General features: G+C 41.1%; 5 protein-coding genes across 5 annotated transcripts in view; 4 read left to right on the top strand and 1 right to left on the bottom strand.

Moving 5' to 3' along the window:
* Positions 1-15,189: 15,189 nt before the first annotated feature.
* olfcb1 (olfactory receptor C family, b1) lies at positions 15,190-32,177 on the bottom strand (the record flags this gene model as incomplete). Its single annotated transcript, XM_083790047.1, has 12 exons — positions 31,983-32,177; positions 31,311-31,602; positions 29,649-30,479; positions 27,650-27,835; positions 27,167-27,284; positions 25,468-26,539; positions 20,628-20,804; positions 19,905-20,196; positions 18,322-19,146; positions 17,868-18,089; positions 17,423-17,540; positions 15,190-16,496 (listed from the first exon to the last, which is right to left on the bottom strand). The coding sequence occupies exons 1-12, from the start codon at positions 32,147-32,149 to the stop codon at positions 15,190-15,192; spliced, it is 5,607 nt and encodes a 1,868-aa protein (XP_083646173.1). The 5' UTR covers positions 32,150-32,177.
* A 10,988-nt stretch (positions 32,178-43,165) lies between these two features.
* LOC310877284 (microfibril-associated glycoprotein 4-like) lies at positions 43,166-47,716 on the top strand. The gene is made up of 5 exons (XM_083791096.1): positions 43,166-43,316; positions 44,129-44,186; positions 45,863-45,980; positions 46,496-46,650; positions 47,484-47,716. Exons 1-5 carry the CDS (start codon positions 43,216-43,218, stop codon positions 47,712-47,714), a joined length of 663 nt encoding a protein of 220 aa, XP_083647222.1. The 5' UTR covers positions 43,166-43,215; the 3' UTR covers positions 47,715-47,716.
* A 6,961-nt stretch (positions 47,717-54,677) lies between these two features.
* On the top strand, positions 54,678-56,814 carry LOC310876562 (4-galactosyl-N-acetylglucosaminide 3-alpha-L-fucosyltransferase 9-like). The gene is made up of 2 exons (XM_083790128.1): positions 54,678-54,834; positions 55,627-56,814. Exon 2 carries the CDS (start codon positions 55,634-55,636, stop codon positions 56,702-56,704), a length of 1,071 nt encoding a protein of 356 aa, XP_083646254.1. The 5' UTR covers positions 54,678-54,834; positions 55,627-55,633; the 3' UTR covers positions 56,705-56,814.
* An 8,844-nt stretch (positions 56,815-65,658) lies between these two features.
* Positions 65,659-66,642, top strand: LOC310876498 (4-galactosyl-N-acetylglucosaminide 3-alpha-L-fucosyltransferase 9-like; the record flags this gene model as incomplete). Its single annotated transcript, XM_083790046.1, has 1 exon — positions 65,659-66,642. One exon carries the CDS (start codon positions 65,659-65,661, stop codon positions 66,640-66,642), a length of 984 nt encoding a protein of 327 aa, XP_083646172.1.
* Positions 66,643-71,882: 5,240 nt separating this feature from the next.
* Positions 71,883-72,089, top strand: part of LOC310876278 (4-galactosyl-N-acetylglucosaminide 3-alpha-L-fucosyltransferase 9-like) — a 3,541-nt gene continuing 3,334 nt past the window's right edge. Inside the window, exon 1 of the mRNA XM_083789769.1 lies at positions 71,883-71,910. The gene's annotated coding sequence lies outside the window, so the exon portion shown is untranslated. The remainder of the gene's footprint in view (positions 71,911-72,089) is intronic.

Below are 72,089 nucleotides of genomic sequence, written 5' to 3'. Positions count from 1 at the left end.
ATAAAGCTTGGAAGCAGGAATACAGTGTGAATCGTTCTTTTTTGGAACGACTGTTATCGATTTCAATTTCAATAACTGCAACTGCGGCAGCAGAAATCAATGTGTTGCATAAAGTAGCCTACAGATAGCTAAATTGGTTTCAGTACTACAGACTGCAAAATTGCAAAAACAACTGTCAACCTCTGCAGGCAATTCATATCAAAATATGTATTTGATTCCGTGATTGGAAAAGTTCTGTTCAATGATTGAGCAGACTTGTCTCTGGCCAAATGGTTAGGGTGCATACCATATAGGCTCTAATGCATGACAGCGAATCGCTGGTCTGATTCCCCAGCTGGCTGGACTGTTTTGCTGCATGTTAATTCAATTCAAAGGAGCTTTATTGGCATGACAAAACATACGCTTACATTACGTGTCAAAATATAATACAAATAGTAAATAGAAAATGGGGAGAATGTATGAATATACAGTTGCATGGGGTACAGCATTTTGTAAACAGCTATGTCACATTGCATAAAGCTTTTTGAAACAAATAGCAACAATATTTTGCAGTCACTTTGGGACAAATGGCACCTTTTTTTCTCAAAACGATCTCACTCACACACACACACACACACACACACACACACACACACACACACACACACACACACACACACACACACACACACACACACACACACACACACACACACACACACACACACACACACACACACACACACACACACACACACACTACTTGAAAACTAGTACAATTACGTATGTGGGTTTTATGGGCCTCAAGAGTCCTACAACCATGTCAAGTCAATCAAAATTGCAATTACATACTAGCACACAGCCACAAAATCTATGACCAAAATGATCTACTCTTTCTGGGTAAATCCTCCTGTATATTTGTTTGCCTGCTTTTCTCATTACTGCTTGTCAGTACTGTATGACCTTGAGCTGCTGGTGCTGTCCAGTGAAATTATTTACTATGCAGTAACTCTGCTGTTCTTCCAAATATTAAAGCTTATACAAGCTTATCAGAGCAGAGAAGATAGTCATTTTTGTATCATACATTACGTACAAAAATATGTTTCTGAAGCCGTCTGGAATTACTATTATGGTGAGCTGTGAAATTTGGTTCCTGAAACAGGAAAATACTATTTGCTGTTCTAATTCACAGCACAGTCATATAAGATACATTTCTAGAATGCATTAACGTACTCTTATTTCATTTATATTTATCTTATTTTTTCTTCCATCTATTGTCTTTATTCTGTTTTTTTTCATTACATTGTGCCATTTTCTCTAAATACTTCAGTAAAGGAGAGCAGTATTCAGTCGCAAGATGTTCTGTGATGTCAGCCTACTGGGGTTTAACTTAGGTGAACATTTCTCGTGCAGATTAAATAAATTAACAGCTGTGTGAAGTACAGCATGACTGTGTGCTTCTCTTCTCTTATTAATCTCACAGCCTTGCCAGGCATTAGGATTTACAGCACTACACACACAACAAAGGAGCTCGTTAATCGTTGTCCTCTACTGAAACAGATGGGAGAATCTAGAGACCAATAGGATGTCCTCTACTAAAACAGATGGGAGAATCTAGAGACCAATGGGATGTCCTCTACTAAAACAGATGGGAGAATGTAGAGACCAATGGGATGTCCTCTACTAAAACAGATGGGAGAATGTAGAGACCAATGGGATGCATGGGAGAATCTAGAGACCACTGGGATGCATGGGAGAATCTAGAGACCAATGGGATGCATTTGAAGGAGCTGCTGTTGAGGTTGCCTCCTGATGAAATTTTCCAAAAACGTCTGCAATGTCCCATTTATAATCTTGTTGCTTACTTCTTTGAAGGATAGTAGAATACTGCCCTACAAGACAAAGTGCTGTAACTAAGCAAAGACTTAAACTGAAAGAAAGAAAAAATACTTAAAAATAATTCTGTAGGGCAGTATTGGCAAATTCCACCAATTAACCCTGCATAGCCCAATTAAATGTCAAGCTCCTCAAATGTAAGATGATCCATCAACAATGGGGGATACACATTTGGAATTACACTTTCATAGTGACCTCAGCCAACATCAAGCATAAGCACATATGATGGCCACGGGGATAGACTCTATAACGTCATGGAAGAATTCCTCTAATAATTTGGCCTATTGGCCGCCTATCAGGCGGACCTCTGAAGTTACACTCATGTCACCATGACTCAGCCATCAGTGTTATCCATCATTTAGTCTTAGTCCTATTTAGTCTTCTGAAAAACCTTGAGTGTTCCCCGGGGGGTCCCCGGAACATCCAGACCCCCAGGCACGCGCCCAGGGGGCTGGGCCGGTTTCGCCGAGCTGCCCCGCGTCCGAAACGGTTGAGAAATGACAGTTACCGTGTGGGGGTCCCCAGGAGGTCCCTCTACTGTACTGTACTGTACTGATACACCTGAAATCATCATTACAGTTAATATGTATGTGTGTTAGGCTGCACAACAGTGACACTTGGTTTTGAAAACCAACCAAATGCTATTTCCGTGCTCAGACCCAGCCAGGCAGTCAGCCACACACAAAGCTACTTAATGAAGTGGTTGCACCACTTAAAAAGTACTGCCAAAGCAGACAACCCGCAACACTCCAGGTTAGAGAAAGAAATCCCTCTAGGTGAGGAAGAAGAAAATGCCAGCACTCAATATATGTCCTTTTCACAGGATTTATTTACCTCTGACGAGCAGACAACGCTGTCTGCTCATCAGAGGTAAATATAGCCGCAATTTGCAACTCTAGATTTTTTTACAATGGGTTGAATCTAGAGTTTCAACAAGCTCCATCCACTTCCTATTCGTCATTTTTGGTTTGCGATCTGCTTGTCTTAAACGACGTTAAACTCACCAACATTGCAGCTGTAGTCCAAGCTTGAATTATGCTCTTTCAATCTGCCGAGCTTGTTTTTCATAAAAATCCACCGTAGAGATGTTATGAGCTACTTTCTGTCAAGACATCCTCTGCAAGTGATTATTTTTCTAAGTGCTGGAGTTTGGAAGCACTCGTCGTACGTCACTGAACGGCTTGTGGATGGAGCTTGTTGCAACTCTAGATTCATCCCATTATACAAAAATCTGGAGTTGCAAATTGCGGCTAAGGTAAATACATCATGTGAAAGGGACATATATTGAGTGCTGGCATAGCCTACATGCTCCAGTCTTTTTCCGTTCTTCACATAATAGCCTACTGTTCAATAAGGTACATTGAAGTAGCCTGGCTCCAACCCTGAATCTCTACCATTCAAAAAAATATGTCCTGGCAATTCAGACAAAACAAATCTCACTTTCATTATATTTGGTCATTGTACACCAATCTGTGAGTGAGAATGCAAAGAGGGGAATTGTGCTGGACTGTGTAAAAGTAATCAAACCAAACGATGTTAGATCTGCTATTTAAAAAAAAAAAAAAGTAATCCACAAAGTCATTAAATAAAAAGGCAATGTACTGCTCAAAAAAGGAATAAAGTATATTCCTCACCTTCAAGTCAGGAGGCCACAGCAAGTTCCCCTTTGTCCAAAAGCAGTGAATGGATTCAGAGCTACAGTAAACACTTGTTCCTTGACCAAACTTTTCTTCTTCCAGATCTCAAAGTTTTCTGGACCCACAACTCTGTGGTTTATTGATTTCTGATTATGGTTTAGTAATATTGGCCTTAAAACAGTCTCTTTGACAAACCACAACCAAATACTGTTTTTGATATCTAAAATGGAACCTCACTTCCTGTACTTTTATAGTTGTCCCTGGTACCTCATTTCCTGGAACTATTGCTAGCATGCCTTTTCCCCACAGCTCCCCCAGTGTGTGCCCAAACCACCCAGTATGTTATGTTTCTGCTTTATTTTTCTTTTAATACTCATACCAGGACAGAAACTGTGTGAGAGACAGTGGAACCTAACGGTAGTAGGCTACACACATCTACAGAGAAGTCTTTGTAAGTGAAAATCACACCCGTGTGAACTGAGTGGTGCATGATACATAATAATAGAAAGAAGAAAATGCCCCCCCCCCTCTCTCTCTCATTAGCAGGCAACAGTGCACATAGGTGTATGAACCAAAACATAGGAAGGTGAACACGGACATTGCTGTTCCTTGGAGATAGTGTCCAAGGAAGATAGTGTGCAAAGTGATCTGTTATAGCCACCAGAGGTCAGTTAGATTATGTGTCCTACTGGGAGTGTGCATGTCCATGTGTAGCCCCCAGCCAAGACCCAGCCCGCAACAGCCCTGCCAATCGGGCTCAGCCCTATTGGCACGACAGGTTGCGCGTTGGTCTGGCGAGTGGGAGGCCCGGGTTCAATCCCTGCTTTCCACGCAATGCTATACACATGCAAAGTTTGACGCCAATCGGTCCGAGAGCAGCTAGTACACAGACACATGGACGGGGGAGAATACATAATCTCCGCCTCCCAGTCAGTTGGCCTGCTGGAGATAATAACTACATATTTTAATTCTTAGGTCACTCCTTCCAATAAATCTGCAAAGGATGCACTTGATGATGTATGTGTCTTCGCTTCAATTCACCTGTCTGTGTCTGTGTGTCGTATACACTCTCTCTCTCTCTCTCTCGTCTCCTTGGGAAGTAAGTTATGACTTGGAACATGGTAGAACGCAATCGATTTCTGGGTCACTCACGGACGGATTTTCACATCTTCTGAATTTTACTAATGTCTTTTCATATAATGCATGAGCTTGTTCACGACCTTGAAATGTAACTTTTTACACAAACACACACTGAGACAAGACAAAACACACAGTAAGAACAAATAAACAAACTCTTAGGATCAATCTCTTAGGAACAGTGATAACTGTATGTGGAGTTAAACACATGGTTAACACACAGACAGGACATAATGACAATTAGTCCAGGATTTGCTGGAGACAAGACACTGGTGAACAAGATTGGCTGGAGGGGAAAGGAACAGGAGAGAACGAACAGTATTACAGTTATAGCCTAAGGAAAACTGGAAACAAACTATAAAATGATTATGAAGTAATTAGTTGACATCTGTTTAGTAAAAAATTAATAAAATACTAATACATAAACAACACAAATAGGCCCTAGTGCATAACTGTAGTCCTGGGATTCAGAAGGTGTCGCGACGTATAGTGCTAGGCTACCTGTTTCACTTCATTTTTCATTGCTATTGTGTTTGCTGGGGCCCTGGGGGGGGGTCTCCCTCTCCATCTCTCCAAGCTCTTTATAGAAAATTAATCTTCAGGTCGGTTGCCAGTTCCATTCAATCAGGGGAGTGCCTACCCTACTGCACCTTTAATATAATTAATATAGAAACCCGGACAGAAATAAACGCATTATAATTTAATTTAAATTGTATACAACTAGACTAAGACTAGATGACAGCAACTTGCCTGGTCTACAAGATTCACAACAACAGGGAGGGAGTTCAACAAACCACAGATTAGGCTCAAACAAGGGGTTAATTCATTTCGCTCCTATGCCACTAAAATGTGGAACACACTATACCAACGGCAATTAAGAAATGTGAATCCCGAGACTCCTTCAAAGCCACTCTCAAAGAGCACTTAGGTCTACGGGCGGCTGCAATTCGAAACTGCAATTCGAAACATTTTTTAAATTAAAGTCCCCCCCTTTTTTCCATAGGCCTACTGTACACGCCCCCCCCCCCCCCCCCCTTTTTTGTATGTCTCTAAATGTTCTGATGAATTGAAAATGGAGGACCCTGATGTAAACAAGTCTTAGTGCTTTTTATGGGTTTACCCTCATAGCAGTTTTTGTATTGACTTGTGCTTTCGTTTGAAATGTATCCATTCTATACCGCGAATAAAAGTTTCAATCAATCAATCAATCAATCAATCAATCAGAGACTACACCTCCTATCCAACCAGTTGACCTTCCACCTGTGCTCATTTCCTGGCTGGAAATGCGGTGGCAAATCCATTTCACCTCCAGATGGCAGCATCGCTCTGTAAAACACGTCTATCACGTAGGCCTATAGACCTATGACCATAGAGTTGCCTATGCAGTCAGGCAGACTATGATGTGCATAATGAGCAAATATATATATGCAGCAACCTCTGGATTACTAATAATTTATAATTTATTTAACGTTTTAACGTTTCTATGAATAAATGTATTTTTAGTACGCTGATTGGCCCAATTTCATTTGCATGTCATAATATGACATGCAAATGAAATTGGGCCAATATATACATATTATATGAAGCTGCACAGGGAATGGAACACTTAACACTGTCAATCTTGATGAATTGTGTGCATGTGGTAGCAATCATCTGGTTAAATCAGGGGTTACATTTATTTCGCTCCTATGCCACTAAAATGTGGAACATTTAACAGCCCTTAAGAATGTGAATCACTAACACACCTTAATCAAAACCGCTCTCAAAGAGCACTTACGGGCGGCTGCAATTCGAAAATGGCCCTTGTAAAAGTCCAGCCCCCCTCTATTTTTCTGTGTGCCTTTTTTCTAATTGTGTATTTGATGATTTATTTGCATAGATGTGTATATTTGTATGTATTTAAATATTTTGATGAATTGAAAAGGGAGATGTAAAGAAGTCTTAGTGCTTTTTCGTGGTTTTATCCTCTTAGCAGTTTTTGTATTGACCTGCATGCCTTCCTTGGACTGTACCCATTCTGCATTCTGTTAATACCATTATCAATCAATCAATCAATCTCCACTTCTAGAATAGGGTCGAAATGGCAGACAACGTTTTTAAGAGGGCTGCCTGTCACCATCAATATTCCCCAGCTTTTCAACAATGCTATCATTTCATTCTGCATTTATACCCTCTCTGTCCCAACATTTTTGTACCCAAGGAACACCAAAGGCAAAGTCAATATATCAAGACATATATCATATATATTCATATCAATGCAAAAATAGCATCATCCATAATTCCTTATTACTTTGTTTATTTTGTATAAAACAGGTTTAAAGTATATTTTATATCTAAACAAACAAACATGTTTTAATTGTTTTAGCCTTTTGCAATACTAAATTCATATTAAATAAATAGGCTAATAATGGGGTTGTCAAGAAATCTGAAGCACACGTGTACTGGGCTGTCTTTTTGAGAACCACTTTATTCTCACAGACACAAAAGAAAAACATTTCTTGGACGCATGTTTGTCCATCTTCATTCATTCTATAGGCCCATTACATGATCTAAAGCAGTTGTTTAAATAGGCTAATGTTTGTTCGTTTGTTTGAAGAAAAAGAAAACACCATTTTGGCATGGTAGGCCTACTGTAGTTTCGGCCGATGTCATAGATGTGCAATGGGTAATGTATATTTTTCTTTGTGTGAAGAAATGACCACTAATGTACAGTATTAACTTTCCCTGCAATATTTGTTTGATATTTTTCTCTAAAGTTCACAAGAAAACTGGTTTTGTTTATTTTTATTGGGACACAGTTGAGGTAAAAAAAAAATACATTTAACAAACACAGTGAGCTAATACAAACTGTTACAAAACATTGTAGATACAAAAACACATTAAAAAGGCTACTTATTGTAACAAATTCAGTACATGCAATATATTCAGTATTACAGAGCCTTAATATAACAAATAACAATTAAGATACATTTGACATTTTATTCACTTATTTTTTGTATTGTTTGTATACTGTGCCAAAGGCAAATTTCCATTTAATGTTACATTTAATGGACAATAGTTTTCTATCTTTATTAAAGCACACAAAAATAGGTCACAGAATAATGTCGGTATTGTAACTCAGAGAGTATACAAAATATGTATACTCTCTGAATGTAGGCTATATTTATACACACTGCATATTGAGTATTTTACTGTGTAGTAGTAGTGTAATAGTATTTAGAACATGGTTCTCTTCTGTGAAAAGGGAAAAGCCTGCGAGTCTTCGTTAATCCATAATCCCCTTTCCATGCTTAATTCTTTAACCACCATTTAATTCACTTAACAAACCCTGGGCTCTTGCATGCACAGTATCACTATGAAAGATGGTGGATGAAATGCTGTTGAAATAGCCACATCACTTGGATGTAACTGGTGATCTTCTACCACCGTCAGGGACTTGGCCTATACGACAGCAGGAGGAGAAATGGGAGGAGGAGCGGAGTATAGATTTAGCACATGAAGAGATTTGAGTTGGCAGCAGCAGCTAATTGTAGGTCAAGTACTATAGTGGTGTGGGGGTTGTCTTGGTAATCTACTCCAGTTTTAGCCAGGTCAAACTATAACTGTGCGTTTTTTTGCAGTGAGGGCCGTCGGGAGCGGAAGTCGAGCCTGCGGCACACTGCCAGACTGGATTACCAGCCAAGGTGCCTGGACCGCTGAGCCACGGCCCAGGCCCACTTAAAGTGTCTTGGCTGTAACTCTAAAATATGGGTTGGACTTCCTTGGAAGCATGAGACTTTAGTAAAGAAAATCAGGTAAAGGAGCAAGCTAGATTTTAAGAAACCCAACATTTCGGTCAGTGACAACCTTCCTCAGGCATGTTGCACTTCTTCAAAAACAGTTTGCTGTTGCAGGTTGGGCAGTGTGTGCGGATATTGGGTAATCATTTTATTATTGATGTATTTTGCCTACGCACCTGCTTTAAGACTTATGTGTATACAAAAGTTAAAAAATTGCTTAAAAATTGCATTGAATCTTTTCTGTGACATATTCAGGTGAAAATGTGTTTTGTTTTCATAATTTTACGCTTAATACTGCTCAAATAATATCATCAGTATTAAGCGTAAAAAAGTATTATATGAGTGGGAAGGTAGGTACAGGTATTTTTGAAATATAGGATTTAGGATAATCTACTAAGAAATGTTCACCACAAAATGCACAATGTTCTTAAATAAATACATCTACTGTATACTGGAATTCTCACTTATTTTGATATTTATATCTCACTATTTGCCAACATTTACTGATCTGGTGTGAAATCAGATAAGCTATATGCGTGGTACCGTGTCACGATTTGAGCTTCTGCCAAGTGTGCAGGTGGCAAGACAGGTTGATGTCACGGATGTAATAAAGAACCATCTGTTTGGTGTTTAAACCAATTGCCCCGACCAAAGCAAAACAATAAATAAAGGCAAAGAAAATCATTATTTAAGTCCCACGCTCATAGTACATTAAAGTGCTATTTAGGTAAAAGTATAAGCCTTGCAGAGCAATGAGGCCCATAGGGCAGGAGCCTATGTCCTGTTTCTGTAGCCTGATGCAGCTTGATGTACAAGTACACCCCCTAGACGTGACGTTAGTTAATGTCACAGGGACTTCAATCCAACCCTTGATTCTGAGTGCCTAGCAGCAGGGAGGTGCTGCATGGGTCCCATTTTTCACAGTCAAATAAAAGTGTTTAGAAATACTGCCCTATAAGGAAATAATGATATGCTGTTGCACATGAGCACATTTTAGTAGTATGTTAAGTCATCTGTACGACACTAACTTTATTAAAGGACTGCTTCGCTTACCTATCTTCATAAAATTGGTCCTCTGACACTAATGCTCATGATGGCTATGTGCCTGATGTTTGCATTTGATTGCATTATTGTCTTTTGTTTTTTTTGTTTTTTGTTTACTTCCTCGTGATGTTTTCTCTTCTAAATGGACACTTGGTGTCTTTGGGTGCCTTGCCTTTGGGTGCCTTGTAGTTCACTGAGAACTACAACTCCCATGAGCTATCATTCTAATTGAAATGTTTTGACATCGGTGTGATCAATCATCCAATCAAGTGATGAACATATATTGTCCTATGTCACTTTTTGATTATGCCTGAAGAAGGTCAGTAGACCGAAAGCTTGCTAAATAAATACATTGATTGTGCGCAGATCCGAGTGTGCGGAGCTTCCCTTTATTTTTCTCATGTTCCCTTTGTGGCTCCAGCACCTCACTTAAGCTTTTTCAGCGGATGAGCTGTGGTTCTTTTTACATTTTTGACTAATGCTCATGATAAAATGGTATAAATGTGTTCTACTCTGTGTCTCATATGAGGGCTGTGGACACATAAGAAACCCGCCTGCCTGCGTGCGTGTGTGGAGGGGGTACATTACTCACATATAGGTTAACAGGATCATTTTCCTTGGCATGTGTGAGTGATGCCATCATTTTGCGAACCCCCTGGGTGCAATGTCAAAAGACCTCCTTTCTGATTGGATGCGCCGGGCGGAGGACTCTGTCCCACGTATGGGTAGTCTGCCCCGGGAGGTCTGCCCCTGTGAGATCTGAGGCCCATTTTGACAGAAGACAGAGCGGGCATCACCGAATGACACAGAGGGAACGATCTCTTCAGCACTATTCTGCCTGGTCCATGTTGTGGCTCTGGGGGAGCTAGACCGCGAGGACGACCGCGATGCAGGCCTAGATGGAGGTCCTGATGCAGTCTGGGACCTGAGTGCAGGGGGGCAGGGGTATCGCTGGTGCACAGAAGTGGGACAGGAAGGTGGCAGGCGGACTCTAGAGACAGGAGGTGCCATCACGGGCAGGCTGTAGGGTGGTGTCTCTGCCTCACGATGACCAGCGATTCCCTGCCTTGAGCCCAGATCTGCTCGAAGAGGTGAAGATGCTCTCAACTGATCCGTTTGGTTTTTCCAAACCGAGGACTCTGCCGCGTTGCACAGGTGGATGATCTTGCGTGCCTGTTGGTAGAGTGCGGAGGCCTTTTCGCTTTCAGGATCAAGCTTGGTTTCAAGTTGCTGCTCGAAATCATGCCCGGGGTGGGATCCCACCACGGCATTCTGCCTGACTGGGTGCACAGGTGTGACACCTGTTGACCTTTGCCTCACACTGGCACGGTTTGGCAGCAAGGTCACGTTCTGCACAGAAGCCCTAAGGCGCCGGGACACTCCAGTCCTTTTGTTTATTACAGGACGACCCCGATCCAAATACTCATGTGACTCTAGATCATCTTCTGAGTTTTCTACTGTGCTGAAGGAGTTGTCCATCAGAACCTCCAGGGGAGGAGGAGGAAGGCTGTCTACATCCAGATCATTGCGTCCATCTGGCCAGCTGTTGTTGTTGTTGTTTCCATTGGTGATCGATGGTCTGTCTCCATTTCCTATATCAGGTAGACGCAAGGTTTCACTGCGTCTTGTCCTCCTGATGTGAGGCGGTAGGTTTGTGAGGGTCTGGCCTGGCCTGCCATCGATGCCATGGCTAAAGGTATTTATCAACTTCCTGACGGAGTTATGTCCATCAGGATGGGGCTCTAGTGGTGGTGAGGGGTTTTGACAACTGGAACCTCCGCAGATGCTTAAAGAACGCCTCAGTCCATCCTGATAGTCACTGTAGTGTGCTCCTGAAGTTTCCTCGTCTCCCCACCTTTCATCCATCCGTCTCATTTGTTGGTCCAGGCCCTTCGGGTTGTTCTGCAGCTCTGGAAGCGCACCTGCACGTCTGGTGGTCAGTAAGACTCCAGGTCTGGCTGAGGGAGCAGCAGTTACAGGTCGCCTTGCCTGGTGACCTTGCATGCATTCTGAGTTCATGTGAAGGGCTTGTGGTCGGCTGGGATCTGGTGGGGAAGAATTGGACCTCTTCCTCCCGAACCTTGCACCTTCCTCCTCTCCATCCTCTTCATCTTCCTCCTCCTCATCCTCCTCATCTTCCTCCTCTTCATCTTCATCCTCCTCATCTTCATTAAGGCCTGCCTGGTTGGGGAAGTTATTGGCAGCGGTGTCGAGAGCAAGGCGGATGCTGCACCTGGACCCACAACTTGCTGACCCAGCGCTCGCACTGTGGTGCCTGTGTCTCTCAAAACCAGCAAGGGACTCGTTCTCTCCCCCAATGCCACTATCCTCACTGTGCAAGGATATACCCTCAGGGTTGGTTTTCCTGATGGTAGCATTCTCCACACGTAACAGTACTTGGCCCAAACGTTGCTCAGCTGCTTGCTTGGCATGCAGCTTGTCAGTCAGCAGCTTGGAAAGGGAGGAAAAATAAACCACAGCCTCCTCCAGGGTGGTGTCTCCAAGCCCTTGAGCGGACTCTCCCAATTGTCTCAAGCTTTCGATTGAATGCTGGAGCATCTGCTGTAACAAGTCTGGAGGAGGTTTGGTGCTGTTGACGATACCCTTGGCGGGCATAATGGTAAGGCCATTCATCCCAGAAGGCCAGTCCATGTAGTCTCCATGCTCTTTCAGCATCAGCTCTCCTTCCTCAGCCATCTCCTCCATGGCCTGGTTGACCTCTTCAAACCGCAACACTAGAGCTTTCATCATGGGCTGTGAGGACATGTGTGTCTGGGCTGCATGATCCAGCAGACCCAGCAAGGCCTCATATTTGGATATGTTGGGGTTTAAGTAATCATAGGCTGCCTGGTGGGCTCTCACCATGTGTGGTGGCAGGTCCACCTTCCCCTGGATGAACGAGGCAAGTGTCTGCTTTTCTTTCCGCTTGCTTTTCTCTAGGCCTTTATATTTCCTTCTCTTCTCCAAAATGTTCACCTTCTCCATTGGCTCGCTGTTTCTTTCCGCTTCTGGTGGCATCATATTCACCTTAATGTCATTGGCGCCCCCTTCTGGGATTGTGACCGTGTCAGGGGGTGGCATGGAGAATTCAACCGTTGCTACATTTTGATCTCCGGCAGGCAACGGCTTGTTTTCACCCTCATCGATCTTAGAGCAGTCTGCTATCTCAACGGGTTTGAAATCTGCATTATCCTGTGTTGGTTCATCCAGCAGGGCCTCTTGAGCCACTGGGACTTCTGGGGCCCCTCCAAACAACTTTCCCTTTGATGGAGAACAGCCCATTTCGATATTCAAATGCTACCTCAGTAAGAAAGCTCTGAATTGAAGAAATAAGAAAGCAGAAACAAACCCAAAGTCTTTGAAAGCAGTGAAAGTCTTAGCACTGGCTTGTCCATAGGTGGTGCTGCTTGCTATCACGTCAAGGCTTGAGTCTTGAGACCTGGTTGAAAAACGTTGAGCACTCTAAAATTTCGACCCAGCCTCCTTGAATAAGGGTCCAGTTTTGAGAAATGACATTTTATAATTTACCGATATTGTTCTTCTTTCTTCATGCTTCTCATGCCTGAGTGTCCTTGTCACTTATAGTAACAGAGCTTGTGACACTGAAGAAGATAAGATGGATTGGGGGTTTACCTCTCTCCTCCTTCAGCATGCACAGATGGTTATGGTTAAGTGCATCAACACACACACACACACACACACACACACACACACACACACACACACACACACACACACACACACACACACACACACACACACACACACACACACACACACACACACACAGTAAGTATTTAAGCTGATCAGGGTAATCACAGCTCAGTTTGTCAGGTGGCTTTTTAAGCTCTACTGTAGGTATCGTGTTGTTGGGAAAGTCTACAGACAACAACTGGACTAGCATAACAGCACAGTTCTTTTTTGTGACTCTTATCTTCAGATAATTATAGTTGGCTTTATTGATTTTCTGATTGTCTCATGACATTTATCTCTGTCACACACACACACACACACACACACACACACACACACATGGCGTGCCCACACACACACACACACACACACACACACACACTCTTCTGATAGAGAAAAACCATAACCCAATGGTGTTTAGTGGAATCTTCTTGAAACATAATCACCCACGTCAATTATAAAAAATAAATAGCCTAGGTTCGATTTTTTATGTTAAATGGGAATATAATAGTAATCATTGTGATATTGTGTTTGTTCAGTATGTCTCTCTAGCAACAAACATTTTTTAGGTGAGGAGAAGTCCAATCAGGAGAGAGATCTCATACACCAAATTTAAGTGATGAAACAACAAAATGACAGACAAATTGGAGGAAAATAAATTTAAGCCGGTTGATTTTGAATTGATCATAATTTTTCTTTTACAAAAGAAACCCCCAAAAAACCTTTAGTTGTTCTGACATTTCAGAATTGTATATTTATTCCTTAATCTACCCATGGGGCATACGCACCTTTCTTTGTCCTCATGCCACATGCTAAAGTGCTCAAAGTGCATGAGTGATAAATGATAGGACAAAAGGTAATCCCCATGGGAATAGTAAGGAGTGGGCATCAAAGGATAAAAATAATTACACACAAACCAGACAATCATACTGTACACTGTACTGTACAGACCATGCATGTCCCATATGAACCTGTTACTGTACACTGTACAGACCATGCATGTCCCATATGAACCTGTTACTGTACACTGTACAGACCATGCATGTCCCATATGAACCTGTTACTGTACACTGTACAGACCTGCATGTCCCATATGAACCTGTTACTGTACACTGTACAGACCATGCATGTCCCATATGAACCTGTTACTGTACACTGTTACTGTACACTGTACAGACCATGCATGTCCCATATGAACCTGTTACTGTACACTGTACAGACCATGCATGTCCCATATGAACCTGTTACTCAAGACATGGACCTCAAATTACTCAATTTACTACATGTCACATTGACTCCATAGCAGTTTAAAGAAAACATTTTAGTTATAGAAGAGTACATATTCAGCTTTCATTATCAAAGTGTATACATAATTTAGTTATAGAGAAAAATCACACTCATGTGAAGTGAGGGGCACCTTTGTTTGCAATTTCCTTCTTGTGCTTTAGTGCATGGTGTTGCTAACAGTCTGACACCATCATCATCCTCCATGAGACATGAATGCATTGTGTTATTGTATGAACCGAAGTTACAAGATGTATTTATTTATACCGGCCACATGACGTCTCAAGTCGTAAATAATGTAGTGCACTAAACAAACATAAGGGTCCATTTGGTTACCAACTCTCACTGGTTGAAAATTACTGAAATATCCACCTGCATTCATGCAGTTTGAGCGAGTCTGGTGTCTCAATCACCACCCCTTAGGGAGGAGGCTCTAAAGTTAAAAGGTTGGCTGATATTGCCCTCTGCTGGTTGGTTGACCGTGCAGTTTGTTTAGGTCAGAGAAGATACTTGAAAGGTGCACACAAATCTCCCTGCATGTGATTATTCATCATGGATGAATGATAATAATCGCTTTCATTTGGTTGCACATAGTGTCCATGATTTGTAGAATTTTCAGCAATTATTATTTATTTACATACAAAAAGCAATTGTACAAAGATATGCCACCAGGACAATCCACTGCCAAATAATTATACATAATGTGTATATACAGTACATGCCACATTTGAATGCAATTCTTACAAGGACTTACTCCTGATAAGTCTCTTCCTCACTTTTGTGCCTGTGGAAACCTCTGACCTAGCAGGGCGTGCATCTCCTACTGTCTCTAATCTCACTGAAGCAGAGTGATTGCCAGATTGCTCTGTTGATGCAGAAGGGATTGGAGTCTCTAAGCCTGTGTTTGGGTTTTCTGGGTCTCTTTCAAAATCTGTGTTTGGAATGGGAACTACAGGACTGGGAGGGTTTGCATCAACTAGCATCTCTGAGCTCACTGATGCAGAGTAATAGCCAGATCCATCTATTGATCCATAAGGGCTTGGAGTCCCCTGTGAGACCGTTGGTGGGCCTGTGTTTGGGTTCCCTGGATCTCTATCTAAATGTGGGTTTGGAGTGGGATCTGCAGGTCTGGCGCGCACAGTGATAGCATGCCACCTCCTCAGGTTCTTCTCCAGTGTGTTAACTTGTGGCTTGAATAGTGCCTCATAGCACTTTGGTAAGAAATGACAGAAGATGACGCCATAGTTGGACACTAAGATGGCCGAGGCCTGCACAGCAGAAGCCTCTTCTGTCCTGATGATATAGATGGGGATGAAGCACACCCACACAAACATGTACATCAGCAGGCTGAAGATGATGTAGCCGGTCTCACTGAACTCCTGGGGAACCTTCCTGCCCTTAAAAGCCAAGAGGAAGCCAACCAAAGCCAGCAGGGCTATGTAGCTCAACATGATACCGAAACCTATGACTGTTTTGCCTATGTGACACTGGATAATTATCTCAAGGCTATGTGGTGTTGGAGTGATGTAATCAACGTCAGGACTATCAAAGACCAGCCAGAGGATGCAGATGACTCCCTGGATAGCAGTTACAATGCTGATGATTATAGGCGGCCTATAGAGTTTATTTAGTCGCCTGTGTCTCAGCTGACCAAAGGGCAGGAAGGCCAGGAATGTACGGTAAGCCTTAACTAGGATGCAGGAGACACAAAGGGTGAAGCCCATGGCATACATGATCTGCCGAGCCCGGCACAGATGGACATCGGGCTTGTCCATGAAGCATATGACGCTGGCAAAGCTCACAGCTAGGCCACTCATCATCACGCAGGACATTCTCACCTCGGCTCGCTTCATGGGCGGTGAATTTCTGTACACCAAAAAGATGATGAAGATGACCAGCAGCAGCAATTCTCCAAAAGTAGCGGACACCACAAGGGCAATTGGATGAGGATCTCTCCACCTCAAATAGGTCCTCACTATCGGTTCACAATGGTCCCAACCCTTCTCCGATGACGTTCCATTAGGACACTTTTGACAGTCATTAAGATCTGCAGGAAGATTGGGGTTTACTAGGTTAGGTATTTGGGATTATGCTAGATTACAGTTAAAACAGGTGAATCTAAGTAGAGAATAATTTAATAATTTATACTGTGTGTGGGTGTCGCACATCAAAATAGCAGATCCACAAGCTCACAATGCGTCACATGCAACTAAATATAACTCAGACTTGTGTTGGATACGTCACACTTATTCTTCATAATTAATGCCGAGGTCTGTCTGCCAGTAAAATCCATAGCCGGATTTTCATTAAATATCATGTTAGTGATCAGTTGGCTGCCTCAAAGACATAGTTAATTTTGGTCAAAAAGGTTCAATGAAAAGGCCCCGAAAAAGTGATGAAAAATGCAGGTGCGTTGAGCAGTGATAAATGAAACAATCACAAACAAAACTCCCCAGAGCACATGCACTGCTCTTGCTCAGCAGCATCAGCATGTCAATATTTGAATAAAACTAATGCTGTTGAGCAAAAGACTTGTGCTGGATTGCTGATCGTGAATCTCTGTTCATGATTGTTTCATAGGTTTAAAGGGTCAAGGTCACAATCAAGGAAATGGTCAAAATAACATAATCACTCAAATCTCTAAATTATCGTAATATACTAATTGTATAGTTATGTTAATTGGAGGTATGCACTCTACTGAGTGCAATCTGTCTAGTTTCAAAATGTTTTGCATTGTGTTACATATTTGCTTTTGAAGTTTTGTTTAATTAAAGATTTTTTTCATACCATGTTACAATTGTGACTAAATGTAATATGTATAATTTTGACAGATACTTCACAGCTATGGGTGGGCATTCATAAGTAGATAGGATTTTTAAACATTATATTGCTTGTAGTACACTTCTTAATCAGTTTACTTTTGCAAAGCAGTTGCAGGTGGAATGGGGAAAAGACCATGTCTAGTAGGCATACCTGAGCCATTAGAATAGGTTCCCTCCACACATGAAACACAGTCGTAACAGCAGGACACATTCACAATCTTCTTCGCAAAACCAGGGTGACAGGATTCTGAGCATCTAGACTCAGGAATCTGAAAGTGAGGACAGCAAATTATGCATTTTAATTAAAAAACTTCAAGCATTGGCAAGACCCTGTTCAAGAAACAGTTGTAAAAGAATCAATTCTTTGCATATAACTCTGAGGCACAAATATGTACAGTACAGTAAATATTTGTATGTGTTTGTCCAGAGGTCAAAACAAAGCATGCTTTGACTAGACAGGTTTCAGTGTAGTGCTCATGAGCAATTCATTAAAAGTTTACAGTACTTTCAACACTTTGTTTGCACTATAGAATAAAAAACGTTACCGACATGGGCTACCATTGTCTGTAATATCACTGTCCATTTTATTGTCTTACCGAGTTATTTGTTGTTGAAAGCCAATTTATTCTGCTCATGTCTCTATCAAGCTCAATTCGTCCATCAAGTGCATGGTAGCTCCCAATTCTTTCAAAGGATCTTCCGTCTCCATTCTTATCCCACATTATCAAGTCATAACCATTGACAAAGTCACCATTTTTGTCAAAGGAATATCTCTGGTTGTTAAGAGTAAAATTTATCCTTTTCAGTACCTCAAGAAGCTGCAAGAAACACATGCAATTTAGTTACTTTGTAACTGTACAAATGTATCAATAATCAATATTATAGGAACAGCAATATTTGTTAGAGCCATTGGCTGGATCATGACATTTTCAGCCTTGCACTTCTTAGTAACTACTTATAATTTTGGGACATTTTATGTATATACTGAACATATTGTTTTTAAATGTAATGTTAATGTTGCTCATAAATGTTCTCCACGTTCATGCTCACCTTCCATGGTGGGAAATTAATCTCCCCTGGACAAGAGGTTACGTTACATTTAAGAAGGCTCTTAAGGGCATGGACTATGGCCCATACAGCCACTACGTCGTTGTAGGATTCACTTGTATCCAGAGCTTTTGTAAGGAAGTCATCATTAGCGTCTAGGTAATTTGTGTAACTGCATGCAGCATCAGATTTTATTTGACAGTCGGATGGAGGCTCCTTCTCAAAACACTCTGGGGTGCAGTTGAACCTAAGGTTCTTGTACTTTTTGATGAAGTTGTTGTACCCTCCAGGGCTGGCACTCATGTTCCTCAGGTAGTCATTGAAGGTTTCTTTGTGGCGTGCCACAAACGTGAAACCGAGGATGTCCCCGACCTCATTGATGCCTTCCATATGCGCCAAAGGGCGGTTCCTTGACCAGGCATCACTGGCAATCCAGGTTCTTTTAATATTGTTTAGGATCATCACCTGGAAAAGGTCCTCCACAAGTTTGTCCTTGAGGATGAGCAGTACTACCTTGGCACCGGAGGAACGGATCTTCTCCGCCACTTGCTTGATTCGCTGCATGCTGTTCTCATGGTCCAGGTAGTGGGGCACCATCTCTTGGTAAGCTATGCACACATTCATTTCCTCAGCATCCCGGAGGAAGCTCTGGAAGGCTGCCCTTCCATAGTCATCGTCTCCATACACAACCCCTACCCAGTTCCACTTGAAACGAGCCATGAGTTTGGCAATCGCTTTGGTTTGGTGCACATCGCTGGGGATGGTGCGCAAGAAACTTGGGTAGCGCCACTTATCGCTCAGTGCAGGGGAAGATGAGGAGCAGCTTATCTAATAAAATCAGGTGACAAAAGAAAACATTGAATGAAATTTCTCTGAAAACATCATTGATCCAAGATGGAATCCAATGCCTCACACATCTTCTCAGTTTCCTGTCTCTTCTACACCCTCCTACTGTATCTAGATAAAGCATTATTTCTAGATAGTGTAACGTGGGAATTTTCAGTACAAAATATGGATATAATCAATCTTAGTGACATAATCTAGTAACATTTTAGTGACATAATTTAGCCCCGTAGATAGCATTTTATACAGATTTATAGCAGGTTTTGTAGACAGCACTAGAATCGCATTTTATGTAGTCATAGCACTTTATAGTACATAAGTATAGTATAGTATAGTATAGTATAGTTACGTTCTTAGCTTATGCATGTTTCATGATAACTACTTTTTTGTAAGTGATGTATTCCCATGCTTTTTGTTACTGCTTAATGTAAATCACTCTGGATTAAGAGCGTCTGCTAAATGCCTAAATTGTAAATTGAAATTGTCAGTGGATGACGCGCATTAACTGACACACCAGTGTGCTCACAGATTGACCATAATTATTGGTTGATTTGCTCCCCCAAATATTCTCCCCTTTCTTGCATCCCTATCACCCATGTAGCCTACTCACAACGAGTTGAACTACTCGGAGGGGCTGAGCCCCCCTAAATATCCAAACTACAGCATCAGATACTAGGCCAGGCTTCTCCTAACATATTTAGATTGAATTGCATTTCTTGATCAGAGCATGTCCATTAACTTACTTGAGGGATCATATACGCTCCGAGTAGCTTAGCCACAGCAATGGACACTTCAGAGTACCGTGCTCCTATGATGACCTTCACTGGTGGCCTGAACTCGGTGTAGTCGCACTGAATGTTCAGAGAGCCATTGACCGCCAGCATGTGCTCCACGCATCTCAAGGCTTTGGTAGCATCGGAACAAGTGTCACACATCAAATATCCAAGGCGCACATCCGGTAGGAAACCAGATGCGTTGATCTCTTCTATGGTGTGAATGATAGCCAAGGATCTTACAAATGGCACCAAATCAAAACTGGGAAAAGATTAATTGAAATCAGTGAGAAAATGAGCATTCATTTTGTATCTATTATTCATTTATCGACCAAATCCATAATATAAAATCCTCTATGGATAATTGCAGTATATAGATAGTACAGAGATCCCCACGGCCAGGGCCCGGGGTTCTTGAGGGAGTTCCAGGGGGAACGCAGTGAAATTAGTTAATACAGCATCAAAATCAGTTAACTGCTGCCTTTCAACCTATTTTAACTTAAGATATTCAAAAAGAGCGTAATAGGCCTACATTTTGGGAGTCCCTGGCACAAAATCTTTTCAGGTGGGGGTCCGTGCCCAAATCCATTTGCATGGCTTGAGATGAAAATGTTTGATGACCACGGCACTATACAGTAACAATTTGGCACATTCTTATTATTAATATGTTATAATAACATTACTTTCCCTTACCTTGTACAGGTCAATATGTCAGGCCGTGTTCGATTATGAAGAGACTCTACATTCTCGTGGCATGGCATCAACACCCCAATCATTACGTCTCCTGGTAATTGAGCGCCACAAGTATCCATTCCAAGATCACAGCTGACCACGCATCGTAGCATGCTGCTCATCAGCAGTGTGACTAGGCTGCAGAAGAGTGAGAACAGCATTTTGAGTGTCGAAAACAACGTTTCCTCAAGGCTCCTTTTAAAGCCTGTTATGGTATTTAGGAGGTGGCATTCTTCTCACCCTTAACATTAGCATATGAATTGAATACATAGGACCACAATAGAAACCAGCAGTTAGGACCTTTTGTGTTTGCTTTATTGTATAGCTGTACCTCTGTCATATCCACGGGAACTACTTTTAACCAAGGGGGTCAACTTTTGGTCAGGGGGTCAACTTTGGGTCAGGAGGCGGGAGGCTGAAAGGCATAGCAGTGTAAAGTGTAAATCCTACCCGGGTTGTGCTTATAATCAATAGCCGCTTCTGTGGCCAACGCGGAAGTGCCTCTCACCTACAACAACTGCGGACTAGACCTTAGTATATAACTCTATGGACTAGACCGCGACGGAGGCCCACCGTCTCAAGTGAACTTGAGCCATGTGAGACACCACCGGGCAAACTAAAGCTAGCGATTGGCCGTGTCGTATGTTCCGAAGTTCGATTGAGCCGACGCAGGGCCGTTGAAGTTGCGACCCGCTAGACAGAATAGTAAATCATGTTCTGGCGAGAGCGTTTGCCCTGAGTCAAAGATTCTACTGGCCAATCACAGCGCGTCCTTGCTCAACCTGTGTAGGCTTTCAAAGGACGCGCCCTATACATGTATGGCAAGACGCCGATTATCAGAACATATTGCAGTATGGCAATAGAACACATACATACAGTAACCAACACAGTTTCAAGATCATTTGGTATCATCAGAAGAATTAGGGGCCTGGTTCATCAGGCTTGCCTCTTAACCCTTTATTACAGTTTGATGTATCCATATCTCATTTATTGCAATATTGTTTGGGGAAGTACATATTTACCTTCCAAATATGCTTCCTACACCCTTCAAAGAATATTTTAAGACCAACTCTCAAGTTCATGATTATAATACTAGACAATCTGATAATATTCATCCACTCTTAGCCAGTTCTCCATAAAAGTCAGAGGTTAATTACTCTGGAATTCACACTATTGCCAACTCCTCATCTTCACTCTGTAACTTTAAACATAGATTGAGGGCCAGCCTCTCGAAGTAACTTTCTCCACTTGATTCTAACATAATGTAGCTTTATTGTGCATACTCAGACACAGACAGACATGCATATTCACTTAGGCACACTCAGGCTTGCACATGCGTGCAAGCCTGAGTGTGCAAGCACGCACGTGCGCACACGCCAAGCGCGCACGTGCGCACACGCACTCACACATATACACACACACACACACACACACACACACACACACACACACACACACACACACACACACACTTCACAAGTGTAAATAATGTATTTGTTTTTGTTGTTTTTCATACCTATGTTTGATTACTTTGTCTATTTACTATTTGTGTATTATCTTGGTGAGAACCACATACAAGCCCTCCATGGGTTTCTTTTCTCACCTGCACATATTTCTCTTTTATTGATTTGACCCTTTTTTGTACTGTTTTTATCGTGCAAATAAACTAAACAATTGGCACTTGGCAGGCACATCAGCCTGTCAGAACACAGTTAGCAGTTGGCACAGCAGCCAGAACACTATAGTAGGCTATAGACGAATCCACAGAGGGGTGCCCTGTAGGCCAGCTGAGCTGTATGCAATCAATGCTGCTGTGTCAAGCTGAACTTAATGTGACACCGCAGCTATGCTTGTGCCATGCATGCAGGGCAGCCTGCGTGGATTCATCTATAGCAGTTGGCATGGCAGTTAATTGGAACATGCACAGTTTGGCACAATGCAAAACATGTTGTGTTACACACAGCTTGACACTGCAGCCCTCAGCAGGGTGCTTCTTTACACAACTCAATAGCCAGGCTAATACACATTCCAGTACAATAGAGATTTTAACCAAATAAATTAGCTATTTACCTTACATTATTCAAATGTGCTCTTGCGCTGGGGAAATTAAATAATTCCCTCATGTCAACAACTCGATAGACTCCGGCTGAGGCTCTTCATTTACATTTTCATTCAGGCGTGACATATCAATGCTAGTTGCTTTTGTGCTTTTCTTTGATTTGGGCCACCAAATAAAAGAAAATGTTTGTGCGCCATGTTGCAAACAATTCTGCTCACTCAATGAGGATAGCTTGTGCGCACTGTGCGTAAAGTAAACACAGGAAACATTTGACAGACGCTTCATGAATTATAATAAAAACAAAACATTTTGTGTATTTCTTTTTTTACAATTATGTATTTGTAAAATAGGCCTATTTTACAAATACAGTTCCCGTGGCTATTACTTCCTGATGTTCCTGTCTGTCAGGCCACAGGTTCTCATTCACATAACAGATTGCAATCATTTGACGAGATGCACCTCAGAGCTATTTTAGACTGGTTGATCTAAAGCGTTGCTGTTTCCCGTTCACCCTTTCAAGTTAAGATTAACCTGAGAGCCAGTCATACATTAAGGACACTAGACGTTTTGGAAGTACAACTATTCCACAAAGAACCAGAATAATACATTTTGTTCAACATGACATAAGCAGCTGGTAATGTGGGAAACAGAAGCAGACAATAGCGGGTAAAGTGAGTGGCAGTGTGAAATAGAGTGGCAAGGTGAGTGGCAATGTGAGTTTAAGGTCATTTAAATTAGTTTAATGCAATCCGATAGGACTTTTCTGTTTGGATGTATGGGCATAATGGGCTGTCAAGGCCAGAAAGTAGGTTTTTGCCACTCAGTAGGCGTTCCCACATAACTTCCGGGTATGATGATGTGTCAGTGTGTGTGTGTGTGTGTGTGTGCAAGACCAGCTCTGTGACAGAGAGTCCATCATTTGCTAGCCTTAACAGCTTTGATAAAGGTGATAGAGAACAAACTCCCATTGGAAAAGCATTGAGGCGGCCATCAAACAGACAGAACACAGAACGCATTCTGTACGTGTGTTTGAGGCATCACACTTAAGATTCACATCAAAGTTGTTTTTGAGGGTTTTTTGAGTTGAACGGAGAACTAATGTTTGTGTTGTCATTGACAATGAATGGAACATGTATGTCATGTGTCTGAACAAATCGACATACAGTATGTACGTTGGTAGGAACCCTTGGTCAATAAGGGACCACCATTCTTGATGATGTACGATGATTAGAGCACCCCTCACTTCACAAGGGTGTATATTTTTCTTTAACGTTTTAGGCTAATAATTTGTTCCCATCTTTTTTTATCATCAAGGTTTTATCACCGTTTTTAAATTCACTAATGACTATTGTGGATTTCTCATAATAATGAATCAAAAGTACATGATAATCTAAACGTACCAACTTGTTTTCCCACTTTAGCCTGCCTTACTGTAGGCTACTTTATGTCATAAACTCAGCCTCAGCAAGCTAGGGAATGTTTCTTTCAAAACAATGTACAGCATCAGGTTATATGATTCATATACCCGATAGCGAACCAGTCCAATCACATTCTGATTGACGTACGGTGAATTTACATTTATCACATTCTCCCACAGGTGCACTCCAGTTCACCACAGGTGCACTCCAGTTCATCACTATAACGTACTGCAGGACTTGTGAGACAATAGCAAAATATATGTTATAAACTGACATTTCTGATGCATATTGTTTACTAGGCCTGTGTTTATTCCAAGCATTTGTTATGTACTTTTAACAGCAGGCTTTGGTGTGCCTTGAAAGTTGTTAATTTGCCTGAAGAACCTTGTTTGTGGTCAAAACAGTATATCAATGTTCAATCATATTACAGTTTACATGCATTAGCCAGCACAAACAAATCAAATTATTTGTCACTCTGAATAATAGCAGAGGAAATGGAATGCCAGCAACACTTCCAAAAATAATGACTCTTTAGGTGCACTACCTTGCGGTGAGACTGATTGAATACAGTACATTCTTTTGGAATGACATTACAGTGTGCTCCGTCTTGCCTGGAGTGCACCTGTGGTTGAATGTAGCTGGACGACCCAGGAATGTGTGCAACGATAGATGTGTAAATGTGATGAATGAATGCTATATGTTAACCACTTAAACCCTATAAACTTAATTGACCAGGCCGGGTTAATATGATTGTATGTCCATGGAAATAATGTTTCATAGTAGCCTATACAAATCTGTGAAATAAATAAATAAATAAAAGGCAGATTATTTCAAATAATTTATTGGCATTTACAAAAACATAATTACAGAGAGAATAATATAATTAATACAGAGTCACTGGATTTATATGAAGATGGGGCAGGAGGGGGTGATTGTAATTCTGAATGGCAACAAAAGACACTGGTGTGTAAAAGCTGTACTGACAGGAAAGAGTCAGAGGAGAGAACAGTGAAATTAGCTGGGACAGTCCTCCTTTTGAGGGGCAAAAGGGCAACAAAAACAAATCTCATCTGCAGCAGTGAATATGCTGCGATGGTCGGTAATCCCTTCTAGTGAACCAGATACTGTATTCATATACAATTCCTTTTAGTTCCCTTGAGTACAACATCAGCAATGATTATTTAATTACAAAAAAGCAATCATACAAAGATCTGCCACCAGGGCAACCCACTGCCAAATAATTATTATATACATGACAATAATACATTCTCAGAAGGATATACTCCTTCTCTTCCTCACTTGTGTGCCTGTGGAAACCTCTGACCTAGCAACAGGGCTTGCATCTCCTAGCGTCTTGAATCTCACTGAAGCAGAGCCAGATCCATGTATTTGGCTTGGAGTCCCCTTTGAAACCGTTGGTGGGCCTGTGTTTGTGTTCCCTGGATCTCTATGTAAATCTGAGTTTGGAATGGGAACTGAAGGACTGGCAGTGACATTTCGCCACCTCCCCAGAATCCTCTCCAGTGTGTCACCTTTAGGCCTGAATAGTGCCTCGTAGCACCTGGGTAAGAAATGACAGAAGATGACGCCATAGTTGGACACTAAGATGACCGAGGCCTGCACAACAGAAGCCTCTTCTGTCTTGAGGATATAGATGGGGATGAAGCACACCCACACAAACATGTACATCAGCAGGCTGAAGATGATGTAGCCGGTCTCACTGAACTCCTGGGGAACCTTCCTGCCCTTAAAAGCCAAGAGGAAGCCAACCAAAGCCAGCAGGGCTATGTAGCTCAACATGATACCGAAACCTATGGATGTTTTGCCTACATGACACTGGATAATTATCTCAAGGCTATGTGGTGTTGGAGTGATGTCAACAACGTCAGGACTATCAAAGACCAGCCAGAGGATGCAGATGACTCCCTGGATAGCAGTTACAATGCTGATGATTATAGGCGGCCTATAGAGTTTATTTAGTCGCCTGTGTCTCAGCTGACCAAAGGGCAGGAAGGCCAGGAATGTACGGTAAGCCTTAACTAGGATGCAGGAGACACAAAGGGTGAAGCCCATGGCATACATGATCTGCCGAGCCCGGCACAGATGGACATCGGGCTTGTCCATGAAGCATATGACGCTGGCAAAGCTCACAGCTAGGCCACTCATCATCACGCAGGACATTCTCACCTCGGCTCGCTTCATGGGCGGTGAATTTCTGTACACCAAAAAGATGATGAAGATGACCAGCAGCAGCAATATGCCAAAGGCTGCGGACACCACAAGGGCAATTGGATGAGGATCTCTCCACCTCAAATAGGTCCTCACTATCGTTTTACAATGGTCCCAACCCTTCTCGGATGATGTTCCATTAGGACATTGCTGACAGTCATCAAGATCTGCAGGAAGATTGGGGGATAGGTGAGATTACTGTAAAAACTGGTGAATCTAAATAGTATAATAATAATAATAATAGTTGTAGCTTAAATAAAAAACATAAGAAAGAAGAGGTCCACCAAGTACGTACTTTATTACCTCTGCCAACTATAGCCTGATCTATACTTGGTTGTGTGTGTATAGATCGAGCATATCCACAAACAATACATCATCATGTGGAACAAAATATAACTCAGACTTGTGTTGGACACAGATTTTGTTTTCATCCTATTCTATTAGCTTGATTATTTGGTTGTTAGCAAATAACAGACAAGCCAAGTTTCAATGCAATTTTGCAGGAATGATCAATAGTTTGAAGTTTCCCCGCGAGGAAGTGATTAGCTTTTGGGTCGAAAAGTTCAAATGTCAAGGTGTCTGCTTTACTAGTAAAATAACCTGAGAACGGATGGTCAGATTGTCATTAAACATCATGTTAATGATCAGTTGGCTGCCTCAAAGTTATATAGTTTATAAAATAGTTATATAGTTTGGTCACGGAAAAATGAAATTTTTTTGACAACTATAAAACTAGTTGTATAGTTATGATGGAGGTATGCACTCTAGTTTATTGAAGAAGACCATTGGCATACCCGAGAAATTAGCATATGTTCCCGCCTGACATCGATTGCAGGTGTAGCAGCAGGACACATTCAAGATCTTCTTCGCGAAACCAGGTTGACAGGTTAGTGAGCATCTAGACATGGGAACCTAAAAGTGAGACAGCAAGTTATGCATTTTAAAGATTATTGTTTTGAATTGTGATCCAAAGTTTCCATTGACAAAACCCTGTTCAAGAAACTTTTTGAAGTTGTAGAACCAATGGACAGTGTATAAATTGTAAAATGTGTTTCTTTGCATATCACTCTGAAGTATACACTATGTGTTTGTCCAGAGAGGTTAAAAACACAGCCTGGTTTGCCAAGGTAAGGGTTTAGTGTCGTGCATGCTCATGAGCAATTCATTAAAAGTGTACAGTAATTTCAATTTGCACAATAAAATAAAAAGGCATACCAACTACTGACATGGAAGAATGGGGCTATACCATTGTTTGTATATCCATTTCATTGTCTTACCGAGTTATTTGCTGTTGAAAGCCAATTTATTTTATCTCCATTAAGCTCAATTCGTTTATCAGATGCATTGTAGCTCCCTTTTTTTACCAAGTGTCTCTGGTCTCCATTCTTATCCCACATTATCAAATCATAACCATTGAGAAAGTCACCCTTTTTGTTGTTAGTCCCTTTCAGTTCCTCAAGAAGCTGCAAGAAAAATGCAATGTGGTCACTTTAACAGTACAAATGTATCAATAATCAATATTCTAGGAACAGCAACATTTGTCAGAACTTGATCATGTCATTTTCACCGTTGCACTTCTTAGGTAGTTACTCTTTATCATTTGGGGATTTTTTTACTTTATACTGAACATACATATTGTTCTAATTACTTGCGCAAGCAGAGCGCGCAAGTACTAGTTTCGTATGCACCGTCGCAGCACTTTTGATGCGTATGCACCGTCCCAGCACTTTTGATGTGTATGCACCGTCCCAGCAAATGACGTAATGACTACTTGTGCCTGATACGGCAGTGGTGCCAGATTACATACATGTATACATAGGAGCATTACCTTTAATCCTCCCGACACTAAAACATATCGTCATTACGTCACCACCATCGAAAACCATTGGTTTTATCAGGCACAACTAGTCATTACGTCATTTGCTGGGACGGTGCATACGCATCGAAAATGCTGGGACTGTGCATACGGCGCAAAGTAACCACAGTATACCACTAATCAATTTACAAATTACATATACATAGAGGCAGTTCCTTTAATCCACCCGGCACTGGTATAACTTGCTCTCAATGATGACGTAATAAAGATGTGGATTAAAGGACCCAATGCCGGAGTGTAATTGGTTTTCGATGGTGACGTAATGACGATTAATAATTCAACATTTCAAACGTTCCTTCACAGAGAAACTGAGATTTGACAGTTTGTAGCGGTCGAAAGTACTTGCGCGCTCTGCTTGCGCACTAGTAGGCCAATTATGGCCTACTAGTGTGCAACAAGCAAGTATGCACTCGACAGAGTGCAGTTCTAGTTACTTGCGCAAGCAGAGCGCGCAAGTAAAATTTTCGCCCGGTCTCCTTCGTCGTGACAGCTGTTCCGCCATTCGAGGCTTACGCAGAAAAACATCAAATCCGTGCCTGTGTTGCTGGACCAATGATGACGAAATGACCATATTTCTTACGTCATCATTTAGAGCTAGTCATACGTATACTATATACATAATCAGTAAAAAATAAAATAGCAAATTGTGCCTGATCTGCTGGGACCAGAGTACGTGGTGTGTATGTGTATGACTAGCTCTTAATAATGACGTAAGAAATATGGTCATTTGTGGTCATTTGGTCCAGCAACACAGGCACAGATTTGATGTTTTTCTGCGTAAGCCTCAAATGGCGGAACAGCTGTCACGGTTTTTGGCGCAAAGTAACCACAGTATACCGCTAATCAACTTACAACTACACACTTTATACAGTATAGAGTATAGAGTATATATGTATACGTATATAGTATATGCCTATATACTATATATATACTATATATATTTCTTACGTCATCATTTAGAGCTAGTCATACGTATACTATATACATAATCAGTAAAACATAAAATAGCTAATTGTGCCTGATCTGCTGGGACCAGAGTACGTGGTGTGTATGTGTATGACTAGAAAAACTAAAAAGGGATCCAGAATATATCTACAACGATAAAACAGTATTTCTTATATAGATAGAAACTTGAATCATACTTAATAATACTAGATGTTTATATGTATAAAGTAGGTAGCAAATAGTTACATCTAAACATTAATCATTTCAAACGTTCCTTCACAGAGATACTGAGATTTGACAGTTTACAGCGGTCGAAAGGACTTGCGCGCTCTGCTTGCGCACTAGTTGGCCATTTATGGCCTACTTGTGTGCAACAAGCAAGTATGCACTCGACAGAGTGCAGTTCTAGTTTAATCCTATTTTTGCTCAAAAGTATTCTCCTTGTTTATGCTTACCTTCCATGGTAGGAAATTAATCTCCCCTGGACAAGAGGTGTTGTCACATTTAAGAAGGCTCTTAAGGGCATGGACTATGGCCCATACAGCCACTGTATAGCTGTAGGATGTATCTGTGTCCACCGCTTTTGTAAGGAATTCATCATTAGCGTCCAGGTAATTTGTGTAACATGCAGCTTTAGATTTAATTTCACAATCGGATGGAGGCTTCTTCACATCACATTCTGGGTCTGGGGTGCAGTTGAACCTCAGGTTCTTGTACTTTTTGATGAAGTTGTTGTCCCCAGGGCTGGCGCTCAGGTTCCTCAGGTAGTTATCAAAGTTTTCATTGTGTTGCGCCACAAATGCGAAACCCAGGATGTCCCCGACCTCATTGATGCCTTTCATATGCGCCACATGGCGGTTCCTTGACCAGATATCACTGGCAATCCAGGTTCTTTTAATATTGTCCTTTTCCATCACCTGGAAAAGGTCCTCCACAAGTTTGCCCTTGAGGATGAGCAGTACTACCTTGGCACCGGAGGAACGGATCTTCTCCGCCACTTTCTTGATTTGCTGCATGTTCTTATGGTTCTCATGGTCCAGGTAGTGGTGCACCATCTCTTGGTAAGCTATGCACACACTCTCAACCTTAGCATCCCGGAGGAAGCTCTGGAAGGCTGCCCTTCCATAGTCATCGTCTCCATACACAACCCCTACCCAGTTCCACTTGAAACGAGCCATGAGTTTGGCAATCGCTTTGGTTTGGTGCACATCGCTGGGGATGGTGCGCAAGAAACTCGGGTAGCGCCACTTATCGCTCAGTGCAGGTGAAGATGAGGAGCAGCTCAACTAGGGTAAAATCAGGATGAAAAACTAAGTTTTAATGAAAATTGGTCTCTATACCCTCCTACTGTATTTAGATAAAGCATATTTCTAGATAGAGCATATTTCCGAACAAACCCAAAGTAAGGGTTTACAGTAACTGGTTCGGTTTTATTCATTATTGTCATCTAGGGTAGCCCACAGGGATCTGAGGCAACATAGTGTTAATGTAATTGTTTTTCGTGGGACAGGTTTTTAGGCTAACTCATGGCTGCACTGTGAATTGGATTGAGTTCCTCCAAATTAACACTTAAGCCCCTTCACAATTTCACATGACTCTAAAGAAAGATGAAACCTACTGGGCTGGGCTATGTGACACACCATAGTGCATGCACCATAGTAATATGGCAGTAGCAGTTCTCAAAGATAATAGGCCTTCCTGGCACATGCAATTATTCTCATCTACCCAGTTATACCAGCTCCTTAGCTTAGGTCATGCAGGTGGGTGCAGACTATGTACATTTTACTGCTGAATTTCAGCCTATTTGTTTGTCCTGTGTGTCGCCTGTTGAACTGAAACATACAGTATTCATGGAATTTAATCATCTTTTTCTTGTGAATCTTTGTTTTTTATGTTATTTTCTCCCCTTTCTTGCATTCCTATCACCTCACATTGAGTTAAATTACTGTATACTATATCTTATCTTCCATTTCTTATGTACTTTTACATTTGACATATTTCCTCTTTATTTTGCATGTGTGCGAGCGTTAAATCCTCATTGGCTGCTGCATCAGATATATAATTCATACACAGTTAATTGCATTTCTTGATCACATGTACATCAACTTGCAACTTACTTGAGGGATCATATACGCTCCGAGTAGCTTAGCCACAGCAATGGACACTTCAGAGAACCGTGCTCCTATGATGACCTTCACTGGTGGCCTGAACTCGGTGTAGTCGCACTGAATGTTCAGAGAGCCATTGACCGCCAGCATGTGCTCCACGCATCTCAAGGCTTTGGTAGCATCGGAACAAGTGTCACACATCCTATATCCAAGACGCACACCCGGTAGGAAACCAGATGCGTTGATCTCTTCTATGGTGTGAATGACATTCAAGGATCTTACAAATGGCCCCAAATCAAAACTGTGAAAAGATTAATTGAAATTTGTGAGAAATTAAGAGTTCTTCATTTATTATAAATGTATTGACCAAATCCATAATATAAAATCCTCTATGAACAATATTATAGTATATATGAATTATAATTCACAACAGTCGTTCTCAAAGTAATTAAGGCTCAATTTTTTCCCTTAAAGATTCACGTTCATTTTGGGGGAAAAAACAACAACATAATTATTTTTTTGGTGTCCCTGGCACAAAATCTTTTCAGATGGAGGTCTAGCACCCAAATAGATTTGGTGGTCCTTGACATGAAAATGTTTGAGAACCACTGCGCTGCAGTAACAATCTGGCACAAACATTCTTTACTAAATCATATTCATTTTACAACATCTTTCCCTTACCTCTTACAGGTGAAGCCGTCAGGCTGTGTTCGATTATGAAGAGAGACTACTTTGGCGTGGCATGGCAACAATATCCCAATTATTATGTCTCCCGGTAAATAAGCGCCACAGCTACAGCTGTCTGTTTCAAGGTCACAGCTGACCACGTATCCTAGCATGCTGCTCATCAGCAGCACAACTAGGCTGGAGAATAGTGAGAACAGCATTTTGAGTGTCCTCAAAGGCACTGCCGAGGCGCCTTATAAAGCATGTTATGGTATTTGGGAGGTGGCATTCTGCTCATGCGGAATAAACAAGCAAAACTTTGGTATCCTCCTCCCCCCCCCCCCTTCAACTCCATCATGCATGCATCTTGTGATTTTCTGCCTCACTTATTTTTATTTTGTTTTGTTTTTTCCTTTGCCATTCTGTTCTTATGTCAATTTTGTTTAACTGCAAAACGTTGTAGAAAGTATTTCACACTCTTTTACACCTGTATAATTATGTGATTTGACTGATTGAAGGAGATGTTTTCCGTTCTTTATTATCATAATTATTGATAACAGTTCATGGCAAAGGTAGGGATTTGTAGAAGACAAAGTGAAAGCGGCCTTTGATAATGGCACTGTTCTAACTTTGATAAAGTATCTTGCCAACTACGCGTGGCAAAACCTTTATTTTGGACGAGTAGTTGTAGGCTAAAAAAACATCTTCTAAAGAGTTATGATTAGATGGCAGCAAGTTGGCAGCTAACCATGCAATTGGGTTTTGATCATGGCAGATAATGACAAAAGATTTCGAACATTTGGGCTATTTTGTATGTTAGATGTAAAATATCTGTCAGTGTGTGTGCTGTTTAAATGGGCCTCAAAACTTTGAGTGATTAATTGATTGAAATAAACAAATAAAAATACAAACAAAAAACTACATTTATCTTAAAGTCAGAAAAGGTGCAGGGAAAGCAAGCTGCGTTCACTTCTGTGTTACTCAAATTCCTATCATACTGGAAGCTTAACGAGTTTCACTGACACATCTCCAAACAATTTATACAAACAGCACGATGGATTGGACAGGATTTATTAACATTTTAGTTCGTATTGTAATTTTGACAGACCATGTCATTGTGATACAGAGAAGTAAAAAATAAATATGTATAGCATAAAGGGCTGATGAGAAAATAAAAAATAAAACAAAACATATGACTTCCGTGTCCTTGTTCCTGTCTACCAGGCCACAGATTCTCATCCACATCACAACAGATTGCAACTAGAAAAAGTGCCCTTGGCACAGGTCTCCACCAGGAGGATAGGACTGTGTGAGACGTTTGGCAAAATGTTTAGGAGTAATATAAAGATGTTTTTTGTTTTAGTTTTTTGCAAGAATTTTCTTAAGGTTGTTGAGGAAATGCAGAGCCAGATCACTCATAGCATCTCTGAGGATAGAATTCTGGATGAGCAGGACATGTGCAGCATTTTGAACGAAACGGGCCACTCCTGAAAACTTTGGAAGGCAATCTTAGCTAATCAGTGTAGAATCTGAGAAATCCAACAGACTCGTCTTGATCACATGACTACAGAGATCATGTGGACCGATTTGCGTGAGATTTGGATGAAATCTGTGCGACTAACATAAGCAATGTGTTTTGCAGAAATCGGTCTCATGGTGGCGCTATAACCGGCAGATGTGGAGGGATGCAGGGACAATGTTTTTCCATGGCCTCTAGGGAGTGAGCATACATAGGTTGTATACAGATCGATGCAGTTATAGCAGAAAACAGGAATTGGCCTGTTATAGCGCCATCGTGAGGCTGATTTGTGGCAATTTCACGGATATTGCACACTGTGTTTGTGATTTGTGGCATTTTTTCGAAACGGACCAATCGTGTGAGCTTTGGAAGCCAATCTTAGCCAATCAGGATGGAAGATGGGAAATGGTGCCGCTCCGTGTTGATCACATGACTATGGAGATAGTGTATACCGAATTGTGTGATGTATGGATAAAATGTGTACGAGTAATCTACAGAAATGTGTTTTGCCTAAATCGGCCTCATGGTGCCGCTATAACAGGCCGTTGAGGAATATTTGGGGCAGATGTTCGTCGTTGGCATCCAGGGAGTGTGTGTGCAAAGTTTGGCATGGATCGGGCCAACGGTGCCGGAGATTAGTTGATAACGGACGGACGGACAGAAGGACGGATGGACGGACACACACACACACGGACGGAGTGCAAAACATACTCTCTCCCCATGCCTTCTGCCTGGTGGAGACAATAATTGGAGGAGCCGCAGGTTAATCCAAAGATTCACTGTTTGATTCTCTTTCATTAAAGTTGAAAAGGATGAGTTGTTGAAAAGGATGAGGCCGCACAGCTCTCTTAGCCACAATGCAAGAGTTTATTAAAAGGTGCATAATGTTTCAACAATATAGCCTTCCTCAGGGTTTAACAGAAAGTGAATGCACGCATCACTTATAAAAGGGTGTGCGGTCACTCCTTGAGTTTACCATTAAAGTTAAGATTAACATGCAAGCCATGATTTGTACATAAAAAAAACACACTACTATTCTGCATGTCCTCGACTTGATTACTATATTTGGTAGTTTTTCTGGATACCGCATCATGTTTTTTGTGAGGGTACCTACCCTAGGGGACACGGGGAGAACATAAGATCAAGCGTTTTTAAGCACATTGCAATTTCAAGATAACTGATAAAATCACCTGGGTATACAAGTCACAAAAAGATACAAGGACCTATACAAAGCCAACTTTCCCCCATTTCTTGACAAACTACAGGCATCTATTAGGTTTTGGCAAACTGATTGAATAAAATGATTAGTCTACCTCAATTACTTTACCTGTTCCAAAATGTATTTAACAAAAACATTCTTTAAACAACTTGATTCTCTTATCTTACCCTTTCTGTGGTCCAACAAGAGTCATCGTATTTAAAAGAGTCATTTATGTAAACCCAAATCTGAGGGTGGCCTTGCATTGCCAGATTTCACACGATACTATTATGCAGCAAATGTCAGAGCGACTTCTCAGCATCTCCCCAATGCTGGAAAGAGAGGACTGCCACCCATACAAACCCGAGACTATCCTCCTGGCACCAACTAAAGTACATGGGTCTAGATATAATGGCAATGTTTTAATACGAGCCTCTCATCTGGAGACAGATAGGCAAACTAATAGACCTGAGCGCAGTACGTCTATTATTGCCAATTGTGGGCAACCCATTATTTCCCCCATCCAATATGGACACCGTTTTCAAGCAATGGGAGTGGGCACCACTTTAGTAGACCTATATACCGAGGGCGTCTTTTCCTCATTTCAGCAGTAGACAAATTTGGGCTACCCGGTACTCTTTTCTTTCTTTTTTTAGATACTTACAGATTAGGGATTAAGTTAAGAGAACCATACCCTTATACAGATCATTGACACAGGCTACCATCAGGAACCCTATCAAACTATCTCCATTTTCTTCAAACCTTATTTCTCAGTTTTATGTTAGGCTCCGAGAGGGTAAAGAGGATACCTCAGGTATATGAACAAGATGGGAAAGAGAACTGGGTATACAGATATCAGAAGAACAATGGAACGATTCCCTCCTGCAGATTCATAGATGTTCAATCAATGCAAGACACTGTCTTATGCAGTTCAAGATTGTCTATCTTGAACTACACTACTCTAATGTCAAATTGCATAGAATATTCCCCTCTGTGTCACCTCTGTGTGAAAAATGTGAGTCTGGGGAGGCCACCCTGGCCCATTGTTATATGTTATGTCCCATAATTCAAAACTACTGGATCAACGTCTTTAATACAATATCCACAATATTTTCGTTTCAAATTACACCAGATCCACAAACTATCATCTTTCATAATTCTGCAACCATGAGTGGCCTCCCCATGGCTCACAGATGTTTTCTTAATTTCTGCCTCATGTCTGCTAAAAAGTGTATACTACTGCTATGGAAAAAGGAAAGAAGGTCCCAGTGTCAAAATGTGGCTATAGCTGACCTGGTCAATATGTTGGAGGTGGAGAGGATAGGCCTACAATACTTGAAACTAGACCAAACTGATAAATTCGATTTGATATGGCAACCCTTCATACAACATCTGGGATGAATCGCCAGTTACAACACTGCTGCTAAATGATGTATCTACAATAAGGCGAAGACAGCCTGTCCAAATCAATTTCTGCCTGGCCAAATGGCAAAATCCATACACTGAGAAAAAAGAGAGGACACCAGACCTGAGAACTATTAGTGGACAATGGACGTCGCGCATAGAGCGTGACCCTCGATCACCCATTGGAATGCAAATGAATGCCTTTCAGCCTTTGCTGCTTTGTAGCCTACTCTTCTGGCAGGTACTGTATTTTGAAAGCCTCATTAGTGCTTCTGGTTGTGCGTGGGGGGGGAGGGACGACGACGACAACAACAACACATCCTACCCGCCCAACATGTAATTCCTGGAAACGCCTCAGTGATGAACAGGTAGGAAAAACATCATCACAATTTACTATCAGGGAAACCCCATCAGAGAAGTAAGATCAGCATGTAAGATTATAATAAAACATACAAGGCTTACGTCATTGGGGATTTTACTGGAAGTTAGTCTCACATAGTCAGATGATTGGATAACACACACACACACACACACACACACACACACACACACACACACACACACACACACACACACACACACACACACACACACACACACACACACACACACACACACACACACACACAGTCTGTTTAACCACTTAAACCCTGTGAATACTATACTTGCTTGACAGGAGTCCCTCAGGGCTGTACTAGAGTATAAACTGTTTTCTCTCTACATTAAATATATTCACTGAAAATAGCTGATGTGCAAGCTCACAATGCGTCGCAACCAACACACTGTAAGCTTGTATTGTAGATCTGCTATTTTATGCAAAAGTTTACCCCAGAATACGGTGCAGAGGTTTAAAACATCATCACCATTTACCGTCAGGAAAATGTAAGATATTGTAAAATATACAAATGGCTTACGTAGTTGGGCATTTTACTGGAGGTTAGTTATCTCCGCCTTTCTCTGCCTACCAATCAGACAGATTTCAGGTCTGGCACACAAGTCAGCAAACCCACAAAGCAAGACAGCTGTTTCATCCGTGTGAACATCCAATGTGATGGAATTTTGTTGTGACGCGCACATCATCACCACCATGGCAATAGTAAGGATTGGGAATGACGTTATAAGGTAAATCAAAAGGACCAAAGCTAGAGTACAAAGCATTACACATTAAACCATAATGTACACTGTAGAGACCATGTTCCATATGAACATGTTACTCAACACAGTCCTTCATAATTTACATATTACATTTCCCAATAGCAGTTTAAAATATGGGCTACAAAGTTATCAAAGTTTCTATACATCTTAAAAAAATAAAAAAATAATAATATAAGTTTAAACCCGTCAAACTACCTCCCCCTGGCCAGCCGGGGCGCCTGATGGAGGGGAAAGGAAATGGTTGGAATAACGTACCTCCCCGTCAGGTGAAAAGAAGCGGCTTGGCTTGGACTCCTCATGCATTGAAGGAAACATGAGGTCAGTCCATTGCTCTCCCCAGGTTAATTGGCAGAGGGATAGCACCCAGGATTACACTAGACAATTAACACTGGGTGAAAAACATGGGTTACAAAACTTGTGGGATTAAAATACTGGTAAGTAAAATTTGAAATACGAACATATGACAGAACAAGTCTTCAATCATGCCTCCCAGGATGACAGTTAGGTCTAAATCACCACCTCTTCAGAGGCCTAAAGTTACAAATTGACTAATCTTGCCCTCTGCTGGTTGATGTGAAGTTTGTTCCCTTGTTCCCTAAAGCAAATACATTTTGAGTTTGTCTGAAATCCTACCATGAATGATGAGAACTTAACAGGACAGAGAAGTTACTTGAAAGGTGCACGTGGAGGTTCTTACTTGGCCTACGGCAATTCATAAATATTAATTATAGAGAATAAGTGAAGCTCTAGATCAAACGTCTCATCAAATTATTTCAATCTATATTACCCCTTATTGCTGTAATGTAAAAATTGCATCATTGCTAATATTATACTCAAATGTTAAAAAAAAATGGGATATGAAAATCTGGTTCACTAGAAGGGGTCCATCTACAAGTTCTCAGTTTGCGCTTTAAAATGCCACAAATCATAAATGCAGCGTCCGACTGCGTCTTTGCGCACACACTCCCAGTAGGCCAAGTAAGAACCCCATCCCAAATCAAACACACAGTCACACATCACAACACAACTCCACATATTGGAGCACCATTTCGGACACTTTTTGCTACTACTCCTACAGATTTTGTCGAACATGTTGGTACACATTATCTCTGGGGTCATGTATCACTCAGATTTTTCATATTCCATTCCAATTAGCTTATAGCTGCTATGCCTTCCAAAGTTTGTGGGACATGGGAAGACCTGAGCTCCAAGGGAAACGCTCCACACTTTTACATCTCTTTCTGTTTTCAGGAGATGTGTGTATAGGTTTATTGTGTTTGTGTCTGTTTGTTTTTTTACCTAAACCAGGGCAACCAAATGAACAGCAAAAGTCCATCATCCATAATATGTTACCATTCATGCACTTACTGTATGTGAGCCACATGCCATCTGTGTGCACCTTTCAAGTAGCCTAACTTCTCTGTCCTGTTAAGTTCTCATCATTCATGGTAGGATTTCAGACAAACTCAAATTTTATTTACTTTATATCAACCAGCAGAGGGCAACATTAGCCCATTTGTAACTTTAGGCCTCTGAAGAGGTGGTGATTTAAACCTAACTGTCATCCTGGGAGGCATGATTGTCATATGTTCGTATTTCAAAATGTACTTTATTTTAATCCCACAATTTTTGTAATTGTCACCCAGTGTCAATTGTCTAGTATAATCCTGGGTGCGATCCCTCTGCCAATTAACCTGGGGAGAGCAACGGACTGACCTCATGTTTCCTTCAATGCATGAGGAGTCCAAGCCGCTTCTTTTCACCTGACAGGGAGGAACACGTTATTCCAACCATTTCCTTTCCTCTCCATCAGGCGCTGGCCAGGGGAGGTAATTTGACAGTTTTAAACTTTATTTATTTTTAATTTTATTTATTTGTATTTTTGAGTGGTGCAACCACTCCAAGGAACAGCAATGTCCGTGTTCACCTATGTGACGTTAATGTGTGTGTTGATGAGCACCAGTATGACTATGAGTACCAGTAGGGGAGCTGTTGTGCCAGAAGCAGAGAGAGAGAGATAGTGCTGCACTATAGTGCTGCACACAGTGCTGTTGCCTGCTAATGAGAGACAGACAGAGAGAGAGAGAGAGAGAGAGAAAGAGAGGAGGGGGGGGGGGGGGGGGGGGGGAGGGGAGTTGCACCACTCAGTTCACGGGTGTGATTTTTTAAAAAGATTTATAGAAACTTTGATAACTTTACTAACTATGTAGCCCATATTTTAAACTGCCATTGGGAAATGTAATATGTAAATTATGAGGGACTGTGTACAGTATATGTTGAGTAACGAAGCTATGGAGCTAAGCTATTCTTAGCTCCATCTCAAAAGTGATGGAAAAAATTGTCTATAAACAGGTGTATCTTGCCACAAAATAATTAATGTACGAATTTCAATCCGGCTTCATAACATCCCACTCCACTGACACATGCCTCCTCTATTTAAGCACAAGGTGGATGCTGGCAAATACTGTGGCATGGTCGTAGTGGACCTCCAAAAGGCTTTTGATACCGTGAACCACTCCATACTCTATTCTTTCTTCCTATTACCCCTCTACCTACCCCCCCCCCCCCCGACACGGTCGAGGCAGATGGCCTCGTTACCATTGTCGCAATATTGCTTGCTCTGGGTGGATCTTTCTTGGTTGTAAAGTGTCTTGAGACAACTTGTGATTTGACACTGTAATAAAATTGAATTGAATTGAATTGAATACTGGTCAACAAGCTAAAAGCAATTGGTTTTGATAGCACATCAGTGAGCTGGATGCAATCCTACCTGGAGGGGAGAGAACAGATGGTGGAGTTGAACAGAACACTGTCCCCCCCATCCTGGAGGCAAATCTTTCCGGTGATAAAAATGGCCACCAACGTAATCAAAAAAGTCAACCAAAGAACAAGATTCCAAATTCCAATACAGGATCTCCTCACTGGTCGACAAAAACACCTTGAAAACCCTAACAGGAGCCCTCATACAAGGTTTCTTCGACTATGCATGCACCTCTTGGTACCACAGCACCTCAAAGGGCCTTAAAACAAGGCTCCAGACCTCCCAAAACAAACTGGTCAGGCTACTACTTGGCCTCACTCCCAGAACCCACCTCACCCCTGCCTTGACAGGCATGAATGGCTTAGGGTTGACGACAGAGTACAGCATCTTGCAATGGGTCTGGTCCACAAGATTCGATACACCACCAAGATACCCATGTACCTGTCTAAATACTTCCTTAATGTCAACGAAGTCCACACCACAACACCAGAGTGAGCTCAACAAACCATGTGCAACCCAGATTTGGCACAAACAAGGGACTAAATTCATTTCGCTCTTATGCCACCAAAATGTGGAAAGCCCTACCAACGGTCATTAAGACATGCAAATCCCTTGACTCCTTCAACACCGCTCTCAAAGGGCACCTACGGATGGCTGCAATTAGAAACTGGCCCCCGTCAAATCTGAATCCCCCACCCACCCCTTTTTCCCCTCACTGTATACGTTTTCTTTTCCCTTTGTACTTCCGTTATGATGATGATTTCCTGTTTTTTGGCTATATAGAAGTGTATATTTTTTAATGTCTCTAAATGTTATGATTAATTGAACATGGTGGACCTTCTTGTAAACAAGTGTAGTGCTTTACTGGTCGTCCACTCACAGTTGACAGTTTTTGTAACAGTTGTGCTTGAAATGTACTGTAATTCTGCAAACCGTTAATAAATATTTCAATCAATCAATCAAAACATGGTCTGTACAGTGTACATTATATAGTTTAACGTGTAATGCTTTGTACCCTAGCTTTGGTCTTTTGATTTACTTTATAATGGCATTGCCAATCCTTACTATTGCCATGGTAATGATGACCCTGATCCTCAGCAGCTGTGTTGACCTATATGTCTGTCATATAGCACTGACGATTGTTTCATGAGCCCTTCCTATCACTCATGCACTTTGAGCATGTGACGTTAGCACATGGTTAAGCATTTAAAAATCAAATACAAATGTAATTATTATAATAATAATTATTATTATTATCTCCGCCTACCAGTCTTCCACCACCACCACTTTAGTTCCTTTTAGTTTTTGAGACCAGTGCACTTGCAATCAACCTCATACTACAGTATAAGAACAAAGGAAGTAGGCCTATGTTCTTTTAGAGATGTTTGTGCACCATAGGAAGGAAATCTGACATGTCCAAAATGTATAAGTGCTGTAAGTGATATATGTATGTGTGTGTGTGTACACGTGTGTGTGTGTGTGATGTTTTTACGGCGTAAAGCCCTCTGGGGAATTCTTTTGCAGAAAATGGCAGATCTACAAGCTTATGTGTTCTTATATTATCACCACTTTACCCAAATACAGTTCAATGTGTCAGTTGCGAGCAATGGCGCCCAATGTGTTAAAGTTAAGATTAACCGGAGAACCAGTCATCAAATCAGGACACTAGTGTCGTTCGTGAACAAACGAACGATGGTATCCGGTTTGCAGTAGGGGGCCGTTCCTTTCTTAGAGGAGGGGGGGGGGGCATTCTCCTCCATGCGACTATTATAGGCCACTGTGAGTCTGATGCGAGTCTATAGCGGCACCATAGGTGTGCAGAATACAGCGGTGTACAGAAGGATCTAAAGAGCGATATCTTCACAGGTACAGAGCACATGTAGTACAGTGTTGTATCCATTTATGTATGAAACTGTTAAAATGTTGCACTGGAAAATGTTGGACTAAAAGCTATTTTACATGGAAGTTCATTGTTGCCTGCTGGTTTTTTTAGGGGTTGCATTAACAAGGTTAGTCGAGGTAGCTTAATTTATAGACATATTTTATCAAAAGGTAATACAAAATTGTGATCTCACTGCCAGAGCAGACGGGTGTGGGGCCACCTTATAGAATTACAATGAATGCGTCTTAAAAATATATAAATATACAATAAGCCAGTCTTTTAAACTCTTTGAAGGTAATGGATCCCATGAGATCCGGCTCCCTTTGACGTTTTGGAAGGTACAGTACGGTAACTATTCCACGAAGAACCAGAATAATACAGTTTGTTCAACATGACATAAGCAACTGGTAAAGGGAACAGCAGACAATTGTACAAAATAATTTGCATGAATGTTCCAAATATTCCAAAAATATATTTTGAATGATGTGCACAACAATAATATGTTTGATAACAAGTCGTTTTTTAGAATAGTTTGATGCAATCCGTTTAATCACTTAAACCTGCTTGCCTGACCAGAGTCCTTCAGGGCTGTATTAGTGTATTTTCTGTTTTCCGCTGATTGGTCGTCTCCGCCTACCAATAAGTAGACAGATTTCTTGCATGGTATGGCACAAGTCGGAAAACCTGCATGGTTTGCACAGAAAGTGCAATACATAATAGATCCAAACACTGATCTAAGGGAGGTTACATTACTGTCAACTGCTGCACATGCTTATTAACACAAAGGAAAAAAGATATAAACATATTATACACATACTATACAGAAATATGATTTATATATTACTTTCTTTCTTCTCCTTTCCATCCCCCAGCTAGTAGCTACTCAAGGATAGGATATATTAAAAATATGTCCCAATTGCAGGCAGGGCCATGCAGAGAGTCTGAACAGTTTGTCTGTAGTATTGATTTTAGTGCCTTTGAGTTGCTAGAGTACCATGCGGTCCATGCATAGTCAAAATAACATTGGATGAGTGAGTTCTCAGTGCATCATCATCAGTGCATAATAACCAACGAGGAAATCCTGTTGCACCACCTGAAGAAGGAATGAAGGAGAACAAAACAATCTAGTTTGGCTTGGTTCATAATCTCAACACGCTCACACTGACATGTCACTCTCATCTGGATCACAAATGGAAAGATTTAATTCAGAATTTCGATCAACCAATGATTTTGTTTTTTAAGGGGGGTTTCTGTCAGAAGCGAGGGGGTATAGAGGGTCTTTCTTTCGTGAGGAGATATAGAGGTAGAGTGATAGAAGCAGGGGTCAAGATGCTGCTGCTGCTGTTTGTATTATTGGTGTGTGTGTCTGTAAGTGTAAACGTCCACTGTGAGGACCTGTCCATGCTGCAGGACTGCGCCGTCGTCTACAGGTACTGTAGGCATTGTCACTATCACAACATATTGTCACTCAAATAATGGCAATTTGTTTTTTATTTGTTTTGTCGACTATGTGGCTTTGTGTGCGGTTAGGTTGTGTGGTTAGGGCTCACTAATCACGGTTGTTTTTTGTGTTTGTGTCTTTCTTTTTCTTTTTACGGTGCAGGTATTTTTAAGTGGGTGGAAACAAAAACATTAAAGACATACTTTTTGGATATTTCTTTTTTTTCTTATAACATTTAGGGGTTCCATAGTGACTGAAGGGCCAGTTGCACCACCTGAACTTACGTTCGGGCGGCACAACCCCTACTCATTTGGTCAACAAAAATTCCACAGGGCCGATAATATGACAAATAATTTAAATATGTTGCCGTCTCCAATGTATTCAAACTTTGTGTTTTTTTGTAAATGAATACCCTTGACCACACTACAGTGTCACACAAAAGCATCAAAAGCAGCAGGTCAACAAGCTCGAAATGCTGAGTGAAGCAACGCATTTGAGCCTGTAGATCGGCAACTTTTGCCATTTTTTAATTTGAATCCTGAAAAGGACATACAGTATGAGGTTTGAGGCTTCCACCCAACAGAGATGATATAAGAAATAAATGACATGATATATTTATATATATATATTTATACTTTTGAAATTTAAAAAATATATAGTGGAAATAGCAGTTCTACATTTAGCTCTCAGTTGTGAGCTTGTGCCTTTTCTGCTATTTTTTGAGAAATAATTTTCAAACATTTGACCAAAATGGCAATATGCAAAATAACTGCAATTATCTCAACATAATTGCGATCACAGGTATGTTTCCACCCAGAGCGGCGTCTACACCATCTACCCCAATGCTACACCAATCAAGGTCAGTACTGGACAATAACTAAGATACATTTACAGTCACTATTTTTGTATACTTAATGACTTTCACTCCACTACATTGCAAAGATATACTGTAGGCTACTTTCGACTCCAATACACTTCTAGGAAGGGAATTGTTGCAATTGCCTAGTAACCTCTTTTTGTGTTTTCTTGTGAATCAATGCCCTACTTCAGGGGTTTTCAACTGATTATGAACCAGGGACCACCACCCTGACTGAGAATCAACCTGGGGACCACTGTTGTGTTGGGAGGGGGAATATGGGCGTTGTGTGGGGGGAAAATTAACCTTCCATATTAAAATCATGTTGCTATTGTAACTTACTGTATGTATGATCGAGTAGACACATGCAATTAATTATGGGCACATTTCCTTATAATGGTGACTCAACCAGGCAATCCAATAGTTCCCTTGAGATTCTACCTCCCTTTTCTGTGGAAGTTCTTGACGTCCGACTTCCCAGTAACCGACATCGACACGTCATCATATGTCACCACGTCATTTACTGCATTTTTTCTCAACTTGTGGTCAATACAATAAATTAAAATACAAATCTTCACTTTCCTACATTACTAAAAGCATGGTCAGGGACCACATGCAATACCTTCACGGACCACCAGTGATCCACGGACCACCTGTTGAAAACCCATGCCCTACTTGATCATACAGTAGGCCTACCATCGAAAATAGCAGATCGACAAGCTCAAACTTTTTGCTATGTTGGAATTTGAATCCTGAAATGTAACAGTTTTGGACAGTAATGAGGTTTACACCCACCAGATACATTATGAATAAACCACTTAAAAGCAGATCACAACAAGTTGCATTGTGACACTTTGTGAGCTTGTGGATGAGCATTTTTAGCTCAATTTTGAAATGTGGCAAAAGTGGTTAAATGTCCTTTTCCCCTTCCTAGAACTAAGTAGTAGTGGAGTGGAAGTATCCAAAAATGCAAACACTCAAGTTAAGTAGGCCTACAGATTATATAGAGATACATCTATGTCGGGTGGAAACCGACATAGCCAATGTATAGCCAAACCTGTAACTTTTCAGGATTCAAATTCAAGAATGGCAAAAACTAGCAGATCGACAAGCTCAGAACGTGCTGTGAAGCGACACGTTTCAAGCTTGTAGATCTGCTATTTTTTATGCTTGTGTGTGACGTTGTAGTATGACCAAGTAGTAGGCATTCATTTTAGAAAAAAAATAGCTGCAAGCAGCGATAAGACGGGACCAAGCAATAAGCCCTTTTAGGCTGCTCAACAGTGCCACCTTAGGTCACCCAGCGGTATTGAACACATCTGTCACTTTGTACTTGAAGAAATCTGCCAAGGAATGAAGCAATAAGAAAAAGACTATATGCAATACGCACAACAAGCGGGTCTATTTGGGGTACGAACAGCTGCAATACCACTGGGTGACCTACAGTGGCATTGTTGAGCAGCCTAAAAGGGCCATTCACACTGAGCATTATGACTATAACTACAGCCAGCCAGCAGTGTTGTTGAGCAGCCTGCACCGCTCAGTTCACACGGGTGTGATTTCTCTTATTGCTTGGCCCCGTCTTATCGCTGCTTGCAACTATATTTTATTATTTTACTCTGTACTCTGTACTAGTAAATTAAACTGTCCCCTTTGGTTACTGTCCTACCCCCATGCAGGTGTATTGTGACATGGACACAGATGGAGGATGGACAGTCATTCAGAGGAGGATGGACAGACATGTCAACTTCCACAGACCCTGGGCTCAGTGCAAAGACGGCTTTGGAAACCCTGCAGGCGAGTAGCGCTAAAACAATAACAATAAGCCTGATTTGCAGTAGGTTAGATATAATTATACATCTTATAGGCAGATCACTTTTGGACAGAATGTCCTCTCCACCAAGGGAAGCCTATACAATGGGATATCCTCCCAGTCACTCTAAGCCAGGGAAAGCCCCACCTTGTATACTTCCTTTCCTTATTCCTGACAAAGACCCGCAAGGATTGAAACATAGTATCTCTTTTTCGTTAAATAAAGTTTGGGAGCTCAAGACCGGTGTGCAGACTTCCTACCTTCTCATACTTTTTGGTATACGGTTTGTTGCCATTTACAGATAAAAAAAAAAAAAAGATTATATATATATATATATATATATATATATATATATATATAAATCCATTCCCATTTAAAAACATTGGCAGAATCCGCCTTCATACAATGAAAATAGTGAAAATATAACCATCTTACAAGCTCACAGCGTGTCACCCCCCCCCCCCCCCCCCCCCCCCCCCCCCCCCCCCCCCCCCAACAGGCGAGTTCTGGCTGGGACTGGACCACATGCATCTCCTCACCAAGCACCATCGGTACCATCTGAGGCTCGATCTGGAGGACTTTGAGGGGAACACGTCCTTCGCCCTTTACTCCCACTTCTCTGTGGGCTCCGAGGCCACGGACTACAAGCTGCAGGTCCAAAGAAAGTTTGACATATAACAACCATAGACTTTAGGAAAAAAAAGAAAACACTATCCGTGGCGTATCCGTCAATCTATACTACATGGTAAAATGGTGCATTTATATCGGGCCCTTATCCAAGGCGCTTTACATAGATTGTGCATTACATTCACCCATTCACACACACTTTAATACACCGATGGTGGATGAAACCATGCAAGGCACTAACCTGCACATCGGGAGCAATTAGGCGTTCATTGTCTTGCTCAAGGACACTTCGACACTAAGGGCTATATATCTTGTGCCACCCCTTAAACCTTTTCCCTAAACTTATATGCCATTTTTTACTATTTTAAAAAACATTTTAAAATAGTTAAAATAGCTGATCTACAAGCTCACAACGTGTAGATGTACTGTAGATCGGCTAGTTGAACAATTTTTTCAACCATTTTCAAAATAGTAAAAAATGGCAAATAAGTTTAGGGATAAGGGATAAGGGTGGCGCAAGATGGAGCCCTAACTCTACTAACTCTATACTAACACAATTGGCCGGTGTTCTGTCTACTCAGTCTGTGTCTCAGAGGAGGGCTGTGGACAGTTCAGAAACCCACCTACCAGTGACATCATCATGGGGTCATGGGGCTTGGCGTCAGGGCTTCTATTCCTGTAAAACAAAAAAGCCCTCCTATATGACACACAGACCGAGGAGATTTTTCTTAGCTTTTTATCATGAGCGTTGGTGAGGGCCAATTATTATTAGGAAGGATGTTGAAAAATAGGAGAAGTCGTCCTTTAAGACGAGTGAAGAGTGCTCAAGTTAAATTGTAAACTGTCCCACACCGTCGTAGGTGTCGGGCTTCAAGGAGGGAGGCGCGGGGGACTCCATGACGCATCGCAACGGACACAAGTTCTCCACCTTCGACAAGAACCAGGAGCAGTGGAACAGGACCTGCGCCAATCAGTACCACGGTGCATTCTGGCAGGACCACCACAGCTGTCACTACAACAACCCCAATGGATTCTACCCGTGGCAGAATCAAATATTCGCCATATCCATGAAGATCAGACGTGATTATTAAGCACTTGAACCCTGGCATGCGTTTTGAACACATTTGAACATGTAGATCCGTTTATTTCCATAGGACACACGTTTGTCTTGATGACTGAATTTTTTACAAGAATTTGAAATCTGCCATTATAAGCAACATAATAAATACATGCATTTTAATATCTACAATGCCTCACTGCCTGTCATTCACTATACGTTCTGTCCTGTGGATGTTTTCCATGGGAACGTAGTGAATCAGGCTGGAACCCAGACTATAATAAAAGGGCACCTGTCTGCAATTTACAAACCAGACGCAGAAATACTTTTTCTGCTCCTGTGATTGCTTGTATAGTAGGCAATTGTATGTCTTACTGTCTGGATGAATACATAGGACCAGACAACAAGCCCTCATGGCTTTTTTTCCCAGTTTAACTGCACCTTTGTACTTGTGCATTTTTTTTTGCACAACTGTACGGTAAGGTATTCAAGCAGTAAATAAAAAAAATCATAGTCAGTCTCCTTGCCGTGACAATTAAGTCACCTAAATGTCAACCTAAAGCGGTAATCAAGCAATACAAAGAATCCATAGTCAGTCTCCCTGACATGACAAACGTCACCCAAAGCTTAATCCACAGTGAATCTCTAGCAGCTCACACCCTGCTTTTTAAAATGAGTCAATCATTTTCAAAAACAAGTCTCTCAGCGCACTCCCAGTGCCTATATAATGTATGCTTCGGTGTCTCGCCCCAAAACACAGCAGATATCCACAACGCCTTGCATCTGGCTTGTACATGTTTGGCCGGCCACACCATGACACAACAAAGTACAGTATAATGTTGACATCAACATTTTCACCTAAATGTTTTTGCCATGGACAATTGGACATACAAGACAGATAGAGTTCAATAATAAATATTGTAAAAAAAATAATGGGGCACAATATTTCCTCTTTAAGATACTGGGGTATAGAGAAGGTCGAGAGACCCCCTCGCGTTGGTGACCACAATCGACTCCTACTTCAACGTGAAGCTTTTTATATACACTCAACACTATGGCTCCTCCAGGGCTGAATGAGGAATTTGATGTCAAACCATTTTTGGGATAATTTTATTTTTAGGTTTCATTCTTTCATTCAAACTTTGTTTGTGTACACTGTTTTTCTTGCCATTTTTTGTTGTCCTTATGCTGTGTCCTCATTATTGTCTCCACCAGGCCGAAGGCATGGGGGGAGAGTATGTTTTGCACTCCGTCCGTCCGTCCGTGTGTCCGTCCGTGTGTGTGTCCGTGAGCAGCTAATCTCGGCCACCGTTAACCCGGTCGATGCCAAATTTTGCACACACACTCCCTGGATGCCAACGATGAACCTCTGCCCCAAACTTTCCAGAACGGCCTGTTATAGCGCCACCAGGAGCCCGCTTTGTGCAAAACAAGTTTTTGCACAGTACACCTACAGATTTTGTCCAAACATCGCGCAAATTGGTACACAGTCTCTCTAGAGCCATTCAACGAAACGGGTCTTTCAGATTTCTCAGACTCCATCCTGATTGGTTAAGATTGGCTTCCAAAGTTCACAGGAGTGCTCCGTTTCAAACAAAATGCTGCAAATCATGAACACATCGCGTGATTTCCGTGAAATTGTGCACGCACATTCCCACTAGGCCGAGGAAGAAATGCCACATGAACAATTTCAACTCAGCCTCAAGGTGGCGCTATAACTGGCCGAAAAGTGTTTTTACCTCTAACTGCACGGATCTGTGGATAACTTTGTATGCCAACTCCCTAGTTTACTTTTGTTGCCCTTTTATCCAACCACCAGATGAAGGCAAGCTGCAATGTCCTACATTCCTATCCTGGTGGAGACCTGTGCCCAGAAGGGCACTTTTTCAAGTTTTGTACTGTAATTGCAGAACCTTACAATGTTGTTGCTATTGCTATTATGGTCTCCTTTTATAGGCAGTATTGTATTTTTTATTATTTGTAATGTTTTTACTGGTTTGCAGCTTATTAATCATTTTGTCTGCACCACTATACTTCCCTATTCTACTTGGGTTCTAAAGAGTTGGCCTTAGTGCCACTATTTTTAATATAATTAGAGTCCTCGGCTTGATATGCCCTTCATGCTAATGGCAGCCATATCCTTTCAGATGCGGTGGGTGTGTCTTGCTTGATTCCCTTTATTGCAACAGACCTTGTTGACGAGATTATATTAGCCTATTGAGTTGAAATGGAAAATGTAATTTAAAAAAAATAAAAGTGACACGTTGTGAGCTTGTAGATTGGCTATTTTCAAATAAGTATGCATAGGTTTTGTAATGATGATCAAAATCTAGGCCTACAAAGCAACTAGTATAACTAAAGTTTAAAAATAATTGTAGTGGAGTAAAAAGTACATTATTTACTAATTAAAATGTAAAAGTATTAGTAAATTGGAAACACTCCAGTAAAGTAAAAATAAATCCTAAAAAGTGCACTTAAGTGCACTACTTGAGTAAATCTCACTTTACACTATCGGGGTCAGGGTCATCCCTATATGTTCTCTGGGTTCTATGTTCCCTGCTTACCAAAGGGGGTTAGGGTTATGGTTGTAAGGGAACATAGAACCTGCATTCAGGGAGCTTCATTTTACATACCGGTAATTCTTACATAGTTTTCCCTCACCACTTTGTCATTACTGTAGCCTTTAGGAAATCACACCTGAACTGGGCGTGACAAGTGCGCACCAGCCTACCGCATCCTGCAGTGTTCATCGCAGAACCTGTTAAACAGCCACAGACATGCAGATATAGCCATGCAGGCATACAACCATAGACACACAACACGAACCACAACTACACAAACACACAGGTTTCTAACAGGGCCATAGACACAACACGAACCACAAACACAGGTTGAGATACTGTAGTACAGGGCCCTATTTTTGTCAGTTCCTTACCCCTTATCCCTAAACTTCTTTGCCTTTTTTGAGGGTTGTGTTTGAGGGTTTGTGTAAACAACAAACATTGTCCTAACACAAACATTGTCCTAACACAAACATTGAATGCCATTGACAATGAATTGCCAGCATTGAGGGTTTGCGTAAACACAAACATTGAAGACGAAGGTGAGGACACAAATTCTGATTGGCCGGAATGAGATGATGGGAGATGTGAAATTGTGATTGTCGGAATGAGACGATGTATGATGACGTATGATGATAAGAGCGCCCTTCACTTCACATGGTTGTGATTTTTTTTTTTACCAATTTGAAAAACATTTTAAGTATTAAAACATGTTTTTCAAAATAGTAAAAAAAAAGCTAAGAAGTTTAGGGATAAGGACAGAATAGAGCGCTAAGGGCTCTATTTTCATCAGTGCTAAACCCCTTATTCCTAAACGTCTTTGCCTTTAACTATTTTGAAAAACTTTTTAAATAGTTAAAACAGCCAATCTACAAGCTCACAACGTGTCAATGTAGATCAGCTAGTTGAAGTATTCAAAAATGTTTTTTTGTAGGGATAAGGGGTTTAGCATGGACAAAAATAGAGCCTATGGCAAGCTAGGAAGAGGAAAGGAGTGGTTGGCAGTGGCAGATCAGTGATTGGCAGATATGTAGATTTCCGCAACAAAAAAAACTTCAGTTCAGTTTTTACTTTATTTCTTTTACATGGATGGCCATAGAAATGTTACTTTTCCTCATTCGGCTTTTGTGATTTTCGTTTTTTATACAAAAGTTCATGACAGCAAAGTAAAAGCTTATTCGAATATCCTTGATTCAAACGGCATGGAAAATATATCTTTCCCAGTTTCAGCATTCCCGTCAATACAGCGTGCCATAAACTTCCCATTTCACATTTAAGTTCACATTGAACAGAGCGTTTGTCACTTGGAAGCCCGGAGCCCTGCTGTGGGGAAAGTGAGGGCTAGACAGACAGACAGACACAGATCAATCACTTTGCTAGAGTGACCATGACGGAGCTTGTAATCAGTGACTTTTCCAAGCTATTACATACTACTTTATTGACTTGCAATGGTGTAGACTTGCTCCATAAGTCATAAAGGAAGAACGCCTCAAGCTGCGTTAGATAAACGGAGTTGCACCACTCAGTTCACACGGGTGTGATTTTCTGCATTGAGTGCAATCCAGCATGGAGGAAACATAAAGGACCCAAATGAACGAGCCAACTTAAGACACGTTGCATGACATGGATCGCAGCTAATTACGATGCAAATAAATAATGTTCAACAAAATATCCAAGCACAGCGGTGTTTGTTCACAGCATTTTCACAAAGGCACGCAATTACCTTTGTGACATGGCACTGTTGAGTATAGGTGTCAGAATGAATTACATGCTGGTGTGCTAAGATCTGACAAAAATACAATATATTAATTTTATCATAACCACTTGGGCCTACATATTAAAGCACAAAGTTATGTTTATATTTGTGCATAATGCCTAGTGAGCATGCAGGTCAGCTATTTTCGATGAACAGATTTAACGTGGAGATTAACAATCAATAAATAACCCCCAATCTACATTGTAGGCTTATTGTATCATGCTAATAAGTGTTGAATCATAGCATACCACGTGTTATCATAGGCAATCAAATACATCACTGTTCATTGTCAACAGCCCAGACTACTACAACTAGAAAAGACGCTTTTCAGTTTTACACTGAATGTGAAATAGCAGTTTGACCACACACCCACAGATGTAAAATAAAGGGGCATGAAAGATTTCTGCAGATTTTTGCTATGGAAGCAATTAAAGGGACATTTCACCGCTAGAAGAAACTGCAGTCTCAGTATGAATAATATTTGTAGTAGATAACTTAATAATTTGAAATTTGCACCTTATGGACAGAAAAACAATGAAGTCTAGTGTATTTGCCTAGGGTTTGACTGGATAGCTGAATTCCTACAATGACCATAATACTTTGGTGCATTGCCCCTCCTTGTGGAGAGGAGAGGGGGAAGGCTGCGTGGAGGTGTGACTTGTACCCCAAGAAGGAAGTGGGTAGTGAGACCACATTTTCCTGACAAATTTTGGTCATGATGGCATCATGACTAAAATATCTAAAAACACATAAAAGCCCCCAGGATTGGAAAGTGTTTGTGTCCTAAACATAATTAAAATACGATCGGGTTGCAAAAGGGGTGAAGTGGCCACTTCACCCCTTTAAATCTATAATAGCTTGTTCCTTCAATAAGGTCAGTTGTAGTGAAAGTGGGGCGAGTTCATATGGGTCGAGTCCATGATGTCCTGATTTTGCTGAGATAACACTCTCTTCCTCACAGCTTGTCCTTGTACCGTATGAGCGCAAGCCTCATCTTTCCATCCAATCTTTAGTCGGCAAATGAGTAGTATTTTTTTTTTTTATTGTTTTCTATAATTATTATCGCACGATTTTGTTCCACCATACCAAGTATTTAACCAAACAAAGAAAAGTGGCACTGCCATTCTCCTCCCACTGAGATTACAACCTCCAACCCTGACAACGTTGCTGTCACTCTATACTGAGATGGACAGGCAGCACTTCTGAGCAACATGACGACATACAGCATCATGAGGGACGTAGTGATATTTATGTACTACTCAAGTACTGTACTTAAGTAAAATGTTGATGTATTTTTACTGGAGTATTTCGAATTTTCAATACTTTTACTCCACTACATCCCAGAGAACGGTATTGTACTTTTTTACTCCACTACAATTAGTTACTTTGAAGATTCAGATTATTATTACAAAATATGCATTAACCATTTCAGTCCTACACACTTCGGCTATTTGAAAATAGCTACAAGCAACGTGTCACATTACATCATAATGTAGATCTGCAAAAGGTTTTTATACATTTGAAAACGTGTGAAGTGGGACATCTGCATAGGGCGTAGGCCTACTTTTGGTACTGGAAGTATACTTTAATGCCAATAGCCTACTTGTGGACCTTTACACAAATACAATTCTGAATACAGGATTGTAATTCAGAGAATTTCTACATTGTGGTGTTGATACTTTTCTTCTTCTTCGGTTTTTACGTCTGGAGACTCCCTTCCAGGACAGGTTTACTTTAGTAAACACAGGCCTACATCTACTGTACCACCACTGTTAGAGACCCTGGAATATAAACCCTATTGTAGTATATAGTGATGAAGAGCCGGGTCACCAAAGCAATGGAGAAGCTACCAAGTGACTAGCCTGACCCCCCTCCGCTCCTCCCCGCCATGGTAGAAATTTATATTTTGGGTCTTGAGCTAAAACATTTTTGGGAAACACTGATTTAGAGTAGGCCTATTGTGTGTTTCTAATTGAAAAGGTTAACAGCTAAAGTTACCCAACAGCTGCCATTTTTCAATTCTCACCAAAACGTGCTCCAGTGCCATGCAAACTACAGCCCCCATCACTCGTCTTCAACCACCTCATGTTTGTCTACGTGAAGTTGTTCGAAAAAACTGAACAATAGAAACAAATATTTACATGCACATGTCATCCCATGGAACCATGCATGCAAATATTAATTTGTGGGAATTGACTAGAAGTCAGGCCAACTCATTTTAAAGAATATAATCAGTTGGTCAGTATTGTCTGGTACCAATAATGAGGAAATATTTAGAGAATACCTATTTACACACACCTCGACAGTGGGCGCAGGGCCAATAAGGCAATCATGGAAGGAGGTAGGGCCATCATTCTTCATTCACCATTCTTTTGGTAAAGAATTAGACTACTTTATTGAATAAAGGAAATATTTACAGAATACATCACACAATAAAGCTAAAAATCAAGCTGACAGAACAGACAGAACTTTTTGTGTCCGCCCACCCAAAATGATATTCCTAAAGAAAATAGTTTTCTTTTCTCTTTTTTATTGGGGGGGGGGGGGGGGTCTGTTCCGTCAGCTTGTTTTGCGTCATTGTGGTGTCTACGTGGACCTACCACGGGTCGCTAACAAAGTCTGAAAGAGAAGCATGTGGCTGGCAGGGCACACACGGAACTAGAGGCAAGCACACCGACACTATGGGAGCAAGAAGCAAACCACCTATGTAGATGCACCAAGGCTTGACAGCTTTAAATACAGAATGTGTATGAATAGAGAAGCTTAAGCGTTGCGTGGTGCACAAGTTATCAGTAACTGCAAACAGGTGCTCGTTGGAGAGGGATCACTAATTATAGGTAAATATATCTACATTTATTTGGGTGAACTAAATGCTATGCACTTGGACCCATTCAGCCCTGTATTTGTATGACGTGACGTCACTGCCGTGGTATCACTGTGCTATCCGTCGTCGTGGCAACAGTGCTCTTAACCATTTGGAATCTATGTCATGTATCAGATGACAGATCCCCATGGCCCCGTGTTGACCCAACGTGTCATAGACAAGTTATTTTTTTAAACACTAGTTATACTAGTTTGGCCCGTGCTTTCAACTGACCATTTATATCCTGGGTTGGAACAGAAAGAGCAGACTGTGTACTGCGTTAGGTACCTGGAGGCTTGTATTACGGTGCACTTGTCATTTACACAGGAATTGCAGCATAAAACAAATTACAAAGGTGAGCTAGAGTGTTATTTTAAAAAATGTTGAAAAAAAAATACATGATAGAATGTAATTATTTATGGATGTGATATATATTTTGTTTACTGTGAATTGTTAAGTCGTCTACTGCAGATTACAGTAGCCTACATCCTAACTTTGACTAAGGGTTAGGTTGTTATGAGGAGTGTTAGGAGTCAAGTCTGGGAAAGACAATGTTTGAGTATTACACACACACACACACACACACACACACACACACACACACACACACACACACACACACACACACACACACACACACACACACACACACACACACACACACACACACACACACACACACACACACACACACACACACACACACACACACACACACACAGTGAAACAAACTGCTGTCAACTAACTTGTTAATTTTGCTCAACAGGAGAAAGATGCCATTTTTAAACAAGCCTTCACATCTTGAGATGATAATGGCTTTAGGAGTGGGGTGCACAATAATAGCATTTTTCATTTACTTTGAGGAGAAATCTCATGCATGCACTTCTGAAATGCATGAAATCAGTGACATTCTGCCATTGGAGGTCCACACCAAGCCGATTGTCATTGTGTGGACTCCGCCACTCGGTGTAAAGTTTGATTTCAGGGACTGTATGACCTACTTTAACATAGATAGCTGTGAGTTGACATATGACAAATCTCTATACAATAAAGCAGATGCCATCATTATCTATCATAAGCACATTCAATGGAACTTGGAAAACCTTCCAAAAGCAAGGCCCCATTTCCAAAAATGGATTTGGTATAATGTAGAGTCACCGACTCATACAGTAAAAATACCAGGTCTGAAAAATCAGTTCAATCTGACACTGAGCTACAGACGAGATGCTGACATCACAGCAAGGTATGAGCTAACAAAGAAAACCGTGACAGGTGATTTTGTCTTGCCAAAGAAAGACAAGGTGGTCTGTTGGATTGTGTCCAACGGGGTTTCAGCCGGGGTAGGTGCCAGGAAGAAATACTTTAATGAATTCAGTAAGTACATCAATGTCCACGTCTTTGGTGAGGCTTACTCAAGACGGCTGAGCTTGAAGGACTATTACCCAACCATCGCTAGTTGCAAGTTTTACCTTGCATTTGAAAACTCCATTCACAGAGACTACATCACAGAAAAGGTGAACGGACCTTTGGCAGTGGGAACGGTGCCAGTCGTTCTGGGCCCACCAAGAGAGAATTATGAAGAGTTCTTCCCACCCGGCTCTTTCATTCATATCAATGACTTCCCAGATGCCAGAACACTGGCAGAGTATTTGCTTCAGTTGGACAAGGATGATACAAAGTACATGCAGTACTTCAACTGGAGAAAGTTGCTCAAAGCTACACCGCATCTACTGTCAACACAGAACGAGTTCACTCAACCCATTTGTCTAGCCTGTGATCACATTTCACGGGACAATGGTTACAGTATTGTACATAATCTCAATGACTGGTTCTTTTCATACTGACTGGTGGTGATGATGAATATTACAGGTCCTGTGATATTTGTGTGTGTTAAAGTTAAAGCTCTGTATTTTGAAATTATAGTGTGTTGTCAGTAACGGTGATATCCTGTCTCTCCAGCCCTTCAATAAATGTATAATATATTTGCAGGTGAGTTGCCAAGTGTGTACACTCAATGCATGTAATTCACTTCATAAGACTTTTGGGTTCATTTTCCATGTGTCTATTTCAGAAATAGCTAGAATATTCACTCTACAAGCCCAAGCCTTTTGAAAAATTCGAAAGATTTTGGAATACCGGTATTTGGGAAGATGCCCCAAATATATGTTGCAGAGATTACACAGTTTTGGGAAATACCCAGTCTGAGTTCCCACGAGGTTCAATAATAGTGGATGCAATCCTGTTTAGTATTTATATACATAATAATCACCTCAGTTTTCAGTAATTGTAGCTGCGGATGACACATTTTTAACACGTTTAACTCAGACTTCTGTCATTCTTTTTTTAACCCTTGAAACGGCAATGGTTGCTGGGAGCTTGTACGATAGAGAATTTCACCCTCTGCTTTATATACCTGTAATGGAGATTGACTCGATGTTGAAATATCAGACGCTTATGTTACTTTTATTGTTTTTCATTTGTCTTTAATCACACACACACACACACACACACACACACACACACACACACACACACACACACACACACACACACACACACACACACACACACACACACACACACACACACACACACACACACACACACACACACACACACAGCATTGTATAGAACACAAATGCATCACTTACACACACTTTGTGCTACTTAAAATGTAATATTTTAACGGTGCCGGAGATTAGCTGTACACAGACGGATGGACGGACGGACACACACACGGACGGAGCGCAAAACATACTCTCAAGACACAATCCAGCCTCTCGGAGACATTGCATATGTCGTGAATATATAAAATTAAAAGCTTTGACCCCAAGACGGATCCCTGTGGGACCCCACAAGTGACTGTTGATGATTCAGATCTATCATTATTAATTTGTACGTATTGAGTTCTGTTTTCTAGATAGTTTTTAATCCATGCATTTGCAACCCCTCTAACACCATATCTATTTAATTTATCCAGTAGTAATCTATGATCTATAAATAGTCCCACAGTATATTCATTATTTTCGGTGTTGGTAGATATTTTATCTATAAGTTCCATAACTGCCATGGTAGCCTACTGTGCTCACAAATCAAAACAAACGCACGTCCATACACGCAGTCAAGGTGTCACTGTCTACCAATGTTAACCATCTCAAACCCTCACTCTAACCTAACCTCCCACGGGGAAGCACACATAAAAATAACCTAAGAGTGTTTAATTATTTAATAATTTCGTTTTATGAAGGTTTACATTTTATACTGTGAATTAATTGCACTAGCAAAGTGTAACATGCAGTGAGGACGGAACGTTTGTTCTACCCCATGGGTTCTCTGGGGTCCTAATATAAGGAGTGCAGCTTCCGGTTCCCCATGGAAAGAAACACGTCAAATCTTTTCATTGCTCTGTCTTTATCCCTGTTTATTCAGGTTCAGTTGTTAATGAGGTACTCAGCAGGCCTGAGACCCGTAACAGAGGCTTGTCATGTCAGCTGTCACTCAACTCAATGAAGGCTAATGGAAGACGATTTGGGCTGAAAAACAATCTGCCCATTTTGACCCATTTAGTTTTTCTTGCAAATATTTGATGCTGCTGCTTTAGACCCCTTGGTGGGGTCCCTGGACTATGAATGGGCCTTTTGCACCATGACACAGTACGTGCCCTCTTGCCCGAGTGTATAAATGCATGTATACTCGCCATGCGAAAACTTTATATGCCTTATGCTCCAAGGGCTAACTGAGCTGACAGTCCTGGTTCACCTAAATGCTCCGGGGTATGCCCTATGGCAGTGGTTCTCAACCTTTTTACACCAAGTACCACCTCAGATTTTTGTATCACTCCAAGTACCACCACCGCCAAACGTGCACGCGCGTGCTATTAGTGGTTATTGATGCTTTTTTGGCGGGTTTATGATGGATTTCGGGTACCTACCTACTGTTATCAAAATGATAATGACAATATGACCACCATTATAACTTATGTGAAAATATATACATATATGCACAGTTCACACAGGAGAAAAAGATATTCCTAATAAGAAATTAAGAATATTTATTTATTTTTCACAGACGTCAGCCAAAATCATGCTGTACAAAACAGGCACTTTAACTACTTTACAATGAGGAGCCATACAGGCATCCCCAGGTTTTTTGAGTTAATACATTTATCAATAGCATAGGTAGGCTATACACATTCATTCTGAATACAGGTTTTGAAACTCATTTGCCCCAATACAGCAGCTGTGTGTTTTTATGGATCTATCAATTCACATCATTTTAATATTAAGGACCCAGCCATTTGTATCTCTGGGACCCCAAATTATTATTTTCTATTTGTTTATATTGTAAAATCAATGTCAATTTAACTCTTAGTGTACAAATGGAACCTATCATTTGGCTGGGAGTGGGGACCCCTGATCCCACTTTAAAAACCGTGTAGCCTACTGTCCTACACAGCACTGTGTCTGTCCGTGACAATGTAACTATAGTGATGTCCGTTCTATTTAAGCATTGGTTGGCAGTTAGCACTTAAGCAGTTATTAGCATCATAGCATGGTCTGTCACATAAGTATTGACAAACAGCGGTCATATTTGTCAAACAAAACTGTTGGAACATGAGCATGTCGTCATGCTCAGCTGTCAGCTTGTTGCGCTGTTCCGTCTCTCTCGTCTACTAAGATGTTGATGCTAATCAATGCTAAAGATTAGCTTGCATGGAGCTAAGGCTGAAACTTTGCTGCTGTAGTTGCCACGGTGGCAAATCCATCCCTTTATTTTTTTGCACTCGGCTGTCTTTTTCGTTTTATAATATATAATACTCCCATGCGAGCGGCTGTCAGTGCTGCTTTCTGAGCAGCACTGCTGGCTACTTGGCTAGTGGTTACTGGTTAGCCTAGCAGCCTGCACAGTCTGCTACTGTCCATATGACTGTGTCTGTAGCAGTCTATGAACACTGCTGGAGGAATAATGGCCTGGAGTGGAGTACTGGAATGGACTGGAGTGGAGTGCTTGCAGTGCTTGGGATCGGTCATTTTCGCTGTAGTCCGATCCGATCCAGATCACGTTTTTTGGCTGATATCGACCTGATATCCGATCTGTGGATCAGATCACGGCATCCCTGATCTTTTGGGAAGATTTTCCACGTACCACCTGGGGGGGGCTCAAGTACCACTGGTGGTACGCGTACCACAGGTTGAGAACCACTGCCCTATGGCATACCCCGGAGCATTTACCTATGCCCTAGGTACCAAGGTCAACTCACATAAAGGTCTATGTACATGACCTGCCTCGTCTAGAGGTTATAGAATCTTGCCATACCCTGCTCTACGCAGGGTATGGCAGTATCCTGTGTCCTCAGGCCTTAGGAGGCTGCAACCCTGTACTGGCATAAGCCAGTTGGATGGCCTCCACAATCCACCGGGAAAGCCGTACTTTAGTAATAGGGTTTCCTTTAGCTCCTGTCTGTATTACACTTATTACATTTATTATACTTGCACTTATCGGATTGAGGGAACATAGTGCTGAGGGAACATAGGGTCTGTTTTGGAATGGGGAAACATAGGGCTGAGGGAACATAGGGCCGAGGGAACATAGGGACGAGGGAACATAGGGACGAGGGAACATAGGCATGACCCCGATAGGGGAGGCCCTTTGGGCTTCAGCATGCCACGCAGTCCCACAGCGTGTGCGGGTCCTCTGACATGGATCCCTCAAACAAAGCTGCATGGCCTAATGGGCTTCAGTATCGTTTGATTCATTATGCTCAACCCAGGGAAGCTTCTCTCGTGCCTGCAGTCAGTGTATTGTTATTGACTAGAGTCATGGTCATGAAATTGACGGGGTGTAGCTCTTGCTTTTTTTTGTCTGTGTGCTACGGCTATTAGCAATTAAAAACAAATGATACATTGACATTTAAGGCGTGATGATTAGTTCACGGCATATTGACAGTTAGGTGTGGTGTTTGATTATTGGAATCAAATTAAACATAAAAACAAACAAATGCTCCAGTACTTAAACCAATAGTCAGGGCCGAATTTAGCCAGCCCCACTAAGGTGGGCAGACAGAATTTGGGGTGTCAAACCCCCGAAATGCATAGAAAACTATGCTATCATCATATCAGTTCATCTATCTTCTCCTTCTTTGACCAACAGTATGCTAACCCAATTGCCCTTCCTGACACTGCCCTCTGCATTTACCCGGGCTTGGGACAACTTGTGCAACACAGGAAATGCTTTCTCGTATGTCTTCATGTGTTTAGACACAGTTTGGAGTGGCTTTGCAACAATGAGTTCCCTTTTCAGAGTTGCGTAGTCTGTTCCAGTTCCAGTAAGAGCATGCAAAGGCTCCAACAAGGTGGGGTCTAGAAATCTCTCAGAATAGGGTACAAGGCTTGATATGGTATGATATGACATACTTTTGACTCCACTACCTTTCTAAGCCTTATATTTCAAATAGTGAAACTAGCAGATCAACAAACTCGCAGTTTCTTTTTTAACGTCTACATTTTAATATAGACAGAGTTTTAAAGGCCTGCGCACTTACATTATTGTAAAAGAAAGCACTCCAGTACTTCAACTCACGTACACATTTGACAGATAATATTCCACTTGAGTCGTACTTTGACTCAAGTACTGGGGTTGGTTTGTTGTTGTTGTTGTTCATCCATGTCTATGTATTTGTTATAGATTTCTCATTTGCCAAGATGACCACGTTCTTTTTTCTTTCGTGCGACATGGTGCGACGGTAGGGGGTTAGGACACGTGCCAGTGTGGAGAAGGAACTCTCACATTAAGCTGAAGACACACCATTTACAAGGGCTGTCACATACAACTTGTGCAACACAGGAAATGCTTTCTCGTATGTCTTCATGTGTTTAGACACAGTGGCCAGGTCTGTTTTGTTTGGACAACATAACTTGGCCAACATTGGCTTTGCAACAATGAGTTCCCTTTTCAGAGTTGCGTAGTCTGTTCCAGTTCTAGTAAGAGCATGCAAAGGCTCCAACAAGGTGGAGTCTAGAAATCTCTCAGAATAGGGTACAAGGCTTGATATGGCTGTCATTAGGTCTAAATTCTTCTTTGAGAATCTGTTTTCCATTTCTGAAATGGCCCTGTCGATAATAATCTTTTGAAAATAGCAAATCTACAAGCTCACAAACCGTCGCATCGTGACACATGGTGAGGTTGTAGATTGGCTATTTTCAAATACCCAAAATGTATATAGGGCTGAAGTGGGTAATGTATGTTTTGTAATAATAATCCAAATCTACAAAGTAACTAAAGTTTTCAAATGAATATTGTGAGTCAAAGTACAATATATATTATATATATATATATATATATATATATATATATATATATATATATATATAGTACAAAGAATCCTGCAGAGTCAGCTTTTGAATATTTTGTCTGGATCTCTGCAAGAACCATGCTGGCTAATGTTGCAATTATTTCATTTTGAATACCCTTAGATGTGTATGTACTGTAGCATTGTTATTCATGCTCTTAGCAATAGCAGCTAGCTTATTATCCTTCGCTAAGGTGTACTCAAATAATTAAAAAAAAGAAAAGACCAGAAGCAATGTCATCATGATCATCATCAGCATCGCTATGTGGTGAGTGGTCACGTAAGGTTTCTTTTGTTCCACGGAGCCCCAACTCGTTAACACAGAGAAACTTAATAACAATGCTTTTACCATAGTACCGGTTCTTTTCAAGTGCTGTTTTACCTACTAGCCCTGGTCCAGGGTTTACAGCGAGTCTGTCAGAGAGAGACTCGCTGTAAGCCCTAGACCATGGCTATTTTGCCTACCAGCATATACTATCAACTGTCGCCCCGGTCGCCTCTCTGGACCAGGTCGCTGAAAAAAAATCACTGAAACGTATTTTCTCATTTTCTCATTATCAGGATCCCCATAACTTTTGATTGGGTGGGCAGGACGCACGTTTGGGTGGGCTGTGCCCACCCCTGCCCCCCCTAGAACCGGCCTTGCCAATAGTACTACACCCTCTAACAACCTTCTTGTGCTAAATGCAAGTGTTTTATGCAAGTGCTTTCAACTGACCATTTATATCCTGGGTTGGAACAGAAAGAGCAGACTGTGTACTGCTTTAGGTACCTGGAGGCTTGTATTACGGTGCACTTGTCATTTACACAGGAATTGCAGCATAAAACAAATTACAAAGGTGAGCTAGAGTGTTATTGAAAAGAAAATTGAAAAAAAATACATGATAGAATGTAATCATTTATGGATGTGATATATATTTAGTTTACTGTGAATTGTTAAGTAGTCTACTGCAGATTACAGTAGCCTACATCCTAACTTACTTTGACTAAGGGTTAGGTTATGAGGAGTGTTAGGAGTCAGGTCTGGGAAAGAAAATGTTTGCTTTTATTAAGAGAGTATTTCACACACACACACACACACACCCCCCCCCCCCCCCCCATTGTGAAACAAACTGCTGTCAACTAACTTGTTAATTTTGCTCAACAGGAGAAAGATGCCATTTTTAAACAAGCCTTCACATCTTGAGATGATAATGGCTTTAGGAGTGGGGTGCACAATAATAGCATTTTTCATTTACTTTGAGGAGAAATCTCATGCATGCACTTCTGAAATACATGAAATCAGTGACATCAGCTATAACAGCCCACTTTACGTTTTTCCCTATAACTCTTGAACCGTAAGTCGTAAAATCAAAATTTCTTTTTCCATGTGTGGAGATTGAAAAACCATAAAACCTGGGTGATCTATTCTACTGTATGCTATCAAATTGTATGTTTATGCATGCAGCATAGTACTGTACAGTATATTGGTGTTTTAAGAAGTATGTTTAGCTATTGAAAAATAGCAGATCTACAAGCTCCTAACGAGGCACCGAGTGCCACGCAACAAGCTTGTAGGTCTGCTATTTTTGAAAAATCGTGAAAATGTGGTGCAAATCTTTGAATATATATTCTGTCAGAGCGATCGTTTTTAACTCAATCTTTGCTTCATGGGGGGTCCCTGGAACAACATATTTTCAGATGGGGGTCGGCGGCCAATTACATATATTTTTGGGGTCCTTGACTAGAAAAACTTTAAGAATGACTGACATAATAAAAATGTAAGTTTAAAAATAATAAAATAATGACTGACATAGAAACATAGGATTTCAGAAAACTGACATTTGCAGAAATGTCTTCAGGTCTAAATGGGACCGGACCGCATGTCCATGATATGATCTACTGCACCACGGATATGTCAACATGAAGTCGAAATGAGTCATAGTTCTCTCTTTTTGTATCTTTTTGTCATCAGTTTCCTCCTTTAAGTGAAAGAAAAGTAGTGTCTTTTGTATATTCGGTTTCAAAACAGGCCTTGGCTTGCAATATTAGTGGGAGGGGCCTATGTAAGCGACTGTGGCAACCACACTTTGCAATTTTGAAAGATTGCGACCTTTCTAGTTGTAGTAATTATTATGAACCTTTTATTATGACGAGACAAGCTGTCAGCCAATTTCATTGGGAAAAAATGCTGTCTGTATTACACTTATTACACTATTACACTAATGTACTTATTACACCATTACATTTATTACACTTGCACTTATCGGATTGAGGGAACATAGGGCTGAGGGAACATAGGGTCTGTTTTGGAATGGGGAAACATAGGGCTGAGGGAACATAGGGCTGAGGGAACATAGGGATGAGGGAACATAGGGACGAGGGAACATAGGGACGAGGGAACATAGGCATGACCCCGATAGGGGAGGCCCTTTGGGCTTCAGCATGCCACGCAGTCCCACAGCGTGTGCGGGTCCTCTGACATGGATCCCTCAAACAAAGCTGCATGGCCTAATGGGCTTCAGTATCGTTTGATTCATTATGCTCAACCCAGGTAAGCTTCTCTCGTGCCTGCAGTCAGTGTATTGTTATTGACTAGAGTCATGGTCATGAAATTGACCGGGTGTAGCTCTTGCTTTTTTTTAGTCTGTGTGCTACGGCTATTAGCAATTAAAAACAAATGATACATTGACATTTAAGGCGTGATGATTAGTTCACGGCATATTGACAGTTAGGTGTGGTGTTTGATTCTTGGAATCAAATTAAACATAAAAACAAACAAATGCTCCAGTACTTAAACCAATAGTACTACACCCTCTAACAACCTTCTTGTGCTAAATGCATTATTAAATATAACAATAGGATATGTGCTAATCAGTAATCAGGTGTGTGTAGTGCTATTTTAAGCAACAGCAAAGTAATTCAGTGTTTTCAGTAACAATAATATAGTCTGTTCAGTTTCATATACTTCCGTTATGTTTAACTATGTTCATTGTACCTTTAAATTCATCATTGTTGTTTTATTTAAGTTAGAACTCTGTTAAAAGGTATAAATAATAAGACGGAACATGTCTTTGTCTAGAGGGCCTGCCTCTCTCTCTACCAGAAACAGCTACTGACTTAGTCTCATTGGTCAAAAGTCAGGAAGCACCTATTTCATGTAAGGTGAGAGGAGGGACCTGGGTTGAGATTCTTTGTGAAGGGGGGGGCTGTTCAAGTTTCAACAGACTCAAATTGACTACGGAGGCTTGGTTGCAACAGACAACTTTGCGTGTACCTTTTTACATGCTCTGCTTTGTAACGATTTCATCTCGTGTTTGACCAAATAAATTCTGAGAACACTGTCACGTGAATCCTCCTTCCTTCCTTTTCTACACTTCTTTCCGGGCCGACACACATCTTGGATTTTAAACCTCACTCTACAGGAGAAAGATGAGAAAGAATCTTGAGATGAAAATGGCTTTAGGAGTGATGTGTGCACTAGTAGCAGTTTTCTTTTACTTTAAGGACACACTGCCATTGAAGGTCCACAACAAGCCGATTGTCATTGTGTGGACTCCGCCACTCGGTGTAAAGTTTGATTTCAGGGACTGTATGACCTACTTTAACATAGATAGCTGTGAGCTAACATATGACCGGTCTCTATACAATGAAGCAGAAGCCATCATATTATTTCATAGAGACATTCATCCAAACTTGGAAAACTTGCCAAAAGCCCCACGACCTCATTTCCAAAAATGGATTTGGTATCATGTAGAGTCACCGACTCATACAAAAGAAATACCAGGTCTAGAAAACCTGTTCAACCTGACACTGAGCTACAGACGAGATGCTGACATCACAGTGAGGAATGAGCTTCTAACAAAGAAAACCGTGACAGATGAGGACTTTGTCTTGCCAAAGAAAGACAAGGTGGTCTGTTGGATTGTGTCCAATAGCGTTACAGACGGTGTAGTTGCCAGGGTACAATACTTTAAAGAATTCAGTAAGTACATCAATGTCCATGTCTATGGCCGGGCGTACTCAAAACCACTAAGCTATGAGGACTATTATGCAACCTTGGCAAGTTGCAAGTTTTACCTTGCATTTGAAAACTCCATTCACAGAGACTACATCACAGAAAAGGTGAACGGACCTTTGGCAGTGGGAACGGTGCCAGTCGTTCTGGGCCCACCAAGAGAGAATTATGAAGAGTTCTTCCCACCCGGCTCTTTCATTCATATCAATGACTTCCCAGATGCCAGATCACTGGCAGAGTATTTGCTTCAGTTGGACAAGGATGATATTAAGTACATGCAGTACTTCAACTGGAGAAAGTTCCTCAAAGCTACACCGCATCTACTGTCAACACAGAACGAATTCACTCAACCCATTTGTCTCGCCTGTGATCACATTTCATGGGACAATGGTTACAGTATTGTACATAATCTGTATGACTGGTTCTTTTCATACTGACACTGTCAGATGTTTTTGCATATTTGATGGTTCGGTTGGTTTGCAGATGTGTTTTCAGGTTGGGCCGTTGGTCTTTTGAAGATTACGTCATCGTACTTTTCATACTGACACCACTGTGGGGTGGGGGTAGGGAACTGTGACGGACATTGGGCATTTGTTTGTTTAACTGTATGTAATGCGTTTTATTTTCGTTTTATTTTTCGTTTTGTCATTATTAGTTATTTATTTTTGTTCTGTATTTATTATTGTCAAAACATTTCGTGATAAGATTTTGTTTGTATTTGTGCTGCCATGGGGATGTGGGGGGGAAAAATATATGTTAATTGTTCTGAAAATACTTCTTTGTACTGTAAAGAAAATGAATAAACATATGTTTAAAAAAAAGAAAAAAAGATTATATTGTTTTTGGAATTTAAAGAACATTATTATTATATTACCAATAGCGGCATAGATTATGCTGATTATGGTGTTGTCCTTTTTATATTCTTTCACAGAGAAGATTGTGTGCACATCTCAATGCCAATATTTAGGCCAGGTGCTGGATGTCAGGCATCAAGGCAAACATCAAGGAAGAGAAAGAACATCCACACACTAGTTAGTAGAGCTCCATGAGACTTACTTTAGTTAGAGGCAACAAATTGCAACGTTTCAACCTACTAGGTCTTCATCAGGCAAATATGCCATCATATTTGCCTGATTAAGTAGCCCCAACAGCATTCAGCTGCGCACGCACGCACGCACACACGCACACTCACACTCACACAATATAAATAGACAATATAATGGGACATTTGTCATTTTATCATCTACTCAGGCTTGATTCAGTATTCAGATATACATAATATTTTTGATTTGATCTACCGCTAAATCTGTAGTGTTGAAAATGTCTCTACAAACATACTGCCTCTGTGATGACTGAGACAGTCTGATGGCTGCTCTTTATGCAAAAAAATACCCTATAGCATAAGGTATTTTATCCCCGTCTATAAAAGGCATGGTGCTGGGCTTAAAATGTCCTCTCAGTACAGGGTTGTGTAGCATGGAATGGCAAGCGGGGAAAACTTTTTATTGGCTTTTTCCATCGTGTAACTATGGTTTCCATGCGTTGTTTGGTCGTATTGCAGTTGTGCATGTCGCAAAAAACGAGGGCGAAGCTTGATTTCATAGGGCGTGCCAAATTGATCTCAGCCGTCACAGTTATTAACGTCGGAACGAAATTAAGGAAGGATCAGCTGTTTGTTTGTGGTCATGACGTTACGGACAGATGCAAAGTGTTATATAGCTATACATAAGAAGCTTTTGTGTGTCCAATCAACAGCCGCCACCACCCTATAGCTATACACAAGAAGCTTTTGTGTGTCCAATCAACAGCAGCCACCACCCTATGTACAAGTTTTTGTGTGTCGCCTCAACTGAACAGCATCAGCCAGCCAACAGTGTTGTGATCCTTTATATGGAGCCCTGATATCATATCTGATTAATTTATTTCATACCAGGTAAACTCAATGTTCTGGAAAACAAGTACCTATTGCTCGTTACTTGTTTAAAAAGTAATATTACTTTATATATTACTATATTACTGAATTAAATTAACACTAAGACTTAGTTGTACTGTGTATGAATCCATAACTACATGCTAAATTAAAACCACACCTGGGCTCAAATTCATAATGAGAAAATCTTTGAACAACTTCTGTTTGTTTATTAAATCAGTTAAGCTCCAAACAAAGTGCAAGGCCATATGAGGCCGACATATATGCCAGTTGTTGTCACACGTCTAATTAGACATGCGACAACAACGGATCAATAGACTCTAAAGACCATAGGAATGTTAATGCTAATGTATGTCTTTGTGTACATGGGGCCATCACCTGTACTCGCCTGGCAACTTTACTGTTTAAATGGGGCACAGACTAGCTTGGCACTCACATTGTACAGCTACTACAAGATGGAACCAGCAGCCAAAAAGAGATGCATCCAGAAGACGCTACATTTCGCTCCCTCCAGAAAGACACCACCAGAACCCAACAGCAGCACACACAGCGCCGCCGGGTAACCTCCATCTGACGACGGCACAGCCAGCGGCCCCTCGCCGCCGGGGATAACAACAACAATGGCGACTACTACTAACGCAAAGCCTACAAAGAAAGCCACTGCCAGACTTTACCGTGATGACTACATGAAGTTTGGCTTCACGTTTACTGGGGATACAACTAACCCGATTCCGCTGTGCATCGTTTGTGGATTCAAGCTTGCAAACAGCACCATGTTTCCCAGTAAGCTGAAGCGTCACCTTGATACCACTCATGTTGAAAGGACAAAAACCTTTTAGTGAGTTTGAAAGAAAAAAAGGAGAAGGACACAGCGAAGCAGGCAAGTATCTTGATGCGCAGTACCACAACTTCTGAAAAAGGTTTGGAATTAAGCTACCAAATCGCAGAGATGTTGGCAAAGTTAAAATTGCCACATACATTGGCAGAAACAGTAATAGCCAATTCATTCGAATTTGCGGGGGTGTGTGGGCTTGGTGCCACCAGATGCTGCAAAGGAATTAGCAAATGTGCCACTCTCAAATAACACAATTAGCCGACGCATTGAAGACATGTCTGCAGACATCGAGAGTTTTGTCATAAACTCTCTATAGTCCAACACTTTTTACATAAACAAAGTTTTATGCAAACAAAACAGCCTGCATGGTTGTGGGTCATTCTATGCAAAACTGTGTTACATTTGGATATGCTCCCCCCCAGTTGTCATAGTTTCACGGCCTGCACCCATCTTTGTATAGTTTGTGTTTGTGTTTACACAGATGCTGAACAGGTTAAAAAAAGGTTGTTTTAAAATGGATTCCCCTTTGACATCAGTTGAAAAGGTGGACAGTAATCTATCATGAGTAGAAAAAGGTAGGACAAAAAAAGGACATGTCACTCTTTGTCTTTGTCCTGACAGACAAAACACAGTGCTATTCAGAGAGCTGTGAGTGGAGGAGATTACTCACTTATGTCTGACATGAAGCCGTCATAAAGGAAGCAATTTGTTGCTGGTCATGTCACAGTCGAGCACAGACTTTGCCTCTTGTCTAGGTCTTGTCATGTTTCCATTCTAGTTTTCATGGTTCCATGTTCATGTCTTCCCCAGGTGTATCTCATGTGTAATCAACCCTCATGTCTACTGCATATTAGTTTGAGATTGTGACGTTTTCTCTTTTATTTTGTATTCAATAAAATGTGAACTCTGCCCGCCTTTGCTGTTCTGCATTTGGGGCCTCCGTTTTGTGCATGTGGGTCCTCACCCTCAGCTTGTGACAGATGTTCATGGGGATTTTAATAGCAATTTAGCCTTTGATGTACTGTGTAGACACATGTCCACCAGGGCTCTATACTTGGTCCGCTCCTTTTTGCCCCAAATTATTTTCCCATGTTTTTGCCAAATGTTCGCCACAGAATAGAGACACGTAGAGCAGTGGTTCTCAAAGGGGGACCCCCAGGGGTCCTTAACTGGTGGGTTCCCCTGCAAAATAGTTTGCATGAAATGCAGTGCCCTATATTCATTGGCTTTTTGAAAATAGCCAACCTACAAGCTCACGAAGAAGTGTCTTAACAAATGTATCGATTCACATAACTTCAAAAAGTAGAAATGGCACATGATCCTGTCTGACAGTCTTGCATACAGTATAGTACACAGGTGAACTTGCATCTGCTTATATCTGGAGACCTCACATCAAACTAGTTATCCTGGATTCCTTTTAATTCCTGCTATGTCCTTAATGAATCACTCATGTCACGCTACCTTATAGCATGGGTTTTCAACAGGTGGTCCGTGGACCACTGGTTGTCCGTGGAGGTATTGCATGTGGTCCCTGACCATGCATTTAGTAATGTAGGATTTGTTTTAAATGTTCTTTCCACTAGTTGAGAAACCGTGAACTAGTGACCTGTGATGAGTTAGAATCTCAAGAAGGGGGAAGTGTCTGGTTGAGTCATTATTATTAAGACATTTTACCAGTAGTAGTCAACGGTTGAGAAACAGTGGGATGTACACACATGGGATGCATAGCAAGTGTTAACTTACAAAAGCACTAATCTTAGCCCATATCCCCAGTTCCCAACCCAACACAATAGTGGTCCACAGGTTGATTCAAAGTCAGGGTGGTGGTCCCTGGTTCACAATCAGTTGAAAACCCCTGCCTTATAGGCTACATACTGTTCATAGAGTTTTTGACCAGATGAAGAGCCTTGGCTCGAAACGTCGTCAATACATTTATCTTTTGGAGCATATGAGTGCTCCCTTCTCTTTTCCTACATACTGTTCATATACACCAACACCTAGCTGGTCTAAGATTTTCTAGCAGCACACTGTGCAAACAAAACATTTTCCCGGTCCCAGAATTATATTATTATTGTTTAATCAAGGATGAGAGAGAATGATAAAGACAAACCAACCACTCTGCCTTCCTCAGTGCGACACGCCCTGCTCACAACACAACATGTCGTGATGCGAGGCAATAAGTTGGATTGTTTTGGCTCCGTGGTTAAGCATAACTACAGTAGCATAATTATTTTCATATCTGAGAGATCATTGAAGGTAGGGTAAGTATTTTATTTATATTTTGTTAAAATTAAGTTTTGTTAAAAGTTTAACGCACCATATTATGATAGTAAATGCTATAGAATGTTTGTTCAGTAACAGGACCTGGGTCTCTCCATCTGTCCAGCTATTCAATACAGACAATTAATTTGCAGGTGGGTTGCCATTTTCAGCCAATCGGGAGAGTGTTATCTGCTTCAAAAAAAAATTCAGTTAAAATTTTGTCTGCTCATTTATTTGTGTCATCACTTCCAATTTCACTTGTTCAAGCCTTATCCTGTCTGAGTTCTCTCTCTTGATTGGATAAATTTGGTATCCCAACCTGCATGAAAGAGCTGGTAGAGATAGGGAGACTCCTGTTACTGAATAAACACTAAGTTTGTGTTTACAAATCAGAATAAAGAGCTATTTAATACTTAACAAAATAATATCACCCTACCTTGAACTGGAATTAGATATTGCTTACACACAGTGTTTCACATCTTACTAACTTACTAAAGTTTTTTTTTCTCTGGCTGGCTTTCTTTCTCCCTCTCTCTTCTGCTGATGTGAGTAATGTGGGTTAGCCCACATGATGTGACTAGTGACTACTGTGTTATTGGTCTTAACTTTCTGGTTGTGCCTCCTCTTTTCACTACTCTGGAATAGCAACGGGTGCGTACAAAGAAAGGCATTTCACAGGTGAGCAACTGACTTCATCATTGAAGTGATTATAGTTAATTGCTTATTTAATTGTATTATTATTATTATTATTATTTCTAATGAATTTAGAATGATCAGAGATGTCAGCTGGATTCTGTTGGGACAACATGTATCATCTTTGTTATTTCATTTGTATGGCACTAATCTTAAAACGAGTT

The sequence above is a fragment of the Protomyctophum parallelum genome (assembly GCF_964188405.1).
Source record: "Protomyctophum parallelum genome assembly, chromosome: 19".
NCBI lineage: Eukaryota > Metazoa > Chordata > Actinopteri > Myctophiformes > Myctophidae > Protomyctophum > Protomyctophum parallelum.
This window is presented reverse-complemented; position numbering and strand designations above follow the sequence as displayed.

Excerpts from the sequence above, each read along its gene's own strand:
- LOC310877284 (XM_083791096.1), top strand. The coding sequence starts at position 43,216 with ATGCTGCTGCTGCTGTTTGTATTATTGGTGTGTGTGTCTGTAAGTGTA. Across the intron at positions 43,317-44,128 it reads GACTGCGCCGTCGTCTACAG|GTATGTTTCCACCCAGAGCG; the intron begins GTACTGTAGGCA and ends TTGCGATCACAG. Across the intron at positions 44,187-45,862 it reads CCAATGCTACACCAATCAAG|GTGTATTGTGACATGGACAC; the intron begins GTCAGTACTGGA and ends ACCCCCATGCAG.
- LOC310876562 (XM_083790128.1), top strand. The coding sequence starts at position 55,634 with ATGCCATTTTTAAACAAGCCTTCACATCTTGAGATGATAATGGCTTTA.